The following is a 64,445-nucleotide window of genomic DNA, read 5'->3' as shown; positions in this document are numbered from 1 at the left end:
AAACACGTTTTAGCATTCAAGACTATAATAAATCAGACCTATGATTCATACACTGCAAGAAAATAAAATAAAAAATGGGGGTAACCTTGCATTCTGATGAACTGTATCGTTTTTAAAAGTAGACATATTTTGCAACATTTTCACAATTATTAGACATTTTACGTGCGCAACCAGTCATGTTTAACGTGCTCGTGTAACGCCATTTCCAGTTGAATAGTGAATAAAATAACGCAAAATTGTTAACTGAAGTTTGAAAAACACAGTCTATGCAAAATAAAGGCTCATACGCGTTCCCTGCGCAGTGCGGGCGTGAAAATATGCGCATCTGGTGGGAATTTTTTAAACGCTTAAAATGACCTGAAACGTGCGCTAATTTAATCAGAAAATGATTTGAAGCATTTTAAAATTTCAAACGCCGTTTACGCGCGCACTTTCTAATGTTACAAAATTCGGTAGCGATAAAACAGTTTACAATTGATGTGAAGCAACCGTGGCTGAAAATTTCGTTAAAAAATATTTATTTGTTTCCAAGTTATGATCAATTTAAGAATTTCAGAAATTCGCGCGTAACTTACGCTACGTGGCTCTGACAGCGTCCAAAAGCTTCGCAGTACAACTTCAGTTAAATGTCTAAATGTTTAGAAAGTTACAAAATGTTATGTTAACACGTTGCAGAGAAACAGCGTGCACAAAATCTGAGAAAGAAAGAAGAATAACTAGATCTTAAACTCGTCACTTGAGGACGAGTTTGGTTATCCGCCCGCAACAAAACGTATCTTGCGCATTCAAGTACTTTTCAGTTGTGACTTTTCCAAAAAGTAGCCTATTCAAAATTAAAACTGCCCTTTCAGTGTAATAACCAAACAAATCCTTTTATTTAATTGTTTTCCCGTGATGGGATTCGAACCCGGTACCTCTGATACCAAAGTCGGTTGCATTACACATCGAGCCATATGAGCACCTGCTGTAAGAATCCGAAGAAAGAGTCCTCGTTCATTCGGTATGTTGTGAACCCCCTCGATGCAAGTTGATTATTACATATCGAACTTAAATCATAATTTTTACTATGATGAAATCTTCACAAATTTTAAACAGTGACATATTATGAAAGTGCATACTTTCAAGTTGTATATATTAACATGTAAAGAAAAAAGATAAACGTTATGTTTATTGTTTTACTCTTTGAATATGTTTATGTTTGTTTGATGATAATTATTTCAAAAATTACATTTAATATGCAAATAATGCAGCCATCAAACACTTTTTAACATTCAAGACTATAATAAATTAGACCTATGATTAATACACTGCAAGAAAATAAAATAAAAAATGGGGGTAACCTTGCATTCTGATGAACTGTTTCATTTTTAAAAGTAGACATATTTTGGAACATTTTCACAATTTGTTGACGTTTTCGTGCGCAACCTGTCATGTTTAACGTACTCGTAGAACGCCATTTCAAGTCGAAAAGTGAATAAAATAACGTAAAATTGTTAACCGAAGATTTAAAAACACAAATCGTGTAAAAGAAATGCTCATACGTGTTCCCTGCGCCGTGCGCGCGTAAAAATGTGCGCACCAGTGGCAATTTTTTAAACGCTTAAAATGACCTGAATCGTGCTCTAATTTAATCAGAAATTGATTTGAAGCATTTTAAAATTTCAAACGCCATTTACGCGCGCACTTTCTAATGTTACAAATTGCGGTAGCGTTAAAAAAGTTAACAATTGATGTGAAGCAAACGTGGCTGAAAATGACGTTAAAAAATATTCATTTGTTTCGAAGTGATAACCAATTTAAGATTTTCAGAAAATCACGCGTAACTTACGCTACGCGGCTCTGACATCTTCAAAAAGCTTGGCTGGACAACTTCTGTAAAATGTCTAAATGCTGAACGAGTTACAACATATTATGTTTACACGTTGAAGAGAAACAGCGTGAACAAAATAAGAAAAGTAAAATATTTCAAACGCAATTTACGCGAAAACTTTCTAGTCTCCAAAAATTTGTTAAACATTCCAAAAGTTAGCCATTGATGTGAAGAAAACGTGGCTGAAAATTTCGTTAAAAAATATTTATCGGTTTCGAAGTTATGACCGATTTAAGATTTTCAGAAAATCGCGCGTGACTTACGCTACGCGGATCTGACAGCGTCCAAAAGCTTGGCTGAACATCTTCAGTTAAATGTCTAAATGTTGACCAAGTTACAACATGTTATGTTAACACGTTGAAGAGAAAACGCGTGCACAAAATCTGAGAAAGAAAGAAGAATAATAAAAACTAGATCTTAAACTCGTCACTTGAGGACGAGTTTGGTTATCCGCCCGCAACAAAACGTATCTTGCGTATTAAAGTACTTTTCAGTTATGACTTTTCCAAAAAAGTAGCCTATTCAAAATTAAAACTGCCCTTTAAGTTTAATAACCAAATAAATCCTTTTTTGATTGTTTTCCCGTGATGGGATTTGAACCCGGTACCTGTGATACCCAAGTCGGTTGCACTACACATCGAGCCATATCAGCACCTGGTGAAGAAAATCCGAAGAAAGAATCCTCGTTCATTCGGTATGTCGTGAACCCCCTCGATGCAAGTTGATTATTACATATCGAACTTAAATCATAATGTTTACTATGATGAAATCTTCACACATTTTAAACAGTGACATATTATGAAAGTGCATACTTTCAAGTTTAATATATTAACATGTAAAGAAAAAAGATAAACGTTATGTTTATTGTTTTACTCTTTGAATATGTTTATGTTTGTTTGATGATAAATATTTCAAAAATTACATTTAATATGCAAATAATGTAGCCATCAAACACTTTTTAACATTCAAGACTATTATAAATTAGACCTATGATTCATACTCTGCAAGAAAATAAAATAAAAAAATGGGGTAACCTTGCATTCTGATGAACTGTTTCATTTTTAAAAGTAGACATATTTTGGAACATTTTCACAATTTGTTGACGTTTTCGTGCGCAACCTGTCATGTTTAACGTGCTCGTAGAACGCCATTTCAAGTTGAAAAGTGAATAAAATAACGTAAAATTGTTAACCGAAGATTTAAAAACACAAATCGTGTAAAAGAAATGCTCATACGTGTTACCTGCGCCGTGCGCGCGTAAAAATGTGCGCAACAGTGGCAATTTTTTAAACGCTTAAAATGACCTGAATCGTGCTCTAATTTAATCAGAAATTGATTTGGAGCATTTTAAAATTTCAAACGCCATTTACGCGCGCACTTTCTAACGTTACAAATTGCGGTAGCGTTAAAAAAGTTAACTATTGATGTGAAGCAAACGTGGCTGAAAATGACGTTAAAAAATATTCGTTTGTTTCGAAGTTATAACCAATTTAAGATTTTCAGAAAATCACGCGTAACTTACGCTACGCGGCTCTGACATCGTCAAAAAGCTTGGCTGGACAACTTCAGTAAAATGTCTAAATGCTGAACAAGTTACAACATATTATGTTTACACGTTGAAGAGAAACAGCGTGCACAAAATAAGAAGAGTAAAATATTTCAAACGCAATTTACGCGAAAACTTTCTAGTCTCCAAAAATTTGTTAAACATTCCAAAAGTTAGCCATTGATGTGAAGAAAACGTGGCTGAAAATTTCGTTAAAAAATATTTATCGGTTTCGAAGTTATGACCGATTTAAGATTTTCAGAAAATCGCGCGTGACTTACGCTACGCGGATCTGACAGCGTCCAAAAGCTTGGCTGAACATCTTCAGTTAAATGTCTAAATGTTGACCAAGTTACAACATGTTATGTTAACACGTTGAAGAGAAAACGCGTGCACAAAATCTGAGAAAGAAAGAAGAATAATAAACTAGATCTGAACTCGTCACTTGAGGACGAGTTTGGTTATCCGCCCGCTACAAAACGTATCTTGCGTATTAAAGTACTTCTCAGTTATGACTTTTCCAAAAAAGTAGCCTATTCGAAATTAAAACTGCCCTTTCAGTGTAATAGCCTAACAAATCCTTTTATTTAATTGTTTTCCCGTGACGGGACTCGATCCCGGTACCTCTGTTACCAAAGTCGGTTGCACTACACATCGAGCCATATGAGCACCTGCTGAAGAAAATCCGAAGAAAAATTACTCGTTCGTTCGGTATGTCGTGAACTCCCTCGATGCAAGTTGATTATTACATATCAAACTTAAATCATAAATTTTACTGTGATGAAATCTTCACCAATTTTAAACAGTGACATATTATGAAAGTGCATACTTTCAAGTTTTAAATATTAACATGTGAAGAAAAAAGATAAACGTTATGTTTGTTGTTTTGCTCTTTGAAAATGTTAGTGTTTGTTTGATGATCAATATTTCAAAAATTATATTTAATATGCAAATAATGTAGCCATCAAACACGTTTTAGTATTCAACACTATAATAAATCAGACCTATGATTCATACACTGTAAGAAAAGAAAATAAAAAATAGGGGTAACCTTGCATTCTGATGAACTGTTTCATTCTTAAAAGTAGACATATTTTGCATCATTTTCACAATTTTTTGACGTTTTCGTGCGCAACCTGTCATGTTTAACGTGCTCGTAGAACGCCATTTCAAGTTGAAAAGTGAATAAATCAACGTAAAATTGTTAACCGAAGATTTAAAAACACAAATCGTGTAAAAGAAATGCTCATACGTATTCCCTGCGCCGTGCGCGCGTAAAAATGTGCGCACCTGTGGTAATTTTTTAAACGCTTAAAATGACCTGAATCGTGCTCTAATTTAATCAGAAATTGATTTGAAGCATTTTAAAATTTCAAACGCCATTTACGCGCGCACTTTCTAATGTTACAAATTGCGGTAGCGTTAAAAAAGTTAACTATTGATGTGAAGCAAATGTGGCTGAAAATGACGTTAAAAAATATTCATTTGTTTCGAAGTTATAACCGATTTAAGGTTTTCAAAAAATCACGCGTAACTTACGCTACGCGGCTCTGACATCGTCAAAAAGCTTGGCTGGACAACTTCAGTAAAATGTCTAAATGCTGAACAAGTTACAACATATTATGTTTACACGTTGGAGAGAAACAGCGTGCACAAAATAAGAAGAGTAAAATATTTCAAACGCAATTTACGCGAAAACTTTCTAGTCTCCAAAAATTTGTTAAACATTTCTAAAGTTAGCCATTGATGTGAAGAAAACGTGGCTGAAAATTTCGTTAAAAAATATTTATCGGTTTCGAAGTTATGACCGATTTAAGATTTTCAGAAAATCGAGCGTGACTTACGCTACGCGGATCTGACAGCGTCCAAAAGCTTGGCTGAACATCTTCAGTTAAATGTCTAAATGTTGACCAAGTTACAACATGTTATGTTAACACGTTGAAGAGAAAACGCGTGCACAAAATCTGAGAAAGAAAGAAGAATAATAAAAAAAAAAAGAAACACGTACAATAACAAAGGTTATCCGCTTGTGGCGGATAACCAACTAGATCTTAACTCGTCACTTGAGGACGAGTTTGGTTATCCGCCCGCAACAAACGTATCTTGCGCATTCAAGTACTTTTCAATCATGACTTTTCCAAAAAAGTAGCCTATTCAAAATTAAAACTGCCCTTTCAGTGTAATAACCTAATAAATCCTGTTAATTGATTGTTTTCCCGTGATGGGATTCGAACCCGGTACCTCTGATACCAAAGCCGGTTGCACTACACATCGAGCCATATGAGCACCTGGTGAAGAAAATCCGAAGAAAGAATCCTCGTTCATTCGGTATGTCGTGAACCCCCTCGATGCAAGTTGATTATTACATATCGAACTTAAATCATAATTTTTACTATGATGAAATCTTCACAGATTTTAAACAGTCACATATTATGAAAGTGCATACTTTCAAGTTTTATATATTAACATTTTAAGAAAAAAGATAAACGTTATGTTTATTGTTTTACTCTTTGAACATGTTTATGTTTGTTTGATGATAATTATTTCAAAAATTACATTTAATATGCAAATAATGTAGCCATCAAACACTTTTTAACATTCAAGACTATTATAAATTAGACCTATGATTCATACACTGCAAGAAAATAAAATAAAAAATGGGGGTAACCTTGCATTCTGGTGAACTGTTTCATTTTTAAAAGTAGACATATTTTGGAACATTTTCACAATTTGTTGACGTTTTCGTGCGCAACCTGTTATGTTTAACGTGCTCGTAGAACGCCATTTCAAGTTGAAAAGTGAATAAAATAACGTAAAATTGTTAACCGAAGATATAAAAACACAAATCGTGTAAAAAAAATGCTCATACGTGTTCCCTGCGCCGTGCGCGCGTAAAATTGTGCGCACCAGTGGCAATTTTTTAAACGCTTAAAATGACCTGAATCGTGCTCTAATTTAATCAGAAATTGATTTGAAGCATTTTAAAATTTCAAACGCCATTTACGCGCGCACTTTCTAATGTTACAAATTGCGGTAGCGTTAAAAAAGTTAACTATTGATGTGAAGCAAACGTGGCTGAAAATGACGTTAAAAAATATTCGTTTGTTTCGAAGTTATAACCAATTTAAGATTTCCAGAAAATCACGCGTAACTTACGCTACGCGGCTCTGACTTCGTCAAAAAGCTTGGCTGGACAACTTCAGTAAAATGTCTAAATGCTGAACAAGTTACAACATATTATGTTTACACGTTGAAGAGAAACAGCGTGCACAAAATAAGAAGAGTAAAATATTTCAAACGCAATTTACGCGAAAACTTTCTAGTCTCCAAAAATTTGTTTAACATTCCAAAAGTTAGCCACTGATGTGAAGAAAACGTGGCTGAAAATTTCGTTAAAAAATATTTATTGGTTTCGAAGTTATGACCGATTTAAGATTTTCAGAAAATCGCGCGTGACTTACGCTACGCGGATCTGACAGCGTCCAAAAGCTTGGCTGAACATCTTCAGTTAAATGTCTAAATGTTGACCAAGTTACAACATGTTATGTTAACACGTTGAAGAGAAAACGCGTGCACAAAATCTGAGAAAGAAAGAAGAATAATAAAAAAAAAAAAAAAAGTAACACTACAATTCCAAGGGCTTATCCGCTTGAGGCGGATAACCAACAAAGAAGATGAAGATGAACTAGATTTGAACTCGTCACTACGGACGAGTTAGGTTATCCGCAGCGCAAAGGCCACGTGCACGTCATGCGTTAGAATATTGCGCACAGAAAAACGATTATGCCATTGAAACAATTTTAGTGCGCTCTCTATTTTGTGTCACGTCTAAGTACAGTATTACACTATATACTGTATACATACTACATACAGTGCAGAATAGTAGGTGAAAATAAGTGACCAAAGTTATTGACGCTTTTGAAAATGATGACGTCATAAAAATCTTAAAAATGGTAAATCATGCGAAAGATAATTGATTGACCTAGACAATATAAAAAAATGGAGGGAAATGGAATACGGATAAGTGGAGATGCGCTCTATTAAATGTGATGAGCTATGAAGAAAGAGACAAAAATCCAATATTTTATATTCGAGTGGCCCTACGATGACGTCACAATGTCCGGTTAGCCATATTGATTCATGATCCGATATCTACAACTCATCAACTTCCAGAATATGTAAAAAAAAGAAAAGTTTATCACGTAGTTTAGAATCTATGACTGTTTAAAAAAAGGCATAATTTTTACGACTTTTTGAACTTTTTCATCAAAAACGCGCGCAAATTATCCAATTCGACGTGCTCGTATGACGTGATTGTAAGTCGAAATTGTTTAAAAAGTTGGTAAAATTACTAGAAAAGGCTGGAAAAACATAAATCACGCATAAAAATATAATTTTAGTGCTATGTGCGCACCGCGCGCGCAAAAATGCGCGCGAGCGTGGGAATTTTTTGAAATGCTCAAAATGACATGAAACGCGTAGAAAATTGATTAGAAATTGATTTTACGCATTTTGAAATTTTAAACGCGCGTGCGCGCGTTACTTTATGTAAAACATGCCATTTTGAATCCATAGAAAGTTTGCGCTTGATATAACTTAAATTTTCACCAAGTTTCAATAAAAAATGATATTTGGTTTTTTATCTATGATCAATCATTGAAATTCATAAAATCGCGCGTAAGTCACGTTGCGCAACTCTAAAATCATAAAACGAAGTTTCTTGCACATCTACAGTTAGAGGTCAATCTTCTGACAAAGTTATATAATCTTATGTTGACAAGTATTAGAGATACGCTGCGAACAAAATTCCGGGAAAGAAAGAAGAATAAAGAAAACTAGATTTGAACTCGTCACTACGGACGAGTTAGGTTATCCGCAGCGCAAAAGCCACGCGCACGACATAAGTTAGAATATTGCGCACAGAAAAACGATTATGCCATTGAAAAAGTGTTAGTGCGCCCTCTATTTTGCTTCACGTCTAAGTATATACGGTATACACTATATACTGTATACGTACTACATACAGTGCAAAATAGGTGAAAATAAGTGACCAAAGTTATTGACGCTTTTGAACATGATGACGTCATCACACTTTTAAAAATGGTAAATCATGTAAAAGATAATTGATTAACCTAGACAATATTACAAAAATTGAGGAAAATGGAATATGGATAAGTAGAGATGCGCTCTATTAAATGTGATGAGCTATGACGAAAGAGACAAAAATCCTATATTTGATATTGGAGTGGCCATACGATGACGTCTCAATGTACGGTTAGCCAAATGGATGCATGATTCTATATCTACAACTCATCTACTTTCAGAATATGTAAAAAAAAATAAAATTGACCACGTAGTTTAGAATCTATGACTGTTTAAAAAAAGGTATAATTTTGACAAATTTTTGAAATTGTTTATCAAAAACGCGCGCAATTTGTTCAATTCTACGTGCTCGTATGACGTGATTTTAAGTCGAAATTGTTTGAAAGTTGGTAAAATTACTAGAAAAGGCTGAAAAAACAAAAATCAAGCAAAAAAAACATGTTTTTGCCCTACGTGCGCACGCGCGCGTAAAAATATTGCGCACGCGTGGGAATTTTTGAAATGCTCAAAATGACATGAAACGCGTAGAAAGTTGATTAGAAATGAATTTTTCGCAATTTGAAATTTTAAACGCGCGTGCGCGCGTAACTTTCTGCGCAACCTGCCATTTTTAATCCATAGAAAGTTTGCGCTTGATATGACTTAAATTTTCACCAAGTTTCAATACAAAATGACTTTTGGTTTTTAATCTATGATCAATCATTGAAATTCATAAAATCGCGCGTAACTTACGCTGCGCAACTCCGAAATCGTCGAAAAGCTTGGCTGCACATCTACAGCTATAGGTCAATCTTATGACAAAGTTATACAATCTTATGTTGGCCAGAAGATAGAGATACGCTGCGAACAAAATTCGTGGAAAGAAAGAAGAACATAGAAAAAAAAAAAAAAGAAAAAAAAAAAAGATCCTGACAATAACAAGGGGTTATCCGCCAAGTGCGGATAACCAAAAAAAAAAAAACTAGATTTGAACTCGTCACTACGGACGAGTTAGGTTATCCGCAGCGCAAAAGCCACGCGCACGTCATACGTTAGAATATTGCGCGTAGAAAAACGATTATGCCATTGAAAAAATGTTAGTGCGCCCTCTGTTTTGCGTCACGTCTGAGTATATACGGTATACACTATATGTAACTGTATACGTACTACATACAGTGCAGAATAGGTGAAAAGAAGTGACCAAAGTTATTGACGCTTTTGAACATGATGACGTCATAACAATTTTAAAAATTGTAAATCATGCGAAAGATAATTGATTGACCTAGACAAAATAAAAAAATTGAGGGAAATGGAATATGGATAAGTAGAGATGCGCTCTATTAAATTTGAAGAGCTCTGACGAAAGAGAAAAAAATCCTATATTTTATATTCGGGTGGCCATACGATGACGTCACAATGTCCGGTTTGCCATATCAATGCATGATTCGAGAAATAAAACTCATCTACTTCCAGAATATGTAATTTAAAAAAAGTTCACCACGTAGTTTAGAATTTATGACAGTTTAAAAAAAGGTCTAATTTTGACGAATTTTTGAAGTTTTTCATCAAAAAGGCGCGCAAATTATCCAATTCTACGTGCTCGTGTGACGTGATTTTAAGTCGAAATTGATTGAAAATTGGTAAATTTACTAAAAAAGACTGAAAAAACAAAAATCAAGCAAAAAAAGGATGTTTTTGCGCTACGTGCGCACGCGCGCGTAAATAAATTGCGCACGCGTGGGAATTTTTGAAATGCTAAAAATGACTTGAAACGCGTAGAAAGTTGATTAGAAATTGATTTTTCGCATTTTGAAATTTTAAACGCGCGTGCGCGCGTAACTTTCTGTAAAACATGTAATTTTTAATCCATAGAAAGTTTGCGCATAGTATGACTTAAATTTTCACCAAGTTTCAATACAAAATAACTTTTGGTTTTTAGTCTATGATCAATCATTGAAATTCATAAAATCGCGCGTAACTTACGCTGCGCGAATCGAAAATCATAAAAAAAAGTTTCTTGCACATCTACAGCTACAGGGCAATCTTATGACAAAGTTATACAATCATGTGTTGGCCAGAATTAGAGATACGCTGCGAACAAAAATTCGTGGAAAGAAAGAAGAACATAGAAAAACTAGATTTGAACTCGTCACTACGGACGAGTTAGGTTATCCGCAGCCAAAAAGCCACGTGCACGTCATACGTTAGAATATTGCACACAGAAAAAGATTTTTATGACTACTATACTATACTATAGGTCCCTGGATAAATTGTTTATCACAAATAGCCAATCAGTACTTAGTCTTATTTGGCCTGCTACATTATAGCAGTAGGTAGGAAATAAATGATTTGGGCTATACCAAATGCCGTTACTGTATATACAGTATAATCTTTATACGTACTATATATATACAGTTCAGAATAGGTGAAAATAAGTGACCAAAGTTATTGACGCTTTTGAACATAATGACGTCATCACAAATTTAAAAATGGTAAATCATGCGAAAGATAATTGATTGACCTAGACATTATATAAAAATAGGAGGAAATAGAATACGGATAAGTAGAGATGAGCTCTACTAAATGTGATGCGCTATGACAAAAGAGACAAAAATCCTATATTTTATATTCGAGTGGCCATATGATGACGTCACAATGTCCGGTTAGCCATATTGATGCATGATTCAATATCTACAACTCATCTACTACAAGAATATGTAATTATAAAAAAGTTCACCACGTAGTTTAAAATCTAAGACTGTTTAAAAAAAGGCATAATTTTGACAAATTTTTGAACTTTTTCATCAAAATTGCGCTCAAATTGTTTAATTCTACGTGCTCGTATGACGTGATTTTAAGGCAAAATTGATTGAAAATTGGTAAATTTACCATAAAAGACAGAAAAAACAAAAATCCAGCAAAAAAAACCATGTTTTTGCGCTAAGTGCGCGCGCGCGCGTAAGAAAATGCGCATACCTGGGAAATTTTGAAACGCTCAAAATGACATGAAACGCGTAGAAAGTTGATTAGAAGTTGATTTTTCGCATTTTGAAATTTTAAACGCGCGTGCGCGCGTCACTTTTTGCGCAACCTGCCATTTTAAATCCATAGAAAGTTTGTGCTTGATATGACTTAAATTTTCACCAAGTTTCAATACAAAATGACTTTTGGATTTTAATCTATGATCAATCATTGAAATTCATAAAATCGCGCGTAACTTACGCTGCGCGACTCGAAAATTAAAAAAAAAAGTTTCTTGCACATCTACAGATATAGGTCAATCTTATGAAAAAGTTATACAATCTTATATTGGCTAGAATTAGAGATACGCTGCGAACAAAAAATGAGGGAGAAGGGTGTAAGGAAAGAAATAAATACTAGACATGAAACTCGTCACTTTGACGAGTTAGTTATCCGCACCACGACAAACGCCATGTGCACGTAATACGTTGGAATATTGCACACAGATAAAGATTATGGCATTATGACAAGAACTGAAAAATATGATATGCTGTTAGTGCTGAATTCTGTCAATTTTGTGTCATATAGTATATACATGCAAACAGTATAATCTGTATACATATTACATACAGTGTAGAATAGGTGAAATTACGGGACCCGCCATTTATTCCAATTTTTAACATGGCGACGGTATCAAAATGAAACACTTAGATAGCAATTTCAGAAGAAAATTATCTCAGGAACAACATATTAACGTGTAGAAGAAATTTGAATACGTAAAATATAGATGCGCACCCTTTTAAATGTGATGAACTATTACGCAAAATATGAAAATACGTCTTTTTTTATTCAACTGGCCATATGATGACGTCACAACGTCCGATTGGCAAAATGTTTACATGAATTCGTATCTACAATCCAATAGCTTCCAGAAAACGTTTTGATCATGATTATCACGTTTTATTCTGACGAGCTATAACAGATTGAAATTTCCTGTAAAGATAAAATTAATGACCCAGGTAATTAAAATTTTTAGGCATGATGACGTCATAAAAATGAAAATATTTTTAACTCATGCGGAAGATAGTTGATTGACCTAGATAATATAAAAATCGGGGTAAAAATGGAAAACAGATAATTGGAGATGCGCTCTATTAAATGTCATGCGCTATGATGAAAGATACAAAAATCCTATATTTTATATTCGCGTGGCAATACGGTGACGTCACAATGTCCGGTTAGCCATATTTATGCATGATCCAAAATCTACAACTCATCAACTTCCAGAATGTGTAATAAAAATAACTTTCACCGTTTAGTTTAGGAACTACGAATGTTTAAAAAAGGGCATAATTTTGACAAATTTTGACGATTTTTTGAACTTTTTCATCAAAAATGCACGTAAATTATCCAATTCGAAGTGCCCGTATGACGTAATTTTAAGTCGAAATTGTTCAAAAGTTGGTAAAATTACTAGAAAAGGATGGAAAAACATAAATCACGTGAAAAAAATTGTTTTCAACGCTACGTGCGCACCACGCGCGTAAAAAAATGCGCGCACGTGGGAATTTTTTACATGCTCAAAATGACATGAAACGCGTAGAAAGTTGATTAGAAATTAATTTTTCGCATTATAAAATTTTAAACCCGCGTGCGCGCGTAACTTCGTGTGAAACATGCCATTTTTTTTTCACAGTCAGTTAGCGCAAGATATAACTTAAACTTTTGTTAAGTTTCAATTTAAATTGTTATATGGTTTTTGATCTACGTTAAATACGCGAAATTCGTAAAAACGCGCGTAAGTCATGTTACGCAACTCTGACGTCATTTACAATAGCAGGTGCACAACTTCACGTGAACGCTCATATGTTGACAAAGTTATGAAATGTTATGTTAACACGTTTTAGAGATACGCTCTGCACAAAAATGACAGAAAGAAAGAAGAATACAGAAAAAAAAAAAAAAAGATGATGAAACAGGACAGTTACAAGGAGTTATCCGCTGAATGCGGATAACTAACTAGATTTGAACTCGTCACTACGGACGAGTTAGGTTATCCGCAGCGCAAAAGCCACGCGCACGACATAAGTTAGAATATTGCGCACAGAAACACGATTATGCCATTGAAAAAGTGTTAGTGTGCCCTCTATTTTGCTTCACGTCTAAGTATATACGGTATACACTATATAATGTATACGTACTACATACAGTGCAGAATAGGTGAAAATAAGTGGCCAAAGTTATTGACGCTTTTGAACATGATGACGTCATCACAATTTTAAAAATGGTAAATCATGTAAAAGATAATTGATTGACCTAGACAATATTACAAAATTGAGGAAAATGGAATATGGATAAGTAGAGATGCGCTCTATTAAATGTGATGAGCTATGACGAAAGAGACAAAAATCCTATATTTGATATTGGAGTGGCCATACGATGACGTCACAATGTCCGGTTAGCCAAATGGATGCATGATTCTATATCTACAACTCATCTACTTTCAGAATATGTAAAAAAAAATAAAATTGACCATGTAGTTTAGAATCTATGACTGTTTAAAAAAAGTTATAATTTTGACAAATTTTTGAAATTTTTTATCAAAAACGCGCGCAAATTGTTCAATTCTACGTGCTCGTATGACGTGATTTTAAGTCGAAATTGTTTGAAAGTTGGTAAAATTACTAGAAAAGGCTGAAAAAACAAAAATCAATAAAAAAAAACATGTTTTTGCCCTACGTGCGCACGCGCGCGTAAAAATATTGCGCACGCGTGGGAATTTTTGAAATGCTCAAAATGACATGAAACGCGTAGAAAGTTGATTAGAAATGGATTTTTCGCAATTTGAAATTTTAAACGCGCGTGCGCGCGTAACTTTCTGCGCAACCTGCCATTTTTAATCCATAGAAAGTTTGCGCTTGATATGACTTAAATTTTCACCAAGTTTCAATACAAAATGACTTTTGGTTTTTAATCTATGATCAATCATTGAAATTCATAAAATCGCGCGTAACTTACGCTGCGCGACTCAAAATTCTTAAAAAAAAGTTTCATGCACATCTACAGCTGCAGGTCAATCTTATGACAAAGTTATACAATCTTATGTTAGCCAGAATTTGAGATACGCTGCGAACAAAATTCGTGGAAAGAAAGAAGAATATAGAAAAAAAAAAAAAAAAAAAAAAAAAAGAAAAAAAAGATCCTGACAATAACAAGGGGTTATCCGCCAAGTGCGGATAACCAACTAGATTTGAACTCGTCACTACGGACGAGTTAGGTTATCCGCAGAGCAAACGCCACGTGCACGTCATACGTTAAAATATTGAGCAGAGAAAAACGATTATGCCATTGAAAAAATGTTAGTGTGCTCTCTATTTTGTGTCACGTCTAAGTATAAACAGTTTACACTATATATTGTATACGTACTACATACAGTGAAGAATAGGTGAAAATAAGTGGCCCAAGTTATTGACGCTTTTGGACATGATGACGTCATCACAATTTTAAAAACGGTATATCATGCGAAAGGTAATTGATCGGCCTATACAATATAAAAAAATGGGGGGAAATGGAATACGGATAAGTGGAGATGCGCTCTATTAAATGTGATGAGCTATGACGAAAGAGACAAAAATCCTCTATTTTATATTCGAGTGGCCATACGATGATGTCACAATATTAGGTTAGCCATATCAATGCATGATTCAATATCTACAACTCATTTACTTTCAGAATATGTAATAAAAAATAAAATTCACCTTGTAGTTTAGAATCTATAACTGTTTAAAAAAAGGCACAATTTTGACGAATTTTTGAACTTTTTCATCAAAAACGCACGCAAATTATCCAATTCCACGTGCTCGTATGACGTAATTTTAAGTAGAAATTGTTTAAAAGTTGGTAAAATTACTAGAAAAGGCTGAAAAAACATAAATCATGCGAAAAAATTATATTTTTGCGCTACATGCGCACGCGCGCGTAAAATTATTGCGCGTGCGTGGGAATTTTTGAAATGCTCAAAATGACATGAAACGCGTAGAAAGTTGATTAGATTGATTTTACGCATTTTAAAATTTTAAACGCGCGTGCACGCGTAACTTTCTGTGAAACATGCCATTTTTAATCCATAGAAAGTTTGCGCTTGATATAACTTAAATTTTCACAAAGTTTCAATAAAAAATGATATTTGGTTTTTAATCTATGATCAATCATTGAAATTCATAAAATCGCGCGTAAGTCACGTTGCGCAACTCTAAAATCATAAAACGAAGTTTCTTGCACATCTACAGTTAGAGGTCAATCTTCTGACAAAGTTACACAATATTATGTTGACCAGAATTAGAGATACGCTGCGAACAAAATTCCGGGAAAGAAAGAAGAATAAGATAGAAAAAAAAAAAAAAAAAGAAAAAAAAAAAAGATCCTGACAATAACAAGGGGTTATCCGCCAAGTGCGGATAACCAACTAGATTTGAACTCGTCACTACGGACGAGTTAGGTTATCCGCAGCGCAAACGCCACGTGCACGTCATACGTTAGAATATTATTGCGCACAGTATAACGATTATGCCATTGAAAAAATGTTAGTGCGCTCTCTATTTTATTTTCACGTCTAAGTATATACAGTATACACTATATACTGTTTATGTACTACATACAGTGAAGAATAGGTGAAAATAAGTGGCCAAAGTTATTGACGCTTTTGGACATGATGACGTCATCACAATTTTGAAAACGGTATATTATGCGAAAGATAATTGATTGGCCTAGACAATATAAAAAAATGGGGGAAAATGGAATACGGATAAGTGGAGATGCGCTCTATTAAATGTGATGAACTATGACGAAAGAGACAAAAATCCGCTATTTTATATTCGAGTGGCCATACGATGACGTCACTATGTCCAGTTAGCCATATCGATGCATGATTCTATATCTACAACTCATCAACTTCCATAATATGTAATACAAAATAAACTTCATCATGTAGTTTAGAATCTATGACTGTTTAAAAAAAGGCATAATTTTGACGAATTTTTGAACTTTTTATCAAAAACGCACGCAAATTATCCAATTCCACGTGCTCGTATGACGTAATTTTAAGTCGAAATTGTTTAAAAGTTGGTAAAATTACTAGAAAAGGCTGAAAAAACATAAATCACGCGAAAAAATTATATTTTTGCGCTACATGCGCACGCGCGCGTAAAATTATTGCGCGTGTGTGGGAATTTTTGAAATGCTCAAAATGACATAAAACGCGTAGAAAGTTGATTAGAAGTTGATTTTTCGTATTTTGAAATTTTAAACGCGCGTGTGCGCGTAACTTTCTGTGAAACATGCCATTTTTAATCTATAGAAAGTTTGCCCTTGATATGACTTAAATGTTCACCAAGTGTCATTACAAAATGACTCTTGGTTTTCAGTCTATGTTAAATACGCAAAATTCATAAAATCGCGCGTAGCTTACGCTGCGCGACTTTAAAGTAAAAAAACGAACTGTCCTGCACTTCTACAGATAGAGGTAAATCTTCTGACAAAGTTATACGATGTAATGTTGATCAGAATTTGAGATACACGTGACACAAAATTCTGGGAAAGAAAGAAGAATAACATAGAAAAACTAGATTTGAACTCGTCACTTTGACGAGTTCGGGTTATCCGCGCAAACGCAACATGCACATATTTTAAACTACATGAACCTCGACAATTATTATGCCATCCTATGACATGAATTAAATATGTTTACAGTGCTGAATTGTACCTATTTTGTAGCATACAGCATATTACAGTATTTACAAAATACATTGTATGTTATATACAGTGTAGCATAGACGAAATTACAAGACCCATCTTTTAAATCCAATTATTAACACGATGACGTCATCAAATTGACATTATAAAGATAACAATTTTTGAAGATAATCATCTAAATAATTACATTAATACAAATTTGAAGAATTTTGGGCACGTAAAAGTGAGATGCGCTCTCGTTTAAATGCAATGAACTTTTCCGCAAGAGATGAAAATACGACTTTTTTTATTCAACTGGCCATATGATGACATCACAACATCTGATTGGCAAAATTTTCACATGAATTCGTATCTACAATCCAATAGCTTCCATAAAACGTTTTATTCATGATTATCACTTTTTATTCTGACGAGCTATAACAGATTGAAATTTACTGTAAAGATGAAATAAGGTGACCCACGTTATTTACATTTTTAGACACGATGACGTCATAAAAATTAAAATATTTTTAACTCATGGAAAAGATAGTTGATTGACCTAGACAGTATTAAAATATCTGAGGAAATGGAATACGTATAAGCGAGATGCGCTCTATTTAATGTGATGAGCAATAACGAAAGAGTAAAAAATCCTATATTTTACATTTGTGTGGCCATACGATGACGTCATAACATCCGAGGGGTAATGATTCTGCATGAATTCATATCTTCAACATATCTGCTTACATATTAAATTAAAAAAATTGGGGGTCATGGATGATCCTGAGGAGCTATAATAGATTCAAAATAGGCATAATTTTGACAATATTGTGTAACATTTTCAACTAAAGCGCGCGCAAATGGTATAAATCAACGTGTTCGTATGACGTCATTTTAATTTGAAATGATGTCAATCTTTTTCAAAATGACTAGGAAAGGCTGGAAAATTACAATTCAAGGGAAAAAAACATGATTTTCGTACTCCGTGCGCACCATACGCGTAAATTATTTTGCGCGCGCGGGAATTTTTGACATGCTCAAAATGTCATGATCAGCGTAGAAAGTTTATTAGAAATTAATTTTGCGCATTTTAAAACTTTAAATGCGCGTGCGCGCGTAACTTCTTGTAAAACATGCCATTTTTAATCCATAGAAAATTGACCTATGATATGAATTATAATTTTATTAAGTTTCATGAAACAATATTTGTTGGTTCTAAAGTTATGATCAGTTATAGAAATTCATAAAATCGCGCGTAACTTACGCAACGCGGATCTGACATCGTCCAAAAGCTTGGCTGCACATCTACACTTCAATGTCAATCTTTTTACCAAGTTATAGAAAGTTATGTTTACAAGCAATAGAGATATGCTGGTCACAAAAATCCGGGAAAGAAAGAAGAATAACAAAGAAGATGAAAAAGATATTTACAATCACATGGGTTATCCTGCAACTAAGTTGCGGATAACCAAAAAAAAAAAAAAAAAAAAAAAAAAGATCCTGACAATAACAAGGGGTTATCCGCCAAGTGCGGATAACCAACTAGATTTGAACTCGTCACTACGGACGAGTTAGGTTATCCGCAGCGCAAAAGCCACGCGCACGACATAAGTTAGAATATTGCGCGCAGAAAAACGATTATGCCATTGAAAAAGTGTTAGTGCGCCCTCTATTTTGCTTCACGTCTAAGTATATACGGTATACACTATATACTGTATACGTACTACATACAGTGCAGAATAGGTGAAAATAATTAAGTGACCAAAGTTATTGACGCTTTTGAACATGATGACGTCATCACAATTTTAAAAATGGTAAATCATGTAAAAGATAATTGATTGAGGAAACTGGAATACGGATAAGTGGAGATGCGCTCTATTAAATGTGACGAGCTATGAAGAAAGAGACAAAAATCCAATATTTTATATTCGAGTGGCCATATGATGACGTCACAATGTCCGGTTAGCCAAATGGATGCACGATTCTATATCTACAACTCATCTAATTTCAGAATATGTAAAAAAAAATAAAATTGACCATGTAGTTTAGAATCTATGACTGTTTAAAAAAGGTATAATTTTGACCAATTTTTGAAATTGTTTATCAAAAACGCGCGCAAATTGTTCAATTCTACGTGCTCGTATGACGTGATTTTAAGTCGAAATTGTTTGAAAGTTGGTAAAATTACTAGAAAAGGCTGAAAAAGCAAAAATCAAGCAAAAAAAACATGTTTTTGCCCTACGTGCGCACGCGCGCGTAAAAATATTGCGCACGCGTGGGAATTTTTAAAATGCTTAAAATGACATGAAACGCGTAGAAAGTTGATTAGAAATGGATTTTTCGCAATTTAAAATTTTAAACGCGCGTGCGCGCGTAACTTTTTGCGCAACCTGCCATTTTTAATCCATAGAAAGTTTGCGCTTGATATGACTTAAATTTTCACCAAGTTTCAATACAAAATGACTTTTGGTTTTTAATCTATGATCAATCATTGAAATTCATAAAATCGCGCGTAACTTACGCTGCGCGACTCAAAATTCATAAAAAAAAGTTTCTTGCACATCTACAGCTGCAGGTCAATCTTATGACAAAGTTATACAATCTTATGTTAGCCAGAATTTGAGATACGCTGCGAACAAAATTCTGGGAAAGAAAGAAGAATAAGATAGAAAAAAAAAAAAAAGAAAAAAAAAAAGATCCTGACAATAACAAGGGGTTATCCGCCAAGTGCGGATAACCAACTAGATTTGAACTCGTCACTTTGACGAGTTCGGGTTATCCGCGCAAACGCAACATGCACATACGTTTAAACTATATGAACGCCGACAATTATTATGCCATCCTATGACATGAATTAAATATGTTTACAGTGCTGAATTGTACCTATTTTGTAGCATACAGCATTTTACAGTATTTACAGAATACATTGTATGTTATATACAGTGCAGCATAGACGAAATTACGAGACCCATCTTTTAAATCCAATTATTAACAAGATGACGTCATCAAATTGACATATAAAGATAACAATTTTTGAAGATAATTATCTAAATAATTACATTAATACAAATTTGAAGAATTTTGAGCACGTAAAAGTGAGATGCGCTCTCGTTTAAATGCAATAAACTTTTACGCAAGAGATGAAAATATGACTTTTTGAATTCAACTGGCCATATGATGACGTCACAACATCTGATTGGCAAAATATTCACATGAATTTGTATCTACAATCCAATAGCTTCGAGAAAACGTTTTAATCATGATTATCACTTTTTATTGTGACGAGTTATAACAGATTGAAATTTACTGTAAAGATGAAAATAGGTGACCCACGTTATTTACATTTTTAGACATGATGACGTCATAAAAATTAAAATATTTTTAACTCATGCGAAAGATAGTTGATTAACCTAGACAGTATTAAAATATATGAGGAAATGGAATACGTATAAGCGAGATGCGCTCTATTTAATGTAATGAGCAATAACGAAACAGTAAAAAATCCAATATTTTACATTCGTGTGGCCATACGATGACGTCATAACATCCGAGGGGTAAAGATTCTGCATGAATTCATATCTACAACATATCTGCTTCTATATTAAAATAAAAAAATTGGGGGTAACGGTTGATACTGAGGAGCTATAATAGATTCAAAATAGGCATAATTTTGACAAAATGTTGTCACTTTTGCAACTAAAACGCGCGCAAATGGTCTAAATCAACGTGTTCGTATGACATCATTTTAATTTGAAATTATGTCAATCTTTTTTAAAATGACTAGGAAAGGCTGTAAAATCATAATTCAAGAGAAAAACACATGATTTTCATGCTCCGTGCGCACCTTACGCGTAAATTTTTTCGCGCGCGTGGGAATTTTTGACATGCTCAAAATGTCATGATCAGCGTAGAAAGTTGATTAGAAATTAATTTTGCGCATTTTGAAATTTTAAATGCGCGTGCGCGCGTAACTTCTTGTGAAACATGCCATTTTTAATCCATAGAAAGTTTGCGCTTGATATGACTTAAATTTTCAGTACGTGTCAATACAAAATGACTTTTGGTTTATAATCTATGATCAATCATTGAAATTCATAAAATCGCGCGTAACTTACGCTGCGCGACTCTAACGTCATATAACGAAGTTTCTTGCACATCTACAGCTACAGGCCAATCATTTGACGAAGTTATACAAAGTTACGTTCACAAGCAATAGGGGATATGCGACACACAAAAATCCGGGAAAGAAAGAAGAATAACAAAGAAGATGAAAAAAAAGATATTTACAATCACATGGGTTATCCTGCAACTAAGTTGCGGATAACCAACTAGATTTGAACTCGTCACTACGGACGAGTTAGGTTATCCGCAGCGCAAAAGCCACGCGCACGACATAAGTTAGAATATTGCGCGCAGAAAAACGATTATGCCATTGAAAAAGTGTTAGTGCGCCCTCTATTTTGCTTCACGTCTAAGTATATACGGTATACACTATACTGTATACGTACTACATACAGTGCAGAATAGGTGAAAATAAATGACCAAAGTTATTGACGCTTTTGAACATGATGACGTCATCACAATTTTAAAAATGGTAAATCATGTAAAAGATAATTGATTTACCTAGACAATATTACAAAATTGAGGAAAATGGAATATGGATAAGTAGAGATGCGCTCTATTAAATGTGATGAGCTATGACGAAAGAGACAAAAATCCTATATTTGATATTGGAGTGGCCATACGATGACGTCACAATGTCCGGTTAGCCAAATGGATGCATGATTCTATATCTACAACTCATCTACTTTCAGAATATGTAAAAAAAATAAAATTGACCATGTAGTTTAAAATCTATGACTGTTTAAAAAAAGGTATAATTTTGACAAATTTTTGAAATTGTTAGTCAAAAACGCGCGCAAATTGTTCAATTCTACGTGCTCGTATGACGTGATATTAAGTCGAAATTGTATAAAAATTAGTAAAATTACTAGAAAAGGCTGGAAAAACAAAAATCAAGCAAAAAAAAAATTGTTTTTGCGCTACGTGCGCACGCGCGCGTAAAAAAATGCGCACGCGTGGGAATTTTTGAAATGCTCAAAATGACATGAAACGCGTTGAAAGTTGATTAGAAATTGATTTTTCGCATTTTTAAATTTTAAACGCGCGTGCGCCCGTAACTTTCTGTAAAAAGTGCCATTTTTAATCCATAGAAAGTTAGCGCATGATATAAATTACACTTTTGCCAAGTTTCAATTTCAATTGTTTTTTGGTTTTCAATCTATGGTAAATACGCGAAATTCACAAAATCACGCGTAACTTACGCGGCGCAACTCTATAGTCAAAAAACGAAACGTCCTGCACATCTACAGCTACAGGTCAATCTTATGACAAAGTTACACAATCTTATGTTGGCCAGAATTAGAGATACGCTGCCAACAAAATTCAGGGAAAGAAAGAAGAATAACATAGAAAAAAAAAAAAAAAAAAAAAAAAAAGATCCTGACAATAACAAGGGGTTATCCGCCAAGTGCGGATAACCAACTAGATTTGAACTCGTCACTTTGACGAGTTCGGGTTATCCGCGCAAACGCAACATGCACATACTTTAAACTATATGAACCTCGACAATTGTTATGCCATCCTATGACATGAAATAAATATGTTTACAGTGCTGAATTGTACCTATTTTGTAGCATACATCATATTACAGTATTTACAGAATAAACTGTATATGTTATATACAGTGTAGCGTAGACGAAATTACGAGACCCATCTTTTAAATCCAATTATTAACACGATGAAGTCATCAAATTGACATTTAAAGATAACAATTTTAGAAGATAATTATCTAAATAATTACATTAATACAAATTTGATGAATTTTGGGCACGTAAAAGTGAGATGCGCTCTCGTTTAAACGCAATGAACTTTTACGCAAGAGATGGAAATACGACTTTTTTTATTCAACTGGCCATATGATGACGTCACAACATCTGATTGGCAAAATGTTCACATGAATTCGTATCTACAATCCAATAGCTTCCAGAAAACGTTTTATTCATGATTATCACTTTTTATTCTGACGAGCTATAACAGATTGAAATTTACTGTAAAGATGAAATAAGGTGACCCACGTTATTTATATTTTTAGACACGATGACGTCATAAAAATTAAAATATTTTTAATTCATGCGAAAGATAGTTGATTGACGTAGACAGTATTAAAATATCTGAGGAAATGGAATACGTATAAGCGAGATGCGCTCTTTTTAATGTGATGAGCAATAACGAAAGAGTAAAAAATTCTATATTTTACATTTGTGTGGCCATACGATGACGTCATAACATCCGAGTGGTAAAGATTCTGCATGAATTTATATCTACAACATATCTGCTTACATATTAAATTAAAAAAATTGGGGGTCGTGGATGATCCTGAGGAGCTATAATAGATTAAAAATAGGCAAAATTTTGACAATATTTTGTCACTTTTGCAACTAAAACGCGCGCAAATGGTATAAATCAACGTGTTCGTATGACGTCATTTTAATTTGAAATGATGTCAATCTTTTTTAAAATGACTAGGAAAGGCTGAAAAATCATAATTCAAGTGAAAAAACATGATTTTCATGCTCCGTGCGCACCATACGCGTAAACTTTTTCGCGCGCGCGGGAATTTTTGACATGCTCAAAATATCATGATCAGCGTAGAAAGTTGATTAGAAATTAATTTTGCGCATTTTGAAACTTTAAATGCGCGTGCGCGCGTAACTTCTTGTTAAACATGCCATTTTTAATCCATAGAAAGTTTGCCCTTGATATGACTTAAATTTTCACCAAGTGTCAATACAAAATGACTTTTGGTTTATAATCTATGACCAAACATTGAAATTCATAAAATCGCGCGTAACTTACGCTACGCGACTCTAACGTCATATAACGAAGTTTCCTGCACATCTACAGCTACAGATCAATCTTATGACAAAGTTATACAATCTTATGTTGACATGGGTGAGAGATATGCGTGCAACAAAATTCCGGGAAAGAAAGAAGAACAAAGATGATGAAAAAAAAGATATTTACAATCACATGGGTTATCCTGCAACTAAGTTGCGGATAACCAAAAAATATTGATCTCATACAATAACAAGGAGTTATCCGCTTGGTATACCAAGCGGATAACTAAATATCAAAAAATCTTTTATTGTCCAATTACATACAAAATACATACATGCCATTGGAAATGTGTCGTTTGATACACTACATACATAACAATTAAAAATTATATAGAGTTATACTGTACATCATTCACAAAACTTGTTACAACAAAATAAATACAAAATTTAAATATAGAAAAGCACACGTAACTTAAACTAAAACTTAATGCATTGTGTTGAGGAAAGACTAGGCGTATTGAAGATTATTGCAAATTATTGAAGTAAGTATGTACTATATTGTTTGAAGGTTTGCATGGCGAAATCGAATGTTGATATAAAGTTTGCGGTACACCACGTGTATTAGTTGAGTTTCTCAAAAAAAAAAATACTCTATTTAAAAATGTAAAATATCGCAATTCATAATTGTATATTTATCTATTGCACTGCTTATCTAGCTCGTGTGCACTTTAAAAAACCTAGTACATCTTTCGAGACGAGTAGGGGGTTACCCCGGTGTATTAGTACATCACAGCCACTGATCACCAACTGGGCCCTCTGGGAGACCAGTCGTTGACTGAAGAGGTTACCCAGTATAAATATATATTTCAATCAATCTATTAAAAGTTTTAATTGAACTTGGTACAAACGATTTACTATATCTCGTAGTTCGTGAGAGAATACTCCGTAAACGGCACCCTGACCTTAAAAAGTTATACTCGGCATATAATGGATGGTTTGTATTTGCCATTATTCGTTTTACAAGTGATAATACTGACTCATCAAATCCTATATTAAGATCTATTTCAGGGATATTTAGCATTTTACTACTATGTAGTTTTCTCTTATCTTTTACATTGAGACTATTTCCCAACACAGCATAACAGAAAGATATCACGCTAAGTACCATCGATTTGTAAAACATGGTTAGAATTTTGTTATCTACTTTAAATTTCTTAAGTTGACGCATTAGGTGCAGTCGTTGCTGACCCTTTTTATATAGCATGTTTGTATTTTTGCTCCATTTTAATTTATCATCTATGATTGTTCCTAAGTACTTGTATTCTTTGACAACTTTTATACATTCACCATCAATTACTACATCATCATGATTACTTTGTTTCTTTCTAACATCGATAATCATTTCTTTGGTTTTCTTAGAATTTAAAATAAGATAGTTTTCTTTACACCACTCTGTAAATAACTTTATTTCGGTAAAATAGTTCGAAAGCGATTCAGCATTTTTAATTTTACCAGCTATGCAAGTGTCATCGGCATATTTTATCAAACGGCAGGAGTCGGTGGCATTTATACAGTCGTTTGTATACAGAATGTATAACAGGGGAGACAGAACGCAGCCTTGTGGTGAGCCTGTATTGGTGAATGTGGTTGTTGATGTAGCATTTCCGAATTTAACTTGCTGTGATCTGTTTGTTAAAAAGTCTTTTATCCAGAGAATGATAGATGAGTTTATATTCATGTTAACAAGCTTGGACAGGAGAATGTGAGGTTGTATTGTGTTGAAGGCGGAACTGAAGTCAATGAAAAGAAGGCGTGTGAATGTGTTGTTCTTGTCGAGATGTTGTTGAGTGTTGTGGATGAGAGTGGCTGTGGCATCGTCTGTCCCCCTGTGTGCTCTATATGCGAATTGCATAGGATCTAACAGATGGTCACTTTGATCTTTAACACGCTTACTAATTATTCTTTCCATGCATTTCATAACCAGGGACGTTAGGGCAATTGGTCTATAATCATTAAGCGTTTTAACATTATTTAATTTGGCAATAGGTACAATCAAAGAGTGCTTCCAAATTGCTGGGATAGTGGTTGTACGGAGAGAACATTCAAAAAGTTTCTGAAAGACATGTCCTATCTGAGCAGCGCGCTCTTTCAAAAGTTTTCCACATAACTTGTCTGGGCCACCAGCTTTGTTTGCATTTGTTTTTTTTCAGAAGGTTGACAACATCATTCTATGTGAAGTAATCTGCATCATCAGTTACGTCAATATTCTTTCAGGTATCCGCTAACTGGGACTTAAAGTCATGAACATCAAACCTACTGTAAAATAAGTTGAGTTCTTCAGCTAGTTGCAGATCATTGTATCCTGGTAAAAGTTTGGGAGGACATATTTTGTTTGATCCTCCAATTATATATTTTATGTCTTTCCATGCTTTCCTCGTCTGCCTATTATTTATATTCCTTTCTAATCTGTTTCTGAACTTTTCTTTGCCTCTTTTTACAGCCATATCAAGCCTTTCCTGTGCTTCTTTTAATTTAATTTTGTTTTTACTTGCAAAAGCTAGCTTCTTTTCGACGATTGCTGTTTTTACCTCCTTGGTCAGCCAGGCTTTATTATTTGGATACTGCTTTACTTTCTTGGTTGGTATAGTGATATCTTGGCAGAAGTTTAAATATGATATTACTGATTCCGCCATTTCATCAATACCTACAGAAGAGTCAGTAAAAATATCCCAGTCTGTCGCTTCCAGGCATCCGCGCAACTTTTCGATATTGTCTGTAGACCATTGTCTAACATACTTTATTTGAATCTTTTCAGTTTCTAATCGTTGTTTGTATAAAGGTAATTAAGAGATGCACAACATTGTGATCTGATGACCCGGTGCTTGGCTTTACCATAGATTTGTAGGCGTCTTTGATGTTTCCATAGCAGAGATCTATAATATTGTCACCTCGGGTTACGTACGCACGTGACATACTGCTAAAAATTTGGAAGGACATCATTGAGTCTGCACTTGTTGAAATCTCCTAAGACAAAAATTGGACACTCTGGTGACTTTCTTTGCGCGATGTGGATTTGCTCAGCGATTTCCTCGGCTGCTGTTGATGCATTTCCGTCTGGTGGTACATATACGATTGCTACCTTAACAGAGCCAAATTCCCGTGGAAGGTAGAATGGTCTCATTGACAAGAAGAGGATTTCAAAATCGGGGGTACATAATTGACGGTTGATTAAATTAACATTTGTGCACCACGAGTTATTAATGTAGGCACAGACTCCACCTCCTTTGGATTTGCCTGAGACATCGGTCCTGTCTGCTCGCACAACAGAGAAACCATAGAGGTTAATAACAGAGTCAGTAATATTTTCCGTCAACCAACTCTCAGTTAGGCAGATAAGATTTGCTTCCCGGTACACATGATCGTACTTGACTAATGCAGCCAATTCATCCATCTTATTATTTAATGATCGTACATTTGACATAACAATGTTTGGCAAAGGGGGGCGATCGTGCCTTCGTTTTAATCTATTTTTGACACCACCCCTTTTACCTCTCTTCCTTACCCTATTTCTTTGAATAGATTCACCGTTTCCTGCTGTAGATGATCGTCTAAATTCTGGATCGATTTTCGATATGATCGCGGTATTTTCAGTAGCAGTCAATGTATCACGAAGCCGTATCAACGCGTCTCTATTGTAAACAATAGCAATGCTGTCAACCAGGCCAGTGAGCCTAGCTCCAAAAACAACCGATCGTACGAGTATTATACTACATAAAATAGTCAGAAGTAGTTTGCAGGAATACATGATACCTTCTACGTAAACGAGTGTGCTTCACAAAACAACAAAATTAGTACAACATCATAAACGAGAAAATTTTAACGAGAGTTTGTAGTGTATCTGGCGTCGGCCATAAGAACAGCGCCACCATCTGTCCATCACCATTGCAACCGTTGCTATCCACATTTTTACATTACAGATTTTACACAGAATTTGTCAATAAAAAGGGACATAAGTTTTTATTTACAGTAATAATACACAGTATTTTTCAATTTTAAAATAAAAACTATCTTCTAGTATTGTTAAATATAGTTATAATAATAATAATAATAATAATATTTAATAACGCAACAAAAAATTCATTTTTCATTTCTATAGCACCGAAGTAAAATTACACAAATTGTCCACCTAGTTTTATTATATAAGAAAAATGTTATATTTATAATTTAATAAATCAATTAAAAGACTATTTAGGTATTAGAAAATGACTCAAATAATTTTGAAAAATTAAATATCCATCACCATAACGCAACAAAAAATTCATTTTTCATTTCTATAGCACCGAAGTAAAATTACACAAATTGTCCACCTAGTTTTATTATATAAGAAAAAATGTTATATTTATAATTTAATAAATCAATTAAAAGACTATTTAGGTATTAGGAAATGACTCAAATAATTTTGAAAAATTAAATATCCATCACCATAGCAAGTGTTATGTGCTATGCACAGTGTTACATTGCACAGATTTTAAACAGAATGTTTTCACAGTTTTTTTACATTATAATACACTGGTTTTATTTTTTTTAATTACTTTTTGGAATAAAATTTCTAGTATTGGTAAACATAGTTATGTAAACAAAATTAAACATTATTTAATTAACGTAATAAAAACGCATTTTGACTTCCATAGCACCGAAGTCAAACTACGCAAATTGTCCAGCTAAAGTAGTGTAGGTTCATTATACTCAACATTTCATATACTTTAATACATTAATTTAAATATGTATTGAAAAATAAATAAAAATTAGAATTTATTTCACCATAGTAACCGTTGCTATGCACATTGTTACGTTACATATTTCACAGAATTGTTCTGTAAAAAGGCACACTAATTGTTTTTATATCAATAATACACTCTTTTTTGATAGTATTGGTTAATATGGTTATGTTTTAAAACATTTAAAAACATTATTAACAAAATCACATTTTCATTTCCATAGCAACGAAGTAAAATTACACAAATTGTCCAGCTATAGTTTCATTCTATATGCAAAAATCATCTATCACAAGAAATCATCGTAAATAATTAGAATTTAATAAATGAATTCTAAAACTGTTTTGGTGTATAATAATTGTTTAATCACAATAGCAACCGTTGCTATGTACATTGTGTTATCTCGTTTTTAACTAAATCAAATAGAAAGTTTTGCATATCATCTACAGTTCGGAAAATTATTATTTATACACTTTTTATTCTTTAATTACCATCGTATTATTTGATTGTAATGTTATGCCGATAAGACATGTAGTTTGTATAGAATCATTATTGAAGATTTCACAAAACTTGTTTCATTTTTGATATCATTAATAATGCATTGTTTTTTGTTACTTGAATAAAAACTAGCATGGTAAATTCATTTCGCATTATGATTGAAGGGTTTATAACAAGGATGAGTGCAAATTTAAATCATAAAGACTATTTTAATTGAATATTTAGACAAAATAAATGTGTACAAAATAAATGTACTATATTAACAAGTTAGTGAAATGTGCAGGCAAAACCTAAACAACTTGAAAAAAAGTATGGGTCGTCTGTCAATTCCTTACCATTATATGAATTATGGCAATTTTATCCACTTTCACAACGGCGTACTTCTGAACATCCTATTCTATCTGTGTAGCAGGGGCAATTGTTGGTACATTTGCTTTTCCCTACACATGCACAAAACAGATCTTGCAATTTATCTAATGCAGTTTGGCCTTTTAAAAAAAACAGGATTCATTACACCACCGTCGTGGATTTCCCAACCATTTCCAATAGGGTTCGGAAGTTCTGTCTTTGTCTGCCATGAGGCACCTTTGACGTGTTGCAGGAACATGGTGGAAGTTTTGATACAGATGCACAACGTAGCTTATTAAGACATTCATGTGTTCCTATAAACCGCATAGTACTATCATAAAGATTAGCAACAAATTTTCTTGAAGAGTTCACAGCTTTACCTATGTCATCATCATTAAGATTAAGTGTATGAAACACTGTTTTCTTTCCTACTTCAAATAGGGATGAGACTGTGTCACATCCTGTAAGGGAATGTGCAGCTGGCAACACTTTACTCACTTCTTTCCCAATCCGATCAGCAATTAAATGCACTGGAATATACCTTCTAAGATCTAACATCTTGGTCATGTGCCCAGTCTCAAATCAAGCTTCACCAATTCCCTGCATTTTTTTTTTTTTTTTTTTTTTTTTTATTTATTACGGTATATATAAAATTACAAAAACAATAGCACATAGCTAATAACGTTTGTATTACAATAAAAAATATTGAAATGAAATCTATAAAACTACAATAATAATTTCGGAAAATACAATTACAAAATTACACAATTATTCACTAAAATTTACAATATTAAGAATCTTAAAATATATACAAAATTTTGGAAAATACAATTGCACTTTTATTTAAAAAAAGAAAAATTTACATTATATACTAAAACCTATCTGCACTGTTCTTTATTTGATTATTATTATTATCTTTTAGTATAGGTGGCAATATTCACAACACACAACATTAAAAATCTACAAAAATATATTAAATTTCGGAAAATACAAATACAATGTTAACTAAAAAAGAAAATTTAAAAAAAAAAGTTTACAGTATATATTAATATTAAACGTTGTCTGCAGTGCTCTTCATTTGATTATTTTAGGCGGTAATATTGCACAATCATTCATTATATATTTTTTTTTAATTTAATTTTTCACAGGAGGAATTTAATTTGTTTATAATATAGGGAATCTTTGAATTTTTATATGGGTTAGTTCTTATTTTAGGTAATGTAAATCTATTGGGGTTACGTAATCTAGATATATTAGGTCTTTCAGCAGGCAGCATATTACGATGTCTCTCTGACTTAAGGATACCTTCTCCAAATTTTAATGTTAATTTTTCTCTACGTTAAGTTGAGTAAGGGCCGTATCATAGCTCTCATAGTCCTGGCCAAATATAATTTTGCATGCTCGCTTTTGCAACCTCTCAATTTTATTGAACATTGAACTTTTACATACAACATCTGCAATAAAATGTCATCACCATACATTTTCATCAACTTTTTTTAAATAAAAAATTTAAACAAATTATCGGTGACTTTACATGTTAATCACTATTCAAAAGACATTCGTTGTAGAAATTTCGCATGTCACATAAAAGAACAACATTACCATTATCTAAAATGGGTTTAAAATGTTGAAAAGTGGATTTAACTAAGCTATCTAAAATGTTTTCAGACTTAATGTTCAGTGTGTGTGTTGTTGTTTGTATGTTACGTTTACATGTGTATGTTTGATAACATCGCTTGTGATATTTTACATTAAAGCAAAAATATCCTCATAAAAAGAAAGACGCTGTATGACAGCAGTGTAATTAATTTCTCCGGCAATTTCTAATATTTTGTGACGTACCTCCTTTGGCTTCATATTTACTTTTGTTAAAAAATACACACTTCTTTTTATTTTCGGGCTTACCACATATGAAACACTGTTCATCCCATGAAAATAAGGAAGACTCTTCTCGAGATATGCGCTTTATTTTGAGATGATCGTTGTTCTCTTGCTTCCGTTTATCTGTATAATGATGACCTACACTGAAAGTGGAATTTTATATCTGATATTGGTTGGTTGGTATTCCGAATATGTTGACCCTTTCGGCCACGTCAGCAAGAGTTAAGGAAAGTACTTAATCTTTTGTTTTTTATATTGAAAGCCAATTCTCTGTCTGATAGCGGTCCCTTCAAATCATTGCAGATGAGACACACCTGCAAGCCTGAAGTTACGTCCATGTTCTATTAGAATATTACAGAATAAATTGGGTTACGGTATAAAACTACTTTACACAAAAGGCTTGTCTGTTTAAATAATAGCCTAAATTACACTAACCTCAATTCTTAACCTTTACTAAGCATTTTTTTTAAAGAATGTTCTGTACCACTGTGTTTGAATATAATTTCTGCTGGTGAAAAATATAATATATTACTGTACTTGCTAACTATAGATATTATTCAGTTTCAGTGGGTTCATAATTGTTTATTCAATAAAAAAAAATATGTTCACATTTTTATATTATTTTTATATTTGGATCTTACTTTGTCAAATAAATATATGTACATCTAAATCAATCTTTTTTTTAAACTGCTATGTTTGAAACTGAAGCATGTCTAGACCGAATACAAGGTAAGTCAGTCTAAGCCTAGTCTAAGCCTAGGCTAGGTCTAGCCTAGAAGAATACTTTAATAACAGAAGAGCCTAAGAAGAAGAGCCTATTGTTCTAGGCCTGCATTGACTGCGTTTAAAACTTGTCAATGACTTTCTGGCTATGCTTTGCAACTTTCAACCAATAATAAGCCTTCATCTTAAAACTATGTAGAGGGCGCATAATATAATTTGGGTATGGTAACTTAAAAATATATATATAATCATACTTAATTGAAAATATTGCGATTATTATAATTTCAGATGATTTTTAAATAGAATGAAACTAGCTGTACAATTTGTAATTGTACTTCGTTGATATGGAAATGAAAAATGAATTTTTGTTATGTTATTAAATAATTTTTTTTTACATAACTATATTTAACAATACTAGTAGTTGGTTTTTATTTTTAAATTGATAAAAAAAAATACAATGTATATTAATGTAAATAAAAACTTTTGTCCCTTTTTATGGACAAATTCTGTGTAAAATCTGTAATGGAAAAATATGCATAGCAACGGTTGCTATGGCAATGGATATTTTAATTGTTTTCTAATACCAGAGTATGTTTTTAGTTTGAATGATTATCGGTGAGTAGTTTTGGAGAAAAGCAATTTTAACTTAAATTCTCCTAAAGCCAAAATTCTTATGTAAAAAATGGCGGCCATTTTGATTATGCGATTTGGGCATGTTCCCCAAAGGGATTCTGGGTAATTTTGAGTTGTGACCTTCCCAACACCTATATTTTTTTTAAATATCAAAATTAGCTGGTAGTACTTTCATTGCCACCTCGACCTTTTTGGTCATAATCTGCCCAGCTACTAGTATTATTTGGTATTTAAAGATTTGATAAAAGACAAAAATTATTTGAACCTCAGGTGCTGAAATCTGCTTCCAGGCTCCATGACATAGACGGAACTGAACGTTGGGTTATGCACAGTGTAGTGGTCGCAAGGAATGTCCTTATAGGATAAGTTATTTTTTTAGGTGGTGGAACATTGTCATCGGGCGGCCTTTAATTATTATCACTTGCTGTAAACTTGTGTAGTAAAGTGTCAGTGTATGGATTTTACCCTTTCAACCAAACAAAAAGAAGGGAAACCCATCATGTACCATTACTACAAAGGCGTATCTTTTAAAAATTGTCATCGCATGCCAGAAGAATTAAGTTTATAAACGGCTTAATGCGTCTGGTATTATTAGATTGGTTACATCAACTTGTAATCGACATTTTAAATCTGTCTGACATGCATTGTTCTTTATTTAAAATTTTAAGCCTATTTAATCCCGGTGTAGGTGGTAATGGTGAAGGGCTCGGGTTGGTAATATTAACATTATCAGGACTGCTCGTAGTTAGAATAAGAGAATAGTTAGAAGTACCCATTGTCCACTGTTGTGGTTAACAGGCCATCATTGACATACAGTATTAATAAACCGGTAGAATAGTAGTATTGGGCTTATTGTAAATAATTAAGTAATCTAAATACCAAAACCCTGCTATAATCACGAAGAAAATACTAAACTTTAACAACAGCCATCGATAAAAAATGCACAAAACGATTTATGTCATATTTCATCTGCCTTCACAGCAATGAACAAATACATAGGTAGCCTACAGGCACAACATATTTTAACAACTTTTAAAACGTTTTAACAAACAATACTAACAGTAAGATATACGTGATATACATCATTGTGTAATAAATCAGGTTTTTTAAATATAGAAACGGTGAACATTGTTGTTTCATTTTTAACCGAAATGACGCATTATAGTATCGAAAAGAGACCACCAATTATTGATGCTAAAAATAAGAACTTATTTAAGTGTTGATTGACGATTTACCTAATCCACGGCACTAATATTAATTAAATTAAAATAGATACGTTGTTGGAAAGTAAAGTTTATCATAAAATGATTAAAACAAATTGTAAACGTAATACGTAATACAGTAACGTACTGTAAGTTAAAAAGATAATTTAATAAAAATATTTATATCTACGATAGCTATATAAATTATCAAACAAGCTAGAAATAAAAATAATTATTAAGGCTATGTTCAGACCCATGGCGTTAGACCGTTTTAGCGTACACGTTACGGGCAAGGTCACATTACAAACCGCAGAGAACAAAATGAGGTGTTCAGACCCATAGCGTACGATTATCGTTACAACGGAAGTGCGTCATTCAGGTTGTTTCTAGTTGCATATTCTTGTGCTCTTACCCACGTGTTTCATCATTATTTCCACTGTATATAGGCCTAGATCTTAGCCCTACAAAATTAGGACAAAATTTGCCGTAAATAAAACATACCTCGGCATTTATTTTTTTTAAATATAGTACGCCAAATTTCGGTTTCTATTGTTTTATTTTGTAGGCTCTTGTGTTGTTACGAAAATAAAGCAGGCCTCCTGATGGAGATTGTATTGTGTGTTAAGCACATAAGGTAAATTGTGATTAGTCTGTTGAAAATAACCCTAACTTGCTAGTAGAAAAGATACAGCTCCCCTTGTTTACTGAATTTGTTAGAAGTTTTCAGCATTAAACTTGTCCAGACTAGTCTGCCTTGTATATACTGTATTTAATGAATGGGTGACTTGATGTCCCACGCTAGTTTTTAGCTTGAATGAATGCGTAAATGGCTCTAGCTAGGCCTAAAAGGGGACGGGATCGTAGTCCCTATGTTTAAATACAAGGTGCATTTATTTATTTCATTTGTTAGATAAAATAATGGTATCAGTTGTAGCCTAGTTTTTTTTCAACAGTTGTATTTGTAGTCTAGTTAGGCCTTATTTATTCTGGCCTTTTTTATTGTTGAAATCCATCTCACACATTGACGATACAGGCTAGGTCAAACCTTGTTCTCGTCGTAACAGGAAACGTTCTGATTGGATACAACGTTGGAATTGCAGTAGCGTCGTACGCTAAAACGGTCACTATCAACCGTTTCCCACTCTACAACGCTACAAGCGTCGTACACAACGCGTTGTACGCTAATCCCCAACTGTTGAGACACACATTTCTTTAGCGTCGTACGCTAAAACATTCTAACGCCATGGGTCTGAACAGGGCCTTAGTAAGAACTGTAACTATAGATGGATCCGCGTTTTCTATTCGGTGGTCAGTCAGGAAGGTATTTTGTAATAATACAACCGCAAACAAGTGGTATATGTAGCGAAAATAACGATCATGTAGTATCGCCTGACAGCACATGTGATGCTCTGTATAGCTTCTTCAAAGGCGTATGTCGACACTTTAAATTAGCTTATATAGCGCCCTATATACGGTCCTAATTTATCCAAAAATTTATCTCATTTATTATTCATGCCATCTGCCTGAGACGTCGAATATTAAACAGTTCGCAGCCTCCTGCCTATGGAACGTCTCCTCTGCCTTCAGTTCACATTTATCATGCAGTACACACCAAACATCATGCAGTACACACCAATCGTCATGCAGTACACACCAAACATCATGCAGTACACACCAAACATCATGCAGTACACACCAATGGTCATGCAGTACACACCAATGGTCATGCCGTACACACCAATGGTCATGCAGTACACACCAATCGTCATGCAGTACACACCAATCGTCATGCAGTCAAATATTGCGTAATTTATACCGCCACCTATCGACAAAATCGAATATCACGTGACGTTTATTAGACGGCTGTAAAACTAAGGCTATACTAAACTTTATACTACAGCAACTCACGCTGTCTACTACTACACCGCACGTGTTTTACGTCCTATAGATTCCAATATTTCTGTAATAGTTTTTCCAGCCATTTTAGTCATAAAGCACGTGCGGTGTAGTAGAAGACAGCGTGAGTTGCTGTAGTAGGTTCTAGGACACCTACCCCCTAGACAGTTACCCCCCGGATGTTTACCACTCGGACAACTACCCCCTTAGGACAACTATCCCCCGGATAACTACTCCCCGGACAACTACCCCCTTAGGACAACTACCCCCTTAGGATAACAACCCCCCGGACAACTACCCCCCGGACAAAAACCCCCTTAGGACAACTACCCCCTTAGGACAACTACCCACTTAGGACAACTACCCCCTTAGGATAACTACCCCCCGGGTAACTACCCCGGTCAACTACCCCCCGGAAAACTACCCCCTCCCTTAGGACTATATTTATGTTCAATCTTTTACTTTTGTTTACAATAATGAATAGTAATTCGTCAAAGTAACGAATTAAAATATAGTTATTAATTCCTATTATACACTGTTGCAGAGTCAGGTTGTTGAATGGTCTGGGTGGTAGTTGTCCGTCCGGGGGGTAGTTGTCCGTCCGGGGGGTAGTTGTTCTAAAGGGATAGTTGTCTGGGTGGTAGTTGTCCAGGGATTAGTTGTCCTACGGAGGTAGTTGTCCTAAAAGATTATTTGCCCTCGGAGTATTGTCCAGGTCCAGGAGGTAGTTGTCCTACGGGGAGTATTTTGTCAGAGGTAGTTTTCCGGGGGGTAAATGTCCAGGGGGTGAATATCCGGATATGGCTGTGGTATAATGTTTGAATAGCCTTAGTTTTACAGCCGTCTAATAAACGTCACGTGATATTCGATTTTGTCGATAGGTGGCGATATAAATTACGCAATATTTGACTGCATGACGATTGGTGTGTACTGCATGACGATTGGTGTGTACTGCATGCCGATTGGTGTACTGCATGAAGATTGGTGTGTACTGCATGACGATTGGTGTGTACTGCATGACCATTGGTGTGTACTGCATGACCATTGGTGTGTACTGCATGACGATTGGTGTGTACTGCATGACGTTTGGTGTGTACTGCATGACGACTGGTGTATACTGCATGACGATTGGTGTGTACTGCATGACGATTGGTGTGTACTGCATGACCATTGGTGTGTACTGCATGACCATTGGTGTGTACTGCGTGATAAATGTGAACTGAAGGCAGAGGAGGCGTTCCATACCTGCCAGCTGTTTGGTTTATTGGTTAGTGCGTCAGCTTTCCAAACAGTCAGTTCGAGTCATCCCAGTGAGGTTGTTTTTTTCCAAATAACGAGGGTTAGGTTAATATTTAAAGGAATTAGGTGCTATTGCTGTTTGTTCAGCAGACACGAGAACGTTTATTGGCATTGAACAGGCTAGATCACTTGTAGTAGCACACTGAAGAACATTAAAAGCGACACATTAAAACAATAATGTGTCCCAACAACGAATCCTCCGATACAGTAAACAAACATTTTGTTGAGTATTACAATTGTTCACGTTGATACAATGACATTATTTGTGTGTGCAATGGGTGGCTCTGCACTCCTTTCAGCATAAGATGATGTAGGCCTACCATTTGAGTTTGTGTCTGATGTCTTTTCAACAACGGCCGTTTTTTCTAACTCACTCGATTTTTCTTTCGAAATTGTCTTTTTTAAATTTGTGGAGGATTTAACTTTTGAAATTTTGCGTCGTTTTCGGTTAGGTTCGTATATTCTGTAAATTAATGCCAGTGGTCCAGTCTGTAAATAGATAACAAAAATATGCAATAATTTGCAATTTACTAACTGTGAGGGCACTGAAGAAATATGTTAAGTTCTTGAATTTGAAATTGCGCCCTCTAAATAAAAATTCGTCATCATAAAAAAAACCCTGGTGTCCACCCCTTCAGGCAGCAGCACCTTTAAACATTTCCATAAGTCACGGATGCTCATTAGATATGGTGCAGAGCAAATCGGAAATGGGTGTACGAAATAAAGCTATTATTTCCGTATTAGAACACGTGGTCTAGTTTATAGTAATATATTTTTTGGTAGAATTATATGAATAATAATATTAAAGAAAAGGTAACACACGATATAAATATTTTAAACAATACGTATACCAGATATTTCCTTTCCCTGTTTTTTCAGGATAGCTTAAAACGAATAATATAATGAAAACGTTGTTTTACATCCTGAAATTCAATCAATTTTTAAATTCTGCTAATTGTGTAGGCTACCGGTACTGTTCTTACCCTTCTCCATGAAAATATGTAAGCGATGTCCATTAGCGAATAATCGTCAAATAGTGCTTCCTCTTCCGATTTCTTATAAAATACATCGATCTAGTAAATCAATAAGAATCAAAATTACAATGGAAAGTGCATACACATAATGCGGACCAACCAGATTAACCTCATCTCTCCGTTTATACAGAAAACCGAAGAATTCCACTTAATATTTTAAAGTACTGGGATACAATAATATTATTGACCTGGACTAGGCTATATCAATATCAAGGTATATAGGCGTCAATAAAACGTATATATTGAGAAACCGAAGAATTCCACTTAATATTTTAAAGTATTGAGATACAATAATATCATTGACCTGGACTAGGCTATGTCTTTGTTCCAATCTTTTTTCATATAATTTTAATTTGTTTTTACGCGACACTTCTCTGAAATCGGAAATCATTACTTAATGTTAATTATAGGGTAATCCTTGGTGATTAACTTATAAAAGGTGAACAGGCATATTAGTAATTATAGTAGGTAAGATAATTAGTTGGTTACTAAGTGGGCCAGAACATTCAACCTGAAACAAAGATTACGTGAGACATATTTATATGAATATTTCGCTGTCGTGTTAGTTTAGGCCTATGTGAATATAAAATAAATAAAAATGTCCTTTACCTGGTAACTGGTATCCAAACCAAATTTACTACGCACGAATTTCTTTAGATGTTTGATTGTCACAGCGGCTGCGCAACGAAGATATCGAAGATCTACAAGCTATTTAGATAACAAGAATACGTTTACAAGAAATTCAAGAGCACAATCTATATAATATAAAAGGCAAACACAAAAAGTTTGTCCACTATGCACGCCGCGGTACAACTTCCGATTGGTGTGAATTTTGCACTAAACATCAATCTTGCAACGGAGATGGTCATGGTCTATATAAAAAGTTCGTAAACCAAATATTTATAAAATTATGACTTATTAAATATTTTTAAAATGACCTCTGGATCAAAAGGCTATGATATGTATATAGTTATATAGCTTACATAAAGCATCGTGTAGATGTTTATTATTACAAATGGAAGTGAACTGAGTTATTTCTTTGTTGAACTGCTTTTCATTAAAATCTGTTGTTAAAATCTCTACAACCAAACTCTTAAACTTGTGAGTGCAATAGGATTCATATGAATCATATTAGGAATAGATGAGTCCCACTATCTGATAGTTGGCCCTATTATATGCCATTATGTATATTGCCTGTCAATTTGTACAAAGATTTCTGAACACTGAGTGAGAAGGAATCGCTGATCACTGTGAAGTGTCTTTTTGCTTAACCGAACCCTAGGACGTAGATTTTGCAAGGTTTTAATCTGTTCAGATCTCTTTTTTGCAGCACTGTACAATTTACAATGTTAAGCTTCTTTAATTATGATTCCTATTGCACTAATTGGTTTGGAACCCACCAAATAAAATTGAAAGTTGTTGATTTTAACAGCTTTAATGAAGAGCAGTTGATCGAAGAAATGTTACAGATATATTCGATAGTTTAGTTTTGCAACTTGGTCTTATACAACAATGTAGACTAATTCCAGATTCAGGCCAATGATTGCAACACATTAACACTAATTTTATTACTCATTGTTATACATAATACATAATTCCAGACCAGTTTGTCCATCTGTATATTGGGGAAGCTGTTGTCATTTTTGCAGAGTTCCAGGGTAATTTTGAATAATACTGATAATAATGTTTCACGTATTGGGTTGAACTTGGAATTTCTGGTGTTGTAAGGAATAATTGGTAAACCCTTATCGAAAGTGATGTCTCATACACTGATGCATACTCTTAACACCCTGATTGGAATCTGCTATTGTGACATGGATACCAAAAACAACACCCTACTGTGAATGTTCCTTTCCATGCGTATTTGAGTCAGCATTATCTGCAACCTATTTTTTTGTTGGGAGGTATAATAAATTACAATCGCGTTTGGATTTGTGTATACATTTATTTTTAAAATAGTATTCGTAGATTTTAACGTTAAAAGGAATTTTTCAAAACTGTTATTTTTTCCGCCAAATTGGACGCCATATTGGATTCTAGCATGATGATGTCATTGTTATCGACTCGATTTATCAACTACTATGAGAAGTAGTTATTAAAGTAAGCCTCAGCTAATATTAATCATCATAACACAAGTCCAAGTAAAACAAGCACGAATGTGCGACACTCGGGGTACAGCAAAAGAAGCTGTAATGACGCCATATATACACATCAATAATCTCGCTACCAAATACGGCTATATTCCGAAAAGTTACGTCACATAACCGGAAATGGCATAATTACGGTAAATTATGAAATCTTAAAGTGTTATTTTGCTATTTCAGGGAGCAGAAGTGACGTCACAATATCATAAATAGGTTTTACTGTATATATTCTTATTCTCCAAGTCAAGACCTTTGAAATGACACCAAACACGGTGTAAGGGAGGAGTAGTACTTTATAAATCGCACTTTTTTCGATTGACGTCATAATTCTGCATCCGGTTGAAGTACGAACATTTTCTCTCTATAGCTTTGTTCACCTATTACCCTAGTATATGCATGCCATGTTTCAGAAGACGCGTAAAGAACTAGTAGGACTTGAAAGTTGGCTCAATAGTGTCTAGATCGAAGAGGAAGAAGAGGAAGAGGAGAAGATGAGCGAGTTCTAGACTTGGGTACCCCGAGTAAAAAACCATGAATTGGTTTTTCCTATCCCCTATATATATATATATAATTAGTTTAGAATTAATGTTCTTTGCCTTTGTTTCAAATTAATTAATTAAATTTCAGTATATCACCGGGCGGTTTAGAATTAATGTTCTTTGCCTCTTGTGTTTATATATATAAAAGTATCTCTTCGGAGATCCCGCCTCGTGAATAAAAATACTGAAAGATGAGGGCGTATCAATTTGATCTCTGTTGCGCGTGCGTACAACTGAGGACTAGTGCTGTTCCGCCGTACCACGCCGAGAATGTTAAAGAGTCGTTATCCAATCGAGTTCGAACAATACCATGAAAGCCCCAGTGGTCTAATGGTTAGGACATCTGCATATCAAGCAGGCGGTCCGAGTTCGAGTCTCGGTTGGGGCGACTTTTTCTCATTCTCACAGATTTCCTCATCTTTATCGTTTCAAATTAATTAATTAAATTTCAGTATATCACCGGGCGGTTTAGAATTAATGTTCTTTGCCTCTTGTGTTTATATATATATATATATATATATTTGTGTGTGTTATATAGGCCATTTATTTAAAAGTGCTGTAAAAAAATTTCCCCAAGGGATGGGGATTTTTTTCAGACATTCTATATGGTATACTCGCATCAGAAAACCCTTTTTTCCCGCAACTTGTTCTGCACCCAGGCTATATTTCTATATCAATGGATTTAAAACATAGAAAATGAGACTTCAATTGCAACGCTTCCGTATAATTTTACATACGTTTGATGACAAGTTTTCTCGGCGCGGTTGAAATCTGTTAATCAGTGGGGCTCACACCTGTCGAAGACGGGTACTATTAACTAATGCTAGTAGTAGTATAATAAAAGGTTGTTTTATGTAAAAAACATACGAATCAAATGATATCATAATAAACACAATTATAAACCTGAACATAATAACAACTAACACTAATTGGTATTAGATAATTCTGTGAATTAATTTGATATTACACCACTGTGTGATCTTGCCTCGTCCATTTTATAAAAAAATGATGAAAGTTCTCTTTCCTATGCTAAATGATGATAGATCAAGATTACTATAGGCACGATAGTTTATTAATAGATTTGTTTATTATACTAATCTAACACAAACCTCGCCTTCTCCTGTTTCATTGGTGTTACTGTGCCGTCGTTTTCTCTCTGCCGACTCTTCTGTTGTCGTTTCGTCCTCATTGTTTGGTTTATCCGCAAGCGGTGGCGGTGGATGCGGTGGGTGCGGTGGCGGTGGATGCGGTGGGTGCGGCGGTGCCACACGCGGCAGGCGGTACTCCATCGATAAGCTAATATCTTCGTCATCAGTGTAAATAAAAAGTGATTCAATTCCTAGTTCTCCGCGTTCCTCACGTGCATTAGGTGGTAAAGATCTCCCTAAAAAAGTAACACATTGCATTACAAGGGGCGTGCTGATGTGAAAATATTCATTGCTAAAGTACAGCTACGCTGAAGAATATTATCTATACACGTGACACAAACACAACCCCTGCAAACTAAGTTATAGAAGATATATTACCGTAGTTTTCTGAAACTAAACTGGAAAACTATACACATCTCAAGCCTCAGTTTTATAAGCTTACCGTAGACGAGACCCATATAATTACTTACGCTAGATCCATTAAAGTTAATTGAACATAATAATAAACAATAGACCGCGCATACGTCAAATGAAAACGCCAAGTAAATACCAACTCGCTCATTAAATTTACTGTTTAAATCATCGATGATGTGGTGGTCTCAACCCAATGACTGTCTCTAAACATAAACAATGTATAAACATACATGTGTCACTAAAGCAAGAACGCACGTCCACCAGTTTAAATTAAACGCGTTTTTGCGTGCGCTCAATATTTACCAACGGTCTGAATTAAACTCATTTCTATCAGAATGTATCGCACGCTACGTCCAGCCAACCAAACCAATGATTTTATGTCATGGAAAAATAGAAATGAAATGCAAAATGTCCCTCATTAAAAACGTTTTAACACTGATTTCCATACTATATCATATAAAGTTCAATTAAATGACGCATAAACACATAGGCCCCTTTAACTATTACGAGCAACAGTTCATATACGATGTAAAACTGTATAATTGAAGAAGCAAACAAAACAAGTGAAGAATTCTCGTTACAACGATGCACTCTAGCACCAAATGTAAAGCATGGTTTGAGTTTGGCATACTTATTGCGCAAACGTTGACTTACTTGCATCTGGATTTGAAGCAAAGTATTCCCGTCTTCGACCCATTTCATCTACAAAACAATACATACAGAATAATTGATTAATATAGCCTAATTGTTCGTCTTTTCAAATATGGCAAAAATGTTGGCTTAATTTCAATCTTAATTTGTTTTAATCAACATTTATTCAATATACAGTACTCCGGATTTGTCAGCAGTATTATGCCGTAATTGCAAACTAACTCTTACTACTAATATAAACATACAAATACATATTGAACTTCACTTCGCTTTTTGACCACCGGTAGGTGAAATCACTCTATTGGTTGTGTTTGTGAAAACTGGTGGTTTCGAAAATACTTACTTTTTAGAAGACTTGGAACCAATTTGTATACTAGACTTTGTAGAGTTTTGTCAGCCCTGTTGTGATAAACAAGATATTTACATTTCGATATATACGGTAACAGCATGTAATAATAAGTATTTATAACAATGATAGTGTATACAAAACCTGCGCAATAAACGTCCACCCAACGGCGCAGATCCCGGGGGACGAAGGGGACATATCCCCTCCACCTATTTTTGGACGGAAAACCCCAGAATTTGTATTTTTGCTGTAGTGTTGATTATTAGTGCAATTTCCAGCCATCAGAGGTGTAATTTTCTCAAAAGGAAAACCCCTGTCTACTTGGCAAAGAGGTATTTTTAACCATCTGAAAAAAACATTACCAGTATCGTTAAATGTGTTTTAGTCGTCGCGTGCAAACGCGACTCAGCTAACTATGTCGGTCGGTTGGTCGGTCGGTAAACACCAACTTGAAATTTGCGCATGCGACCCCAGCCATGTATATGGCCTTGTTGATGAATAATGTGACAGATTTGGTTGGTTTTGAAAATACAGACCATATTTGCCATTAGTGTATGTTGGGGAGAAAAATAGGCGAACATACAAATACAAATGTACAGTCAATATTGCTGTCTTGACATCGAGTTACGCCTACTTCAGCAGATTCTCTTCGGATGTACGTTTTTTTGCTGATGAAGCCTGGGAATTCCCTTCACGCGCATCATCGCACCACAACGTAAAGTTATGACATGCAAACGATTAATTAATGCCGTAAGCTAAAGATTTACCAATGTTCACATGAAGTTAGCTTAGTTTGCTGACATTTGTTAATGATAAAAAAAATTGAAACGCGGGCCAATTCAGGGTTGCGAGGCAACGGGACACAACATCAAAAAGCGGGACAATTCCTTCGGAATCGGGACAGTTGAAATGTACTCGTAAATCGAATGAAACGACCTAAAATTGCTCAGAGACCCTTGGTGGCCCCAGCCAAACATTGACATGATATGAAATTGATATGAAATTAAGTTTCGAGTTGGCCCAAAGCTATCAAGACGGTGCCGTGCTGTATTTATTGTATATTCAATATATTTTCCATTATTTGACAACCAACAACGTCCTCCATCCAAGTGTGAATGCAGCTTATCACTCTTCTCTTGCACTAAATATCGCTTCATGGTCTGCAGACTTTACCTTATATTTAAGAGAGGTCTTGTCTTGTGTACTTGTACATCACACATCGGGCATTGGTTAGTTTTTTGCAAGAATGGTACGATACACGTCCGACAGACTGAAATACAAATGTATTGCTTAATTACAATGTTTACCATGTAAATGTAGGCCTACTTTAAATGATTAAACGTTGCAGTTTTGATTCAGCATAACCTCTAGGAAGTGAACTTGTATCTAAGCGGGTTTTTTATCGGTACTAAATTGATGATATTGCAGATGATGCGTTTCATTGCATTATCTGAGGTACATATAAAAATACAGATACAAAAAGATTTTTTGAGATCATTGGGGCTTCTGCAATTCCAAAGCGCTAAGCCAGATGGTACGTTTTCAGTGCTGTAGTTTCCTTGAAGATTAAACTATGGTGTACTGTGCTTATTTAATAATAGGCCTATGCTTAATTCATTTTCATGCAAAGTTAATAAATAAAATAATAATACATAAGATAATAAGAACTACCGCACAGTGCGCTATTGTTGATATATACTGGAACTGTTGGTGTAAACAATATCAGTTATTAACTCCGGGGCGGACGCAGGGATGTTGCCCGGGCAACACCCTTAATTTCATACTACATGTTTTTTCTGCCACTAATTAAAATTTAGATCCCATTTCATCATATATTAACCATTAACGTTATAGAAGTCCAGGGTTGGAAGAGCATGTATGTAAATTGACAGACTGTAGCGTAAAATTAACCAGCAGTCAACAATACCGCGAACACGTATTTTATTTTTTAGATATGTTTCTGAACATGCTCAGAATGAATTTTTGACTGTTTTTATTGCTTGTGCGTCATGAGAAGGTACAGAAAGGCCACCACACACTGTGTTCGTGGAAAACCCCGTCATATGGGTCATTGATGATTTGTTCATAATTATTGAATTTTGCCGGGGATGATTCCCCATAATTTAAGTATAACCGTAGTACCCTATTTATCTTTATGAAACATGGTTCAATAAATAATAAAATCTTCATTTCCCTACGTCCCTAATGTTGTTCCGAATTTCTGTAGTAAGTAGTGGTTTAAGCAACACTGTTGTACAGTTTATAGTGGATAAATGAACTGAATTTTGGAAATTGTGGTTTTACTGACTTATTTAGTATTTAGGCCTATTTCAAAATAATACAATTCAACGTTTTGCTCAATATATTTAGGCCTATAGCAGCAACTTCACATTCATACATTCATTTTTAAAAATTGATTGTTGATATAAAGATCGAACTCCTGAGGAGTGAGAATGCATTCTTACTCCTGAGGACGATCAAAGCATATTGATCGAAACGTCGAGAAACTCAAAATTTCTTTTCAGAACTAATACACATGGTGTACCGCAAACTTTATATCAACATTTGATTTCGCCATGCAAACCTTCAAACAATATATTTTTTTAAATTATTAATTGATAATTATAATAATTAATTTGTATTATTGATTATAACTTGCTAGAATTTATTACCTTACCGGAAGTACGTCGGGGACTTCCTCTGACGTTCGTATTATTTGGCCATTTTTGAAAAAAATCCCTGTACTATTATATATATAAACGCAAAAAAATGTTATCCTTAGTCTCGATACGATGGTATTGCTGTTTACAATCCCAATATAGAGTGTCATTTTCAGGCCCGTAGCCAGCGGGGTTATGGTTCGGGGGAACCTCCCACTTTACAGCGAATCCCCTTAACCGACTGCCAACCCCCATCCCCGACATGCGTAATACCCTCACCTCCTCTCTTAAAATCCTCCAAATACGTGCCTCACAGTACAAAAGGTTATTCGTAAATTGAAAAATTCGTAAACTCGTTCGTATAACTCATACCTTCTTCCCTGTATGAGCGTACTATACGTCAAGCGATACGCGTCTCTAAATTTCTAAGAGTTGCAAATTAATTTTTGGTCCCTGGATGTAACATGATATTGACGCGTGTATCGAACAGTGATCTTGGGCACGAACGATTCGTACAAAGGACACCGCGTACCTATTGTTTAGATCACTGACAGTCAGCATGCGTAATGTACTTCCAATGTAGGCCTACATCAAAAAATGGAACGCTGCGGTTACGGTATTTATGTGTGGCTATGAAGGATAGTGTATCATCAACATAGAGGATTAATAGTGAATATTAATACATTACACTATAATATCTATGGTATCATGTACTGTAGTTTACATTCGATTTTTTTTTCTAGGCCACCACCCGAAAGAATAGTATGTGCGAGAGTACCATTTCCGGCCATCTAGGGTGTCATTAAAAAAAAATTCGCATCACTCATGGGAAACCCCCTTAAAATAGTCATGCGACCGCCTCTGATTAACAAAACAAAATAATTTGAATATCTGATAAACTTTTTAAATTGACTACCAATCATTTTCGGATGCCAAACATAATTTTGCAACTACTATCATTAAGTTCTCAGCTTATTTACGATATAAAAAGACCAAATTCGATTGTTTTACTGTCTAGTCAAGATTTACGGGTAAAGAGTGAATAACGCATCATTGCCACACAAGGCTTATAACTATTTAATTAAATTATTAATTACATACAATATTATATATTATATGTTATTCACGTTTTTCTTACCGAGTTGAATGCATTTTTATGGTTCAGTTGTTTTCATTGATAAATCATAAAATGCATATTATATCTACTGGTAATTGCTTTCTCTTTCATGCAAAAATGATTTCAAAATATGATTGAAAATTATTGATAAAGGGTACCGGTAGTTTTTTTAGATCATAAATAACTAAAGGCACGATCATTGTCAAATACCGTCCACCTTCCAACAGTACTTACACGAATGAAGACATTCTATGATGGTAGTCGCATCGATGAAATAGCCAGCACACAGAAAACACGTTAAATGACGGTTCAACTCGGTGATTTTTATTTTCCTAGATTTATTCATCTTTCCCTGAAAACAGAAATGATTTATAAATATACAAATATTTATAGGCATTTTTATTAAAAATTACATATAAAATAAAGCGTCACGGTATGTGTTTCCCAGTACTTAGTTTTGATAATGATAATATGTAAATAACTCTTTCATTGTTAATTACAAATTTAAAATACCATAATTGCCGTTACCGAATGAGTATTTGTACCGTAACGATGTATAACTGAAAATAATGAAATTACGAGACCCATCTTTTAAATCCAATTATTAACACGATTTTAGAAGATAATTATCTAAACTAGCAGTAACCCGTGCTCTGCACGGTCTTTGTCGGCTTTAATATATGGTTATATACTAATTCGCATGGGATGAGTAAGTATCATATAAGCGAACTCTTCCCTCATAAAAAGCCATGGATTTTGTTATACACCAAGTATTCCTTCACTTTTAAGTAACTATGAGCTACAAAATGAAAGCAATACTGGATATGGGACTTTACGAAAATGGAAGTCGCTAAATAAAAATTGTGCTGTGTGAATAAGATGATGCGTGCAATAACATAACGAAAGTATAAAATGGCAAACTATATTATTTTGGGTGTTTTTCGTGTGTTTTAATTATTTGATACATTGAAATAAAATTTAAAAACGAACGGAATACATATTAATCTAGGATTTTATTTCATGGTTTATTATATTTAGTTATCCGCTTAGTAGCGGATAATTAGTTATCCGCTTAGTAGCGGATAACTCCTTGTAATCGTCCTGTTTCATCATTTTTTTTTTTTTCTGTATTATACTTCTTTCCTTCTGTCATTTTTGTGCGTCGCGTTTCTCTAAAACGTGTAAACAGAACATATCGTAACTTTGTCAACATATCGACATTTACGTGAAATTGTGCACCTCCTATTTTTGAATGACGTCAGAGTTGCGCAACGTGACTTATGCGCGATTTTATGATTTTTTATGATTGATCATAGACAAAAAAACCAAACATAATTTTGTTTTGACACTTTGCGAAAATTTAAGTCATATCAAGCGCAAACTTTCTATGGATTAAAAATAGCATGTTTCACAAAAAGTTACGCGCGTTTAAAATTTTAAAATGCGAAAAATCAATTTCTAATCAACTTTCTATGCGTTTCATGTCATTTTAAGCATGTCAAAAATTCCCACGCGCGCGCAAATTTTTACGCACGCGGTGCACACATAGCATTAAAAACATATTTTTTTCGCGTGATTTATGTTTTTTCAGTCTTTTCTAGCAATGTTACCAACTTTTAAACAATTTCGACTTAAAATTACGTCATACGAGCACGTCAAATTAGATAATTTGCGCGCGTTTTTGGTGAAAAAGTTCAAAAATTCGTCAAAATTATGCCTATTTTTAAACAGTCATAGATTCTGAGGTCAGGTCAAGTCTCCTCGTCTGACTGGAGTCAGACTGAGGGGACTTGCTACTGGTAACCTGTAACCAGTACAACCTGTTCAGGGTCGGGCCGTGGGCGACTAAACCCGCACCCCCACCAGTACCCACTTGGGTGCTGGTGAGGTGGGTGGCTGGACACCCAGGTGGAACTAAAAACAAAATCCATCTTTTAAGGGCGCCGGCTCAGGAGAGCCAATGGCGGCCATCCAGCAGAGGTGGAAGGCAATGGCAAACCACCACCTAATTTCTTTGCCGCGTATACCTGATGATGATGATTTCAACTAATGATAAAAGAGTTATGACACCGGAAAGTGGGACCCCCAGGCCGGAAGGTGTCTCAAGTGCAACTGGGGAAGAGAGGCCAGATGACATCATACCTTGCATCGATGACGCTGCTGCATTAAAGCCAATTGGACATGCAGGAGCTGATAACGCCAAGGGAAATGATAACAGATGTAACCTCTGGAAAACAACCTTGAAAATTGCTACCTGGAACGTCAGGACAATGAACAGTGGGAAATTGGACATTTTGACAAGAAAATTGGAGAGACGTGATGTTAGCTTGTGTGGTGTATCAGAGGTGAGATGGACAGGGAAAGGGCATTTTGCAACATCAAGCAAACAAGTTGTTTACTACTCTGGTACTGAGAAAAAAAGAGAACAGGGAGTTGCCTTTGTCGCCTGCCCGGAGGTAGCCAGATGCGTGCTTGGCTATAACCCAGTCAGTTCAAGAATCATCACCATCCGCATTCAAGGAACCCCTATGAATCTCACAATTATTCAAGCCTATGCACCCACTTCTTCATCCACCGAAGATGAAATTAACACTTTCTATGAGCTACTGCAACAGACAATAGAAAACATCAATAAGAGAGACATCCTGGTAATTATTGGTGACCTTAATGCCAAGGTAGGAGGACAGTGCACCAACAAAAATGTGATGGGCAACTACGGACTAGGAGAGCAAAATGAGAGAGGAGAACTGCTGATTGACTTCTGCCAAGAAAATGGACTAATGATCCTTAACACCCTCTTCAAGCAGCACCCAAGGCGGTTGTATACTTGGTTATCACCGGACGGAAGCTATAGGAATCAGATTGACTACATTCTGGTCCAGAAGCGATGGAGATCTAATTTTACTTCTGCCAAAACCTATCCAGGAGCAGACTGCGGATCAGACCACCAGCTTCTCGTCTCTATTATGAAGATGAAATTGAGAAGGATCAAGAAGCCAAGAAAACCAGTGAGATTTGATACCACCAAGTTAGATGATACTTATAGAGTGGAATTGAAGAACAAATTTCAGAGGTTAATGGAACTTGACCCGGAAGAATCCACCCCAGATGAGCTGTGGCAAGACATCAAGCAGGCAACTTTAGAAACAGCACAGAAAACGATCCCCAAACGCAAGAGCAAAAGAAAACCCTGGCTGACAGAAAAGGTATTTGCCCTGGCTGATCAGAGGAGAGAGGTCAAAGAAAAAGGACTGGAAAGTGCAGAGAGGAGAAGAGAATACCGGGAATTATCAAGAGAAATCCAGAAACAAATCAGAAATGACAAAACAGAGTTCATCAGACAGAGATGTGCCGAGGTGGAGAAGGACAGCGCTACAAACAACACCAAAGACATGTATAAAAACATTAAGTTACTGACTCCAAAACCTAGCACCAGGCTCAATGTTCTGAAGGACAAAGATGGTAACATCTTGACAGAAGAAGATGAAATCAAAACAAGGTGGAAGGAATACTGTGAACAGTTGTATGCATCCAAAGATGATGATACACAGGAGGAGAGAGAGCAGCAAGATTTTGAAGATGACCCAGATATTCTTCTCTGTGAAGTTGAAAATGCAATGAAGAAGTTAAGAAATGGTAAAGCACCAGGAGTAGATAACATCCAGGCAGAATTGCTGAAGGAAAGTGGAGAGGAAGGTGTTTTTATCATCCATAGATTGTGCAACAAGATCTGGAAAAGTAAAGAATGGCCCGAAGACTGGAAAAGGGCAGTGTTTCTCCCATTACCGAAGAAAGGGGATGTAAGGGAATGTGCTAACAACCGTACCATTTCACTTATCCCTCATGCTAGTAAAGTCCTGCTCCACATTATAGCAGATAGAATCAGGAATAAGTTAGAAAGTGAATTACCACCAGAGCAAGCTGGATTTAGGAGAGGAAGAGGAACGAGAAATCAGATTGGAAACTTGAGGAATTTGATGGAGAAGACCATGGAATTTCAGCAGCCACTTTTCCTCTGTTTCATAGATTACACAAAGGCTTTTGACTGTGTTCAACACCAGAAATTGTGGAGAGTAATGCGCAAAATTGGCTTCTCAACACATCTGATTGTCTTGATAAAATCCTTATATGATGCAGGAAGCCACGGTCAGAACAGAGTGTGGAGATAGTGACTGGTTTACAATAGGTCAAGGAGTACGCCAAGGATGTATCCTGTCACCGTATCTCTTTAATGTCTACGCAGAATACATCATGCGGATTGCCATGGATGGCTACGAGGGGCAGATATCTATCGGTGGCCGGCAATTAAATAATCTGAGATATGCAGATGACACAACCTTACTTGCAAGAACTGCGGCAGAACTCCAAGATCTGATTGAAAGAGTAAAGCAATCCAGTGAGGAATATGGTCTTTACCTCAATGTCAAGAAGACGAAAGTAATGATAAGTGGAAGGAAGAATGAGAATGAACATCGCATTCAAGCAGATGGAGAGGACATAGAAGTAGTCAACACCTTCAACTTTCTTGGCTCCCTGATTGTTGACACTGGAGGAAGCTCAGAGGAAATAAAACGTCGTCTCGCTATGGCTAGAACATCCACAATAGGTCTTACCAACATTTGGAAGGATAGAGGGATCTCAAGAAACACAAAGATTCATATCATGAATGCATTGGTATTTCCGATTGCCACATATGGATCTGAGACATGGGCTCTTGGAGCTGTGGATAGAAAGAAGATCAAAGCTTTTGAAATGTGGTGTTGGAGGAGATTGTTGAGGATATCATGGAAGGAGCATAAGTCAAATGAATTTGTTAACAACCAGATTGGAAGCAGAGTTAACCTATGCCAGAAGGTTGATAAGATCAAACTTCAGTACTTTGGTCACATTGCCAGGAGAGAAGGTGACAACCTGGAAAAGATAATTGCACAAGGTCATGTAGAAGGCAAGCGAAAACGTGGTAGACAGAAGATAAGATGGACTGATGGTATTAGAGAGATCACAGGATTGGATGTGTGCACAGCTTCTCGCTATGCTCAGGATAGAGATGGGTGGAATGTCATCATAAGCAGGAGCACAAAGGGTCAGTCATGACTCACAGGACCACGACGACGAGATTCTAAACTACGTAGAGAACTTTTTTTTAATTACATATTCTGGAAGTTGGTGAGTTGTAGATATCGGATCATGCATTAATATGGCTAACCGGACATTGTGACGTCATCGTATGGCCACGCGAATATAAAATATAGGATTCTTGTCTCTTTCGTCATAGCTCATCACATTTAATAGAGCGCATCTCCACTTATTCGTTGTCCATTTTCACCCCGATTTTAATATATTCTAGGTCATTCAACTATCTTTTGCATGAATTAAAATTTTTTTAATTTTTTTAACGTCATCATGTCTAAAAATTTAAATTACGTTAGTCATTAATTTCATCTTTACGGTACGTACATTTGAAATCGCCATTTTTTCACGCTGAAATTACTGTGTATTCGAGAACGTCCATCTGTGGGCACGACCTAGATGATACGCGAGCGATTCTCGTATTCCAAGTTACAGAGACTCACTCATGATTAAGCTGCGTCGTTGACCAGCGAAAGCTTGAGTAAAAACGTAAGTTTTACGATTTGTATTTGACTTTGGATCACCCGAAAGAAAAAATATTTGAATATTATACAGAGATCCAGATGAACCTTTTTACTAATCCGAGAGGTAAATATTCTGCATGAATTCATATCTACAACATAAAATTTGCGCTCGCGTTAAAATTTAAAAATGCTTAAAATTACATGAAACGCGTAGAAAGTTGAATAGAAATTGATTTTTCGCATTTTAAATTTGTAAACGCGCGTGGGCGCGTACCTTTCTGTGAAACATGCCATTTTTTTTCCACAGAAAGGTAATTTACATATAAATTTATAATATAAATTACACTTTTGCTAAGTTTCAATTAAAATTGTTACATGGTTTTCGATCTATGGTAAATACGCGAAATTCATAAAATCGGGCATAAGTCATGTTGCGCAACTCTGGACTTATCCCTGTCATTCAAAAATAGGAGGTGCACAACTTCACGTAAATGCCCATATGTTGACAAAGTTATAAAATGTCATGTTTACACGTTTTTAAAATTTACAGAAAGAAAGAATAATACAGAAAAAAAGTTATCCGCATATCCGCTGAGTGCGGATAACTAATAATACAGACAAAAATGTATAATGAATCAGGACAGTTACAAGGAGTTAACCGCTTAGAGAAACGCGACACACAAAAATTACAGAAGCATAATACAGAAAAAAGATATGATGAAACAGGACGATTACAAGGAGTTATCTGCCGAGTGCGGATAACTAATAATACAAAAAAAAAAGATGATGAAACAGGACAGTTACAATTACCGCTTAGTAGCGGATAACTAAGTTATAAATAAGTTATCCGCCGAGTGCGGATAACTAATAAAGAAGAAGAGGAAAAAAAAGATCTTGATAATCACAAGGGTTATCCGAAAGGCATTGCGGATAAATGAAAAAAGGGGGAAAAAAGAAAAGATCCTGACAATAAAAAGGGGTTATCCACACCAAAAAGAACTGAAAGGAAGAGAAAGAAGAAATTCAACTATCTATAGTTGTCAATTACTGTTGCATTACGTACGGTAACGTTTGCATCGTATCCGTTTAAGTAAATATCATATTAATAATATCCTGTATGGCTTATTTTAGACATTAGGACAGTAAAAGGTGATTCCTAATATACTGGTTTGTTCTTAATGGCATGGTATAGTCGTTTGTAGTTTATGCTTGGAGTCCGCTTGCGTACACCACACAAATAAAACGCAGACATCATGCATCGCGGATAAAGAACCATGTTACAACCGCTAATGTAGAAAACGCCAGTTAATGTCGAAACAACCACTAAAGCTTGGTTCCCACTAGGACGCGACGCAAGGACGTAGACGCAACGCAAGCGAGTTGACCAATCGCACACGACTGTTCGAATAATCTATCGTTCAATAGAGGTGGTCACTTACGAGAGGTGGTCGTTACGGGAGGTTGTCGATTATGAGAAGCGGACCCTTAAGAGAGGTGGTTGCTTACGATGTATTGTTGAAAGTTGGTCGCTTGCGAGAGGTGGATAGATTGATAAGTAAAGAGAGAGGCGGTGTTCCTTTAAAAGTGGTGGTCGCTTACGAGAGGTGGTTGATTATAAGAAGCAGTCCCTTATGGGAGGAGGTGATCACTTACGAGAGGGTGTCGATTATGAGAAGCGGTCCCTTAACAGAGATGGTGGTCGTTCAATAGAGGTGGTCGCTAACGAGGGTGGTTGCTTACGATGTACGGTCTGTTTTTAGAGAGGTGGTCATTTACGAGATGTCCCCTTTTTGAAAGTCGGTCGCTTACAAGAGGTAGCTAGACTGATAGATTTGTACATGATTTAGACATAGGTTTGTAAAATATATTTTCTACATTAGCTGGCAATAGTAACTACATTAGCTGGGAGGCAATTTTTGTTACTACATTAGCTTTTGACCGTTCTACATTAGCTGGTGTTGATTTTGTATTTACTACATAAGCTGTTGGTGTTTCTACATTAGCTTGAGGTTTTACTACATTAGCGGTGAATTGTTCTACATTAGCGGTTGTTTCGACATTAGCTGGCGTTTTCTACATTAGCGGTTGTAACAAACCATGTATCATCATATTATCTAAGACAGTTTACCAAATGATAGCTGTTAAGCATTTGTGCAGTCATCTATATGTCGCATGATGGAGACACGATTGCTGTATAGCAGGCAAAATGAAGCAGCGACACCCAACGAATATATTTGTACGCAAACATGTTATAACCGAGTTAAATTAGGACTAGATACACAAACGCGTTACAATCGTTATTATGTATGCATACAGTCTTTAAGAAATGTGATTAAGTATGTAAATTATTTATAATACGTTTCATACGCTGAGTGTCTATTCCGTCATTTGTAGACGCTACCCGTCATATGATGAGCAGTGCGTTTACAGGTTTACTTAGCGTAGAAATCAAAGACAGAAAAAAACGCCGGTGATCTACCAGCTAAGCGGTGATATGAATACGAGTGAGCAATAATAATTGATTAAGCTGTGAGGTTTTAGGCTTGGAATATTTCATTTGAACATATACCAGCAGGCTCCGTATGTTGTCAAATGCAAAATAGGTAATTAAGGTAACACGTGATATTACAGTAAAAGTATTCTGTAAAATCGAGTCGGGTTGGTGAACACCAGTCCAACAAGGCCATAGCCTATACATAAGTTTATTACTCGGGGTACCCGAGTCTAGGACTTACTCATTTTCTCCTCTTCTTCCTCCATCTGGACACTATGAGTAAAAAGTGCGATTTTTAAAGTACTACTCCTCCCTTATTAGTTGTAGTATTGAGCTGGGATTTGGCATGAATATACTACAGGGACATGTCCTCAAAGCTATAGAGCCGGATTTTTCATACCGGATGCAGCCATATCACGTCTCGAAGATGGTACCGTATAGCCGTATTTGGTAGCGCGGTTATTGATGTGTATGTGACGTTACATCCGGTCTTATGACGTCATTACAGCTTCTTTCGCTGTACCCCGAGTATTGCACATTCGTGCTTGTTTTTATTAAGTGACTTAAAAATAAATTAATTTTCAATCTAATACAGTACCAACAAAAAGAATAATGTATACAGTATATTTATAGTCTTAATTTTCCCGTAACATTTTAGCGTATTTTTAGTATTTTCCATCAACATTCATAATGTTTATATTATGTGCTTTGAGAAGTCGTGCCTCGGTGACAACAATTTGAATTTGAATGGTAAAATCAAATTAAAGAAAGTGAACTATGAACGAACATGTCACCCATTTTGTTACATTTAAATAAGTACAGTAACTTATGCATCAGTTCAGGGTACGTTTAAAGTACCGTTAAGCCTATTTTCCACTAGGCGAATTTGTTTGCGCGAATCGAAAGCGCCAGCTTATGCAAATGCGTATTTATGTTTCCATCTTCCAAATCCTTCTCTACGCATGCATATAAGCTGACGGTTTCGATTCGCGAGAACAAATTCGCCTAGTGCAAAATCGGCTTTAATCTGGAAAAGTTTCATCGTTTCTCTTTTTCCAGTGCCTACACAGTACCTCCAATTTAGGTTGTTTGTCCTTTAAAACAAATCAACATTTTATACTAAAGAAATAAATCACACTAATATAATCTTAATCTTAATAAAGACAGTTTGATAAATTATATAATTATAATCTATTATTAACCCTACGGATTTATATACACATTTCATTAAAAGTAAGTATACAGTAGCTCCAAGAAAATTGCTAAATATAAAATACTGTATTCTTACAAAACGGTTACTTTTCGAATACATTTACTTCAAAGAAAACGAAGTCAAGCATCGATATCCAAATCAAACAATCATCAATAATTAAGTTATCCCTCTAATTAAAAGGTCGATTACCGGAACAATATCAAGTTGATCAAGTAAAATATTGTTTGAGAGAAGTGTGGGTCAATAGATGATACTAAATGAAATCAAAGTTTAGTTTAGTTTATCGTCATAATAATAGGCGAAGGTAAGGAGCCTACTCTACCATTTGGCCTAAATGTCTTGTATCATCTTCTTACAACTACATTTTAATGCTTGTTGTGGTGCTGCTCAACAGGTCGGTTCTGTATGTTGCATTGCTGAAGAAACTCAGATTCCCCGTGACAACGTCACTTTTGAAACAAGACATAATTCCCCCGACATTTCCGACCGACCTCTGCTGTGTGTACACGTGGTAAAATATTATATGAATTGATAACGTACGGAATCCTACACATAACGCAGTCGCATTGGCCTATACTTCCGTTAAGGTTTATCAACATTTAGTACATATTGTAGGCATTACACTTTATTTATTAGGCTATCGCTCTCTGTAGAGCGATAGCCTATTGTTATTGTAAAAAATGTCATTTTTTGTGTCACGCAGATCTCTAAAACGGCGAAAGTAGTTCAGCTGTAACTCGGCCAGTAGGTGCATGTATAATAATATTTAGTTGTGCACCTGACTCTGGTTTAATGAAAATATGGTCGCGTAACTACGCGCAATTTTCTGAAATTCTTAAATTGACTATAAATTAAAAACTAACAGCTAAACTTTAAAAATCATGCGCTTGAAAATGGGTAATTTTATGCAAATTTGTGTAAAATTATGCCAATTTTGAATCTATTATAGCTCCTCAGGATCATCGGGTGAGCCCCAATTTTTTTAACTTAATACTGCATGTAAGCAGATATGTTGTAGATATGAATTCATGCAGACTATTTACCTCTCGGATGTTATGACGTCATCATATGGCCATCTGAATTTTACAATTTTTTATCGCTTTCGACACAGTTCGTCACATTCAATAGAGCGCAAATCGCGTAAACGTTATTAATTTTCTTCCAATTTTCAAAATTTTATTACTAAAACAATTCATCGGGTGAGCCCCAATTTTTTTAACTTAATACTGTATGTAAGCAGATATGTTGTAGATATGAATTCATGCAGACTATTTACCTCTCGGATGTTATGACGTCATCATATGGCCATCTGAATTTTACAATTTTTTATCGCTTTCGACACAGTTCGTCACATTCAATAGAGCGCAAATCGCGTAAACGTTATTAATTTTCTTCCAATTTTCAAAATTTTATTACTAAAACAATTCCTCTTCAGACTTATGAACTTTTTTTTAATTTGTAAAGGCCATCACATTTAAACAAGTGAATAAACGTGAGTGGTGTAAAATAAAAAATAACCGTCAACTAAACCGTTTACAATGCCAATACCGTCAACTGTTGACGCTTATTGAACGGTTTTGATCGATGCTGTTCGTACAATCGTTGTAGTGCAGTCTTACTTACTTAATTACATTTACAAGACGCATTTTTACTACATTCACAGATTGAAGACGCCATTGCATTTTGCAGGCAATCCCCGGGCAATTCGGACCAGAATGCTAATTTTTAATGTTTTACCAATTTTAGGCAGATTTACCTTTGTATAGCTACAAAATGACTGCAGTAAATTTTGGAGGCAATCCAGACTCAATTTTGGACCACTTGATGTGGGATGATGGCCAAATTGTGATCAAAAACTAAATTGTGTTTATATAAAATAAACATGAAACAATAGAAATTTAAAAGCGGGGCTTAATAATCTCAATTTGTAGGTACCCTTTGGTGGCGTATGTACTCTGGATTGCTCTTACCTAGATATTATTTATATCATACAAAAAACATTTAAAGCAATTAAATTAATTGATATTCTTTAGCTGTCTTTGTATACATTTCCAACGGACATCAAGTACAGTCCAGTCTTGGGGATCTATCCTTGGAATTAGTTCAACGCAAGTTGAGGGCTACACGGCCTCGGCCTACACTCACATCCGTCATCACATGCACACAGCTAGTTATGAATTATTGTAGTTTTGAAATGTTATAGATTACATCCCCATATTTCCAACACGTCATAATACATCATAGAGAATTTAAATTGAATTGTCACAGATCTGTTTTCCAGTAATTTTTTTTACATTTACATTTTACATTCAAAATTATAAGGAAACATTGATTGTTTTATTGTACAGTAAATGATAGATATAATAAAAAAAAAACATTACCTTACGATTTATATCACCAAGATCATTTTTTTTCCTAAAAATAACATTTAGACAATAATTGCTTTAAAATATATTTCAACTTCTATTTAGACTACGCATTTTATGTTTATTCTTATTTTATTCTTGATGTTCTTAAACATGTATTGTTCTTAAAATGTAAATATAGGCCTATCAAAGTTCGATGAATCCTTGACATAAGTCACATGACATGGTCATCATAATATGAAAGCACCGGTATTGATATTGTCTAGCGTCGTGAAGGGTCAACGTGGTTGTACATACTCACTCTGTACCTGAACCTAGCAATTAATAATATTTAAGATTGCATATATTGTAAAGTAGGATGATAGTGTATTTACTGTAGCCAGTTAATGTAGTGTTGGAAGTTCGTACACATATTAAAGCTAAAAAAGGAAGAAGAAATCAGATTCAACGAAAATATTTGCTGGTTTTAAATTTTTACGTCTTCACGATACCGTATTGGTCAATAATACACCAAAGTATTGAAGTATTAAAAACAAACCATTAAATAAGATAGCGCAGAATCACGTAAATTCAATTGGCGGCAAAATAAACAGACGATACGTGTCAAGCATGCATATTATACTCTGCTGATTTACGGTCTCAAACTGACACGATCTAAGAAGCTACCGTGCCGCAATATTACCCATACTGATTATTAACAGTATTATGAGGCTGCTACAGTTTACATTACTGTAGTGTGGCACTCTGCTAACAAAATTAAAACTAAGAAGGAATAACTGCATATAAGTAGTTATAAGTGCGTATAATAGGATAAGGAGAGTTTCTGTTGACTGTGCCTCGTTAATGACAGCATTGTGTACAACTAATTTTTGTGTAGATAGCTAGTGTAACTGTAGAGATAATTTCCCCTACCTAAAAAATACATATTGAAATTTATTCAGATAGTTGTTTATCTTTAATTTCTAACGCTCATTAAATTTAGTGTACGTACGCAGACAGGTTTTTGATATACACTCATTATAATTATTATAGTATCTATATTATATTAATGCTACTAAATTGATCGCGTAATTTTACGTATCTTCTCCGAAACCGCTGAATTTGGCACATTGATGTTTCTTGATGAGCCGCACACGATAGGCTATATCACTTTCCTGAATTTTAAGGATACACAAAAAAAGCTAAAAGTAACATAATTTTTACGGCCCAGTGGCCATGTTTCGCGAGTTGTTACGTCACTGCGTACCAACTACGCAACATTTTCTGTTGTGTACCGCAATGGCCGGATCTACAAATATACCATGCCGGGCCGCCAAATAAAAAAATTGTCTTTATTCTCGGCAGCCGGCCAACCGTATCGCCTGATCGCGTCGTTGAAGTTTATTACTTACACCTATTCTTGGAATATAATGAATTTCGTAAATCACGGCTAGCCCAGTGAGTAAAACGCCGTGGCCATTGATATCAATGCTTCGAGTTCGAATCCGCGAAATGTATAAGTATCACTGCTTAAAGCAGAAATCAAAACTAGACCACAATTTAATTACAAAAGTAGCAAAAAAGATAACAAAGCTCCCACAAAAAAAATCAAAATATCAAAAACCATTGACATAAAAAAAATGTGAATAAATAAAATTAAACACACACACACACACACAACGAATCCAAATGGATTTGGAACAGCAGTGTATTTTTCATTCGATTTATGTCCTAAATGTGACTTATTTGCACACATCACTGTTTCTGAGCATATTTTAAAACGTAAAAAAATATATAGGCCTATAGTTTGGTATTTTATACTTTTGTTAATGTCCGCGCGCATCTAATTTCGACTACCACCACCATGTGCACATTGTGTTGATTTCAAGTCTGTAAGCAGCTGTAGTTTTATTATTTCAATACTTCACATCTTAATTCTATAATTACCAATTCATATTTTATAAAATGTTTTAAACTGCCGACTGATTGACAGGGTTCAACGTACATGTCCCTCTCATGCACATTGTCACTTTCTGATGCGCACCCTAGATTAATATTCACAGCACGATTTTCTTTTCTTCGTCTATTATTTTCGTAAATTCCCATATCCAGTATAATTGCTTTCATTTTTAGCTTACAGATATTTCAAAGCGAATTAATACTTTGTGTATAACAAAATCAGTGGCCATAAATAGTTTCGAATTTTTTTTTCCTTTTTCAGAGTAACTAATAGCTATAATTATTGTACTTTCCCAGTTAGCATACGTCATACAGAAATTCAGTTCCAACTGTTTGCTTAAAAGTAGCCTTGCAATTTGCAAATTAAGGTATATTACTGTCAAGCAATTTTCAGATCAGTACACGGCGGTAGATGAAATAAATACAGTACTGTACAATTGTATTTCAGTCAGATGAATGACGTTCATTAAACTTAATAATGTAACAAGTAAGCTAAAGAAAAAATATTTGTCATCTTGTTCCCTTACTATCTGTTAGCAAACCTAAATAATATTTGTAATGTTATCTTCTGTAGGCTCAACATTTTTTGGTTTGCTTGCTACAATACAGTATCAATGATACTGTACTTGAATCGTTTCTCCATCTGTATACATCATTTTCTGGTTTCAGTTTTGAACTCATTTTTCATCATTTTTCAAGACGAAACGGGTATATTACTATTTTATTTGAATTATTTAATTTCGGCACAACAAATACCGGTATTACAGAAAAACACCAAGTAAACCTAAGGATGTCCAAAAATACTCAAGGAAGACTTTTTTGATTTGTTTGTAATTTCAATGATAATTATTTAGTAGATATTATGTAAATGTTTTCTACTCTTTTATACATTTTTAAACATAAACAAATTATTTTTACTAAACAATCATTTGATCTTGATTTGTCGTAAATGTAAATACCGTATGCAATAAATTATCAAATTGTTTGATGTTTTGGGTTTTGTATCTTATCAGTTATATAAATGTTAATTAATAATAATTTGCCTTTTCGCCTAAAATGAATTGAATCTTGATTACAATACTCGGTTCTATATATTGTGGACATTACTATATGCATGTATGTACACTAATAAAAACTCGCTATGTCTTGGCAAGGATAAATATAAACACATTAAATCAAATGTTAATGTTCACACTGCGTAAATTATACCGTTACTTAATATTCAACATCAAAGGCTACAGGTGCTGTTAATAGCGTAAAAAGCATCGTTTAAATTTCAATTTATGATTTTAGATGTCGAAGGAAAAATCCACATGTACGGCTTGGTACTGTAAATAGGGGAAATAATAATATGCCATAACATAATGAACACACACATGAACAGTGATTATAAAATCAACGACATACAGTACCGTACTGTTATACTGTAGTTGATATTCAAGTTTATCAGCAAAACAAATATTATAATAGCCAATCTTGCAAATGAAAAATTGAATATGAAATGTCTGTAATAAAAACATTAAAATATACAATTCCAACACGGTTTTTATAAAAATTTATTTTACAATAATAATATATAGTCGATATTGTTAATAATGCCTTCCCTGTGTGTCGTGGTTTGATCATTAGACACAAATATTACCAGTCTTCTGTTTTCATGTGTTTTTTAAGGAAAATCGTTTTATGCATGAAACTTTATATCGGAGGGGTGTTAAATAAAACTATGACCAATGTAACATTATACGGTAGACCTTAATTTAAGCATATAGGCCTAACATATTACCGTACCATTACAGTAGGATGAGGCCTAATGTAGGCCCACATGAAGAAAACATTCGTATATAGTAGCTGCCTTATTGTTTACTTTACTTTAGTCCTAATTCAAGTTGTTAAAAGACTGAGTACCACGGGTGGAAAAATTATAAGTAGGTCCCTACTGCTGTATCGTAAGATGCATCATATAAAGGCCTACATCAATGTGCTATCCAGTCATGGTTAAAGGAATCGGCCGCTGTGGTACTGTACCGGTATTATCATTCAATTAAAAAACAAAACGTTCCGTGAAAAATACAGGTTGAGAATAACACGCACACACAATATTATTATTTTATTATTATTATTATTACCGTATCTATTATTATTATTCATCTATATTACTCTTATACATGCATTTGTGGCGCACTCCATCATGATTTTGGTGGAGTGACTTCCGCATTATGATATAAGTAGCCTACCAACTCGGTCCCAATTAAAAACATCTTATTTCATATTTTAGCAGTGGAAATATTACAGTTGCATAATCCCTGTACTAAATACCGTAAGTCTTCAATTCAGATATCTTATACTTCGTTTTATACATAAATATTCATAGATATCAATAAATATGATTTTAATACAGAAAAGTCGGGGTGGTGTTAAAGAGAAAATATTGTGATTTGTCAATGCTGAGAGAGAAATATATAAGTCTATTCTATTTAATATCAGATAGGCCTACACATATATACCATGTGATCTTTGTTTACGATAATCGTAGGCAGCTCATGATTTTTTATCGTTTAAACTAAAAAGCACTGTATACAATAATAACCTAAAAGAGAAACTTGATCATGGCCTGGCGTTTCGAGTTCAACGCTAACCGTGCTTAACGAACCAACCACTATCGCCTCGTTAAGACCTCAAATTTAACCAAATACACATTATCTTGCCACGTACACATAACGAAATTCGTTCCTTCATATAATAAAGATCAAGATTCGCTACAAAACTGGTGTTTAGCTTATCTAGTAAACGTGTACGAAGCAAAATCTATGTAAAAAACGCATCGATTGGGCGTCCGTTAGCGGCCATCTTGGATTTCGTTTAACATAATCTTGCAAACTCGAAAATCATGCACAGAATTACAACCAATTATTCAAAAACTACGTACAGTATGTCTAAACCCGTACGAATTTAAAGACTAGAATAATTAAGGATAGTTACAAACCTATTTTCTGTACACATATGTGAGTGGTAGAGGAGAAATCATCAGAAAATACAGTGAATTTCTTATCGAACGCAGTCAATTCGTCTGTTATGTCAACACGACAGTAGATGGCCGCTTCAAGCGTATCAATAGAATTACGGACTATGTATTGTGCTTAGGTCGTTCATTGGTGCTCAACTGCATCACGTGACTCAGCAGCATTCCATCGACGCTACAATTATTGTTAGTAGCTGAAATACATAAAAATTGTACATTTTAAAAGTTGATATCGGTTTCGTATAGCTAACCGCGGACGGTTTTTCGTTAAGAAAATAAAACTCCTAACGAAATGTTAATTTCAGCATTGAAGGTTATATGATAACATTTATTAAAATACTAAGAGTTTAAGAGATAGTACCGGTAAATGCTATCGTGTTAAATAATGTTCCTTCTCTGAAATTGCTAAAATACTTTTACAGTAA

The 64,445-nt window shown here is 34.7% G+C and overlaps 1 protein-coding gene across 2 annotated transcripts; it reads right to left on the bottom strand.

Annotated features, from left to right (window-relative positions):
* Nucleotides 1-37,073: 37,073 nt before the first annotated feature.
* Nucleotides 37,074-64,105, bottom strand: LOC144839440 (polycomb complex protein BMI-1-A-like). Of its 2 annotated transcripts, XM_078694798.1 has the most exons (10): nucleotides 63,985-64,105; nucleotides 47,631-47,748; nucleotides 44,793-44,889; nucleotides 43,617-43,672; nucleotides 43,277-43,324; nucleotides 42,323-42,444; nucleotides 42,170-42,289; nucleotides 38,987-39,085; nucleotides 38,327-38,416; nucleotides 37,074-37,832 (listed from the first exon to the last, which is right to left on the bottom strand). In XM_078694798.1, exons 2-10 carry the CDS (start codon nucleotides 47,740-47,742, stop codon nucleotides 37,584-37,586), a joined length of 993 nt encoding a protein of 330 aa, XP_078550924.1. In that variant the 5' UTR covers nucleotides 47,743-47,748; nucleotides 63,985-64,105; the 3' UTR covers nucleotides 37,074-37,583. The 2 variants fall into 2 exon arrangements, with proteins under 2 accessions (XP_078550924.1, XP_078550923.1); XM_078694797.1 differs by having other exon boundaries at nucleotides 37,075-37,832; nucleotides 42,170-42,444.
* Nucleotides 64,106-64,445: the final 340 nt, after the last annotated feature.

This window comes from Antedon bifida, chromosome 4, assembly GCF_963402885.1.
Source record: "Antedon bifida chromosome 4, ecAntBifi1.1, whole genome shotgun sequence".
NCBI classification, from domain to species: domain Eukaryota; kingdom Metazoa; phylum Echinodermata; class Crinoidea; order Comatulida; family Antedonidae; genus Antedon; species Antedon bifida.
The sequence above is the reverse complement of the archived record's forward strand: the minus strand, read 5'-3'. Positions and strand labels throughout refer to the sequence as shown.

Coding starts and splice junctions, on each gene's coding strand:
- LOC144839440 (XM_078694797.1), bottom strand. CDS start 47,742: ATGAATAAATCTAGGAAAATAAAAATCACCGAGTTGAACCGTCATTTA. Junction 39,086..42,169: donor ATGAAACAGGAGAAGGCGAG/GTTTGTGTTAGA, acceptor TTATCTAAATAG/CTTGTAGATCTTCGATATCT. Junction 38,417..38,986: donor GTTTGGATACCAGTTACCAG/GTAAAGGACATT, acceptor TTGATTTACTAG/ATCGATGTATTTTATAAGAA.